The 66,532-nt window shown below is 39.2% G+C and overlaps 6 protein-coding genes across 13 annotated transcripts in view; 4 read left to right on the forward strand and 2 right to left on the reverse strand.

Annotated features, from left to right (window-relative positions):
- Positions 1-447, forward strand: part of LOC103703296 — a 1,263-nt gene extending 816 nt beyond the window's left edge. Inside the window, exon 2 of the mRNA XM_026803064.2 lies at positions 1-447. This exon is cut by the window's left edge and continues 342 nt beyond it. Coding sequence (XP_026658865.1) covers positions 1-159 — 159 coding nt within the window. The 3' untranslated portion in view covers positions 160-447.
- Positions 448-7,202: 6,755 nt separating this feature from the next.
- Positions 7,203-21,311, forward strand: LOC103703297 (polyadenylate-binding protein-interacting protein 7-like). 2 transcript variants are annotated; one of them, XM_008786110.4, is made up of 6 exons: positions 7,203-7,553; positions 12,617-13,477; positions 16,528-16,924; positions 17,031-17,101; positions 18,517-18,733; positions 20,674-21,311. In XM_008786110.4, the coding sequence occupies exons 2-6, from the start codon at positions 12,698-12,700 to the stop codon at positions 20,718-20,720; spliced, it is 1,512 nt and encodes a 503-aa protein (XP_008784332.2). In that variant the 5' UTR covers positions 7,203-7,553; positions 12,617-12,697; the 3' UTR covers positions 20,721-21,311. The 2 variants fall into 2 exon arrangements, with proteins under 2 accessions (XP_008784332.2, XP_008784331.2); XM_008786109.4 differs by having other exon boundaries at positions 7,205-7,553; positions 18,517-18,641.
- A 7,020-nt stretch (positions 21,312-28,331) lies between these two features.
- LOC103703298 (transmembrane protein 87B-like) lies at positions 28,332-32,579 on the forward strand. Its single transcript, XM_008786111.4, has 5 exons — positions 28,332-28,735; positions 29,670-30,600; positions 30,808-30,903; positions 31,290-31,426; positions 32,136-32,579. Exons 1-5 carry the CDS (start codon positions 28,503-28,505, stop codon positions 32,320-32,322), a joined length of 1,584 nt encoding a protein of 527 aa, XP_008784333.2. The 5' UTR covers positions 28,332-28,502; the 3' UTR covers positions 32,323-32,579.
- A 1,229-nt stretch (positions 32,580-33,808) lies between these two features.
- Positions 33,809-41,389, reverse strand: LOC103703299. 2 transcript variants are annotated; one of them, XM_039131525.1, is made up of 4 exons: positions 41,121-41,230; positions 39,944-40,168; positions 34,454-34,575; positions 33,872-34,363 (listed from the first exon to the last, which is right to left on the reverse strand). In XM_039131525.1, the coding sequence occupies exons 2-4, from the start codon at positions 40,014-40,016 to the stop codon at positions 34,040-34,042; spliced, it is 519 nt and encodes a 172-aa protein (XP_038987453.1). In that variant the 5' UTR covers positions 40,017-40,168; positions 41,121-41,230; the 3' UTR covers positions 33,872-34,039. The 2 variants fall into 2 exon arrangements, with proteins under 2 accessions (XP_008784334.2, XP_038987453.1); XM_008786112.4 differs by lacking the exon at positions 39,944-40,168 and having other exon boundaries at positions 33,809-34,363; positions 41,121-41,389.
- Positions 41,390-43,660: 2,271 nt separating this feature from the next.
- LOC103703300 (pentatricopeptide repeat-containing protein At3g18110, chloroplastic) lies at positions 43,661-57,600 on the forward strand. Of its 6 annotated transcripts, none has more exons than XM_039131529.1 (9): positions 43,661-47,323; positions 47,442-47,642; positions 49,055-49,145; positions 53,962-54,881; positions 55,467-55,581; positions 56,264-56,481; positions 56,558-56,672; positions 56,804-56,924; positions 57,093-57,600. In XM_039131529.1, the coding sequence occupies exons 1-4, from the start codon at positions 43,761-43,763 to the stop codon at positions 54,496-54,498; spliced, it is 4,392 nt and encodes a 1,463-aa protein (XP_038987457.1). In that variant the 5' UTR covers positions 43,661-43,760; the 3' UTR covers positions 54,499-54,881; positions 55,467-55,581; positions 56,264-56,481; positions 56,558-56,672; positions 56,804-56,924; positions 57,093-57,600. The 6 variants fall into 6 exon arrangements, with proteins under 6 accessions (XP_038987457.1, XP_038987459.1, XP_038987458.1 ...); XM_039131531.1 differs by having other exon boundaries at positions 56,804-56,874; positions 57,087-57,600; XM_039131530.1 differs by having other exon boundaries at positions 56,804-56,874.
- Positions 57,601-62,646: 5,046 nt separating this feature from the next.
- On the reverse strand, positions 62,647-65,130 carry LOC103703301 (exocyst complex component EXO70B1-like). Its single transcript, XM_017841841.3, has 2 exons — positions 62,986-65,130; positions 62,647-62,887 (listed from the first exon to the last, which is right to left on the reverse strand). The coding sequence occupies exon 1, from the start codon at positions 64,906-64,908 to the stop codon at positions 63,007-63,009; it is 1,902 nt and encodes a 633-aa protein (XP_017697330.2). The 5' UTR covers positions 64,909-65,130; the 3' UTR covers positions 62,647-62,887; positions 62,986-63,006.
- Between the last annotated feature and the right edge of the window lie 1,402 nt (positions 65,131-66,532).

A 66,532-nucleotide genomic window follows, 5' to 3' on the forward strand; every position in this document is an offset into this window, starting at 1 on the left:
GCTGCCATGCGCAACCTCCTCCGCCGGAGCCTCGATTCTCCAAGGACTCTCCGGTCCACCCCCACCAGCCCCCACGGGAAGGTAGAAGACGGCAGCGGCGGCCGCCACCGGAGCTCGCTCGCGCGCTCCGAAAGCTGCTTTCCTTCTCTGGCTCGCTGAGGGCATTGGGCGAAGCCCGCACCGCCACAAGAGGTTCGGTGAAAGGAGTACAAACTCTAAGCGAGTAACCCGATCCAAATACCATTTTAATAAAAAAAAATCCTTAGATCTCTCTTCAGTATAATAGTCAGGGCACTAATTCTTCAGAAAATTAGAATAAATATGCTCGAATATTAATCTTTTAGTTTTATTTAGGTTTCCTTCTTCCAGTCTGTTGTAAAGATTTCGATGGACCAAATGCCATGTAGAAATAAAGGAAATGGAAGAAAATTTCTCATTTTTCTGAAATTATTATTTCCATTAATAATTTTTTTCCAAGTACGGGAAAAAAAATCCTTGGTTTTCCCGGGGCCACGTCGGCGAAGGGAAGCCGCGTCTATTGATATTGGCACCCGCGTTTTCATGTTCTTATACGCACTCAGTCGGGCGGGTCGGGCGGGATGTGTCAGAAATATTTGATTCTGTGGATCGTTTGATAGGGCCAAGGAGTGGAATCATGGGTGGAAATAGATTTTTTTTTTTGTTTATTCATTATTTATTTTATATTCAGTGCCATTATTGGGACCGTTAAAACTAGTGGTTCTGGTCACCGTAAACTAGAGTAGAAGATCTCCGTAGCCACCGCCAATAATTGTAGGAGCTCTTGGAAAGGTTTTTTTTGTGTGTTTGGAAAAAGGAAAAACCGATGTCGTTCCGCAGTTTCCGGCCCCATGCATGAATGCCTCGTGATATTTTTATTTTCAAATGAGATGACGCCCTTACCTTTTCCTTTCCATGTGGGTTTTTGGCATCCATTTATTCAGTCCAAATTCTCACAATCTTACTTGCGTTGCAGCAGGAAGCGAGGAATGCAGTTTACAAGAGATTGGGCATTCATTGGGTACCATGTTATACAAGAAATGAACCAGATTAATGCTACCAACTACTCCTCAAATCATAGTTTATTTAACGGAGCGAGCATGCATTGGTGCGGTATTTATCGAGTCTCGCCTTTCTGCTGATGACATCGCACCAAATCGTCCTAAACCGGATGGTTTGTTTTCTATTGAACTATACCAACACTGATTTAGGATAACTCAACCACTCGATTATAGCGGAAACGTCTTTCTTTCGTCCTCCACTCGCTGGAGACTATGGGGGAGTTCGACTTTTTGAGACTCCCGTTTGATGGTTCGAAAGTCTTTGCCTTCTCCCTCTCCATCCTTGGTTTGAGAATTTTAGGGAGCCACCTCAAGATTAGATCATCTTTCACTGCTCGCTCCTTTCTTTTTGATCCGGCCATCATAGTAAGCCTTCTCTATCTCTCTCCTCTTGCCTTCCTGCTAGAATTAGAATTAGGGTTTAGCCCTTGCCTCTCCACTTCTTCGTTAGGTGTTCATTTTTTATTTTCGAACATCGGATGTCATATTGCTAAGATCGAGGAGAGATTTGGAAGAATCACCGGAAGCTCTTTTCCCCCTTTTTCTCTCTCGCCCTCCCCACCCTACTCCACTTTCTCTCTCATTCTCTTTCTCCTTTCTTTTTCTTGATTTGGTATGCCTCAGAATAGTACGGTATGGATCTATATCGTACCGAATTGATTACTGACCGATATATCTCGGTATTGATTCGGCAAATCTTGATACTAGATAATTATTTTTAATATTTTTTAATAAATGAATTAGCTAGTTATATTGGATATGTGTTATATTTAGTAAAGTGTCAGATTGCACAACAATCATGTCAAATGATCTACTAATTGGCTTGATATGTGGAGTTCGACACAAAGCTCAATAAGAGTAGGATTCCAACCATTAACTATATCCAAAAGAGATCTTAGATGAATTACGCTAATTTCATCGAATCCATGCAAAATTCATGCTAACTAGCACTTGCTCGAGTTCGCCTCGAAGCTCGATAAGCGAAGGATCTCAATCATATCTATAAAGAGATAATATCCTAGATGAATTGCCCCACTACATTGAAATGATGCATAAATCATGCTAAGCAGCATTTGCTTGAACCAAATTGTGCCAGAAGCTGCATATATCATCTGTTGAGAAAAGTTCATCAGGATCACAAAATACTATCTTGGCAACTCGCCACTCAACAACTCCCTTGCATGATAACTATTCCTTAACGTTCCAGGAATCCCCTTGTCTCATAGTACAGGGAACGAGTGCACGAGAAGGCACCATATGTTAGTCCCAAGAGATAGAACCTGAAAGCTGTCTCATCTAAGAATAGCTTCACAGCATACATAGAAGATTCAACCTAACAGCATACCCAAATAGTTCTGATACAAACATTTAAACTTGCAGTTTACCATAAGTTCCTAGCAGCAACTCTCAAATCTAGTATAGAAAATCTGTTAATAGGCTTCATTTAAGGCATGTTTGGTTGGAAGGACTTGGATACTGAAATGAAAATAGAAATGAGAGACTTGCATTTTAGGAGAAAATAGGAATGTCCCAAACCAAATGCGTCAGGGAATACAGCCATTTCGATTCTCATTCTAATCTATTTCCATTTCGATTTCGGTTGTGAACCAAACGTACCCATAATCTATTTCAACTGATAGAGAACTCTGAAAACTCCAAAATAAGTCTGATGCCCTATGTATACAAACAGAAGTAAACTGTGAGGAGGAGGGAAGAAAATAGAAAAATGAAAAATGGTACCAAAATGGTACAATAGTACACAATTTTTAAGATTAGTATTTTTGTTTATAGGAGAAAAGCCAAACTTGCACAAGACAATAACATGTGTTAGTATCAAGAAGGATGGGCTAATCCCCACCCATTGAAGGTATCCCTTCCATCTAGCTAGATTTCTAGGCAGACCAAGCTCACGGAGTCAGAGCTCTGCTAATTAGGAGTTGAAGCCAGGATCAACATCGCCTCAAAATTCGAACCCTCACCCTGTTGCCCAATTGGTGATTTTGATAAATTTTAGAGTGTACTCACAGGCACTTGAACGATTTCTATTTCTTGGATGTTGGCTTTATACTACACAACAAGTGCTGGTTATTGATTATTGTCTCAATTAACTAAGAGAGAAAGGGGATGGTTTGCCTTTGTGTTTCCTCTTGGCTGGGTGTGGACTTGAAGGCTTATAGGTTGTTCCCCTTCCAAATTATGGAGCCAAGGGAGCAAGAAAAGAGCCTGAGATTTCTGATTTGGGCTTGGATATTGATAGCTTTGGGTGGGCACTGCATGAAGCATGAAGAGACAAACGAAAAAGAAAGGTATCTTGTTTCCCTCTTTACACCACAAGTAAAAAGAAGAGAGAATAAAATGGTTTTAAAATATAAAATACAAAAGTTTTATAAATTAAGAATTTATTTCTTTCTCAAGTATTCGGCATTTCAAGGGAGGAGTTGAGAGTAAACAGGGGTTTGGTTACTACGTTTTTTTTTTTTAAAAAAAAGAATCATTTGCATCATGGATGCCTTTTGCTTGCATTACTTAGTAGAAAAGTCTGATTTTAATTTACTGTCATTTAGGATTGAATATGAATTACTTTCAAGAGAAGAGGGTGCCAACCAGCTGGATGCATTGTCAAAATTCTCCTTTATGGTTGGACCTTTTTATCAATTGAAGTGAAGTGTGGATTGAATAAATGAATCCACCCACCCTTCAGCTGCTAATTTTTGAGGATGTAGTAAACAAAAAAACCCTCAAAAACTCTAAAATCTATTTTATCTGCCAAGCCGAAGTTTTAGCAGTCGAGCTGTCTGGGTCAATCTATTGATTCACGAGCAAGTTAATCATAGTTAAACATGAACAAAAAGTGAAAGGAAAAATGTGATCTTAGAAGGAGCACTAGCGGTCAAGATTTATGGTTGACAAAATAACTCTTTACCTTGCCTTCTTTTTCTCGTTGAATTTCTATCCATGGAGGAGGCAATGCCTCCGTGACTACATTGTATCACACAAGACACGCTGAGAAGGATGAAAGTCATCGGTAGATGGCAAAGACAGTCTTAAAGAGAGAAAAGTAGGATAGAAATGAACTCAAGAACCTACAAAAGCTACGACAGAGGAAGATGAAGGATAAAACAAAATATAATGCTTTCGACGAAAAAGCACATAACTCGAGAACTTTGGTACAAATGGAGATACAAATATGTCCTCAATTTCTATTTTATCTCAATATACTGTCCTCTAAGGTTGCCTATTGCTCAAAAGAGGAAGCCTTGGTCACTTGGTGGCATTACAAAGAGGAGAAAAGATGTCTCTAAGTTTACAGCTTCTCCATTAATTTCTCATTACTAGGAATAAGCAACTATGGTAAACATAGAAGAACAAATCATTGGTTGAGGGAGGAGGAAATGCCAACAAGGAAACCTCACTCTCTGGTGAAGCTAGTCCCTGGCATTTGTATGTGAAACTTGAAGCCAACAACTATAGTAAGAAAGAAGTATAAGGCGTTTGTCGACAAAGAGATACATATGGGTTACATTTTTGAGATGGAAGCAGAGGAGCTTGGGTTGAGACTGAAACATGCAAGGCAAAAGAAATAAAAGTTTAATATATTATTACAATTAAAACAATCAACCCATCAATATGTTGGAAGTCAATGATAAATGGGGGCAAAATAGCTAGTAAAAATGGTAATGAAAGGAGGAGAAAGCTTATCAATCATGACATTCCCTAAGTTGTTATCTTTAAAGAAAGGTTTACCCACTTGTACAGGTTGCTTGTTTGATTTCTCTCATGATACAAAAATATTGCATATTTTACTACACTAGTGCATAATGTCATTTATTTTTTCATCAACTTGGTATATAGACTAGAGACCACATAATATATAACTTTTGGATTTTAGGATGTTTTATAGTGTAAATCATGTTCAATAGTTTGATCTTAATTTTGAATGGCATGTCCTTGATTTTAAAATTATTATCTAGTTTTATAATTAAACTGTTACACATATACAAAGAGGTAGAGAGAAGAAGAGAGAGAAAGCTAGACTTGGCTATATTTAAGTGGACTTCACTTTGAGCCAATCAGTTTAGACTGCACAATGAGGGTTATCGATTATCCACACCATTCTGATCTATTACTCTAAACTATTTGCACACAAAAAGATATTTGATTGAGAAATCCCTAACTTCTATATACATTAAAAAATTGATAGTTTAAATAATATGAAACAATGTATATTTTTTTGCCACTTGTTGTCTTAGGCTGTGGTCTCCAAATCATATGATTTCTTGTATGTGAGTAGTTTAGAGATAATAAATTATATTCAATGACTTAGATCATCAATGTACGATCTCTATTGGATCTAGACTTGACTGGATCCAAGTAGAGATCTATTTTAATATAGCCAAGTGTCTCTCTCTCTCTCTATATATATATAGACACACATACATCCCATCATATCTTGGTTAATTTTATGCTTGCTATGCTAAAATTAATACACTATCCTTCAATTTTTTTTTCCACTTTTTTATTTTTAGATCGTGAGCACCACATGTATAAGATTTTGACAAATAGAAGATTATATCCATCCATGTTCGGGCTTAATACATTGCACATACTCAACAATACCATACTCTTAGTCACTGACATTACTTGTAACAGTATAACTAAGCCAAGCTTGATCAAGTTTGGCTGGAGATTAATTTCAAAATTAATCTCAAAGATGAAGTATTTTTTTTACCTTTTTTCTGTGCAATTCAAGTTTAATTTCAAATTAAGCAGAACACAAGCTTAATTGATTAGCATGATCATCCTAAATCAAACCAAAATCAATTTTAGTCCGATTCAAGCTTGAATTGAATTGAGTCGATCACGAGCTTAACTTCAAACTTAGATTCAAGCTCGAACTGAAATTTCGATTCAAGTTTAGTTCAAACCTAAACTAACATGATTCAACTAATAACCAATATATTCGTTAGCCTTAACCTAACCCGTCTATAATTTATATAACGTGTTGAGCCAATCTAAACCGTCTATTATTTATATAACGACTTTGAGAAGAGGCTGGTCCTGAGCATGATCCAACCTTTTCTTGAGCTGCTCAGTTCGACGGCCCTGATTGCCCGTGCCAGTACAAGCAGCATCAATTTTTGTGCGGATCCCGAGGATCTCCATCGTTTGGGTCAGGACTTAACCGCCATTTTTATCAGCGAAAAGGACTTTTCCGTCTCACGAACTTGGGAAAAAGAAACCCATTTGTGAGGATGGGGGGTGGTTCTATATACACCCCCCCTATTGCTCAGGACACCCCCCAAAAATTAAAAAAAAATTAAATACTCTCTACACCCCCCCATTTGCTAAGGACACCCCTAAAAAATTAAAAATTCCTAAATTACCCCCCACCCTCCCCACCCCCTCACCTAAATTGCTCTCTACACCCCCCAAACCCCCCCCCCACCCCGCTCTTCCCCTCCAAAACACCTCGCCAACGCCCAAAACCCCCCGTTCCCCCTTCTCCCTCTCGTCGCCGGCATTCTCCCGATCTCCGACCACTTCGCCGGCTTCTCCCGGAACCACCTCGCCGGCTTCTCCCGAAATTTTTTTTTTCACGGTTCGTGCTCCGTTCGGCACTGGATCGCCGAACAAAAGGCTTCTGTTCGGCTGAACAGTGCCGGACAGAAGCCTTCTGTTCAGCACTGTGCAGCCGAACAGATCTGTTCGGTTGAGGGTTGCCGAACAGAAGGCTTCTGTTCGGCACTGTTCAGCCGAACAGAAGCCTTTTGTTCGGCGATCCAGTGCCGAACGGAGCACGAACCGTGAAAAAAAAAAATTTCGGGAGAAGCCGGCGAGGTGGTTCCGGGAGAAGCCGGCAAGGTGGTCGGAGATCGGGAGAATGCCGGCGACGAGAGGGAGAAGGGGGAATGGGGGAGGAGGGGTTTAAGGGGAGTTTGAGGGGTGTTTTTTTTTTTTTCTTTTCACAACGAAACGGAGGAGGAGGAAGGGGGGTGTATGAGAAAATTTCAAGGGCAATATGGTAATTACACTAAAGGTTAGTTTGGGTTTTTTTTTTTTGGTTTTTGGGGGGTGTCCTGAGCAATAGGGGGGGTGTATATAGAACTACCCGAGGATGGGGGGTCAACTCAGAGAGAAAGAGAGAGAGGCCGAGCAGCCGAGAGGCAAATCTAATCGAGAGGAGGCGAGCGAGGCTGGGGTTTCTCCTGCGACACCCTCCTTTCTCGGGGCGCTGGTCCTCCAGATCTGAGGCGGAGGGGAAAAAAACTAGGGTTTCAGAGCTCCCTATAAACCCCTCCTGGAAATCACTGCCCGAAGATTCAAATCCGAAGATCTAACAGTAGAAGAGAAGCAGCACCGGCGGCGGCGGCCCTTCCCCCGTCCTTTCTCCCCCTCGCTTTCCTCTTTCCTCTTGCTTGTTTTACTTTATGGGTCGATGTCCATCCGTCTACCTTCTTATCGATCTACGAAAAGGTAACGAGGAATTCCTTCCTCTCCCTCTCTCGTTTCAGATCTCGCCTCTTGTTTTCGTGCTGCGGCTCTTTGTCTTTTCGATTCTTGTGGGTTATAGTGCGTGATGCTGTAATCTTGGGCTTGTCCTCCCGTTGGTGTTCTTTTAGGTCGTGCCGTACTGGATTCTAAGGGTTCTGTTGTTAGTCTACTTGCGAGGGTTTCCAGGAAGTTAGATTTGATGCTGGTTTGGGGTCAAGTTGCTGATTTTAGGGTTTTATGCTTTGTTACTTTAGAGGTTCTGTAATTTTGTGCTTTTTTTTTTTAAGTTTTGTAATTAGTGGGTGCCATCTAGTGTTGTTGGTTAAAAAGCCATCGGGCTGGGGTACCCAAGGACCTGGGTTTGATCCTGCCTCCATCCGGGTGGCTGGGTGAGGGGTAACTCCCTCTCTTTTCTTAGAAAGAAAAATTTTCCCTCTTAGTTGTTTCTACTTTGTTTTGGAATCTCCAGGCTGTTTCTATAAATCGTTTACGACCATGCTGCTTTTCTTGAAGTTTGCTTGAGGATCTTAAAAATGATGAGTTAAAGAGCACTGTGGGATCCAATTATGGGAGTTTACGACGATGTTCTGATCCTATAGGTTGCCTGGGTGTCCTTCTTCTCGTCCCTTTTAGTTTCTTGTTCCTTTTGGATGGTGAAATCTTGTCGCGGTTGACTTCGAACAACAAAACCTTGCTGTTGAAGCATCCTAAAGGTGGTTGTACTTTCGGTAATTCAGACAACGAAAGGTTGCTGTCTGAAGACACAACATTCCTGTTCATGTGCTTAGGGGTGGCTGCTCGAGCTGTCTTTATCTTGTGCTCGAGTTCAACTGGGATCGACCTCATCCTTTTCTAAGTCTGAACGGGACGCCATCTGATCACTCAGAGGCCTATAAATAGCACACAGACCCCCTTTTCAGCTTTCACCTATGAAATGACTTCCTTTCAAGACTCTTCTTTATTTTGGAGTGCATCCTTTTTGAAGATGGTTTGTGCTTGTCCCAGTTGCTTCAGTTCCACTTTTCTAGGTTACCCTCTAAAGGTTTAGTTTGAGGGTGTTGTTGCTGCGAAGTTGTCTAGTGCTGTGGCCCCCTTTGATTTCAAGTTGGTTTCTTTATGGGACCTCACAGACCACGTTGCATATGAACTACTACAGAATCTTATTTTTTGGGGGGGGGCAAATACTTTGTTCTTCATAGGAGCCACCAAAAATACTGGGCAACAATCACTTCTGTTTCCCTAATTGGGTTAGGGGTTTCCATTGGAGCCTTTGCCCTCCCCACATCCAACTGGTGGAGCATGTTGGGCTATTTGTGAATCCAAGAAAGAAGCTGGTTTCGTACGTTAACTAAGTATTGTCAAAGGCACTTCGGGCACTTGCCTAGGTGCTCAGGCAAGGTGAGGAGACCCTTGAGTGCCTCGATAGTCCTCAGGCAAGGCTACTTTACTGTGGTGACATCTAGGTGAGCATCTGGGACAAAGCAAGAGGCATTCAGGCGAGTGCCTGGCTCAAAAGGAAGGATTCTATGTCCTAAACAACTGCAACAAAGACAATGTGTTTTCGTCCAAATGAATGGAGGGAAATGAGCTGCTATGCAAGATGCTACATGCTGTAACGATCTATTTCGTGCTTCAAGGTGTCATCACTAGGGGCAGACAAGCCACTCCCACTTTCTAATGGTACAAGTCTGATGTTCATGGGTTTATCTGATTGTTGTTTATCATCTGAACAACTAAAACAACAGAGAGAGATATGGACAATAGAACCCTGCCATTTTTAACTTTGGATGGCCAACTTCAGTCGTTGAGATGCTCAAAGAAAAGGGTAGAGAGAGACAGGAGCTGTATCATCAAACTGAATATTTTAATTCCAACAAAGTTATAAACATTTGGGTTGACAAAGTAACATTGAACTCACTTTATTGAGAGGTAAACCGACCTTGGAATAATAAAAGGTTATGCAATGTCTTCTTCAATTCTTCTGAGGATGCAGGAGAGAATCTTTACCATGTGATGACTTGATCAGTGCGCCTTTGGTGTCACATCATGATAATTCTACTAGCAAGTCGTCCGTAACCAGATGGAGGGATAGCCTTTTCATCATATGCTTGGGGTAGGACTCCATATAAGCCTCCACTGCCACGTGGTCACCACTCTCCAAATGGGGAAAGGCTAGCTAAATGTGTGATGTTCCCAGTGGCTTAATGCTTCTTGAAGGCATTGACAATCTTCACCAGGTCTTGGGGAAATACAGAGCTCCACACAAAAAATATAAGAGGGATCCAGAATCTTCTTATCGAAATCGTTGTCACCCTGTAGCAACGATTTTGAGGTGCGTAAACCACAAACAAGTTGACGCCAATTGGAATGCACTCAAAAACAAGGGAAACTGGCAGATCTTTCTTGCATGATCCAAGGTATCAATAACATCATCGTCAAAGAATATATTGAAGAAGTGATGCAGAACTCCTGATCATGAACCATTTGATGAGGTGCAAAAGGGGTCGAGGAGGCTGTGGAGAAGGAAAATGTTCGTCAAGCTAGGTCCCAACTAAATGGGAGAACCTTACAAAGGATTGCCCTTTGCAATAGAACTAAACCCTCGATAGAGAAATGAGCAATAGAACTCAACCCTCGATAGAGAAATGCTAAAATTAGTTGAAGAAGTTGACAATTCCCATGCCTTGAATGACAAAAGAACAGCTGAAAATGATTCTGAGAGAGGGTAAACCTATCAGTTGGGAAGAGGAAGATGAACAGTCTAATATGAAGGTAACAAGTTTGGTTCCTGTCAGTTTCTTATCTTGCATGCTATACTCCATAACCTGCCAAAACTGCTCCAAGTTTGGTTCTCTTCGGGGATCAGATCTTCAATGTCCGCATAACCTGGAAGCACGTCCGGCAAGGGTAGCCTGTAACCAGAGGATACCTGATATGCCATCCTGAACTTTATCACCAATGCTTGGTCATTCTCAGGATCAGCATGAGCTCCCAGAATTTTAGCCGTTGTCTCTAGGAGGATGGTTATCTCGCCCACATTGAAGAAGAATACTCCTATTAGAGGCCAACTGATGAATGAAATTAGCACCTTTCTTGGATTGACTAGCTGCTTAGCCAGCTCCATCAGTTGGATGTGGGAGGGTGGAGGCTACCATGGAAATCTCTAACTAGGGACAGAGATTTGGAATTTGGAAAAGATATGGAGAACTTAACAAAAGTTTGGGAAGAATCTATGTTATTAAAGATCAAAACGATTGTAACAAGGATAATAATAGAAGGGTATTGATATATGTATATATTTAGTCATGTAGAAGCAAATGTTGAAAAGGAAAAAATAATTAAAAATAGAAATAAACACCCTTAGCTACAACAGTAAGTAGGATTATCAGTTTGTGGTCCATGAATTTTTCTTGGATAGGTTGTGTCATAAAATTTGTCAAAAGAACTGTTCTTAATTAATACTTCTATGTGAAAATAATTTGGAGAATCTTTTGTCTGAGGAAAATAGAGTATAAGAAATATTTTTTTTCAAATAATTTGAAGAATATGTGCTTCTTACATTGATCTCCTTTTAATTAATTATTTGTAATTAATCTCTCTCACTCTCTATGTGTGTGCTTTTGAATTTCTTTTAACCCTTGTATGCCTTCTAAGAAAGTCTGCTGATCACTTTTTTTGTTTCAGCTACTTGTTAGTGAATTTCACTCCTTTCTGTGTCTTGTTCTGCTTGCTTATTGATTATAATAAAGCATTTCTGAAAGTCTGCAAGAAAACGTGTAGAGGTTTTCTGTTAGTAATCCTTTAAATTAATGTGATGCTAAGCTTTGTATATTTCTCTCATTTATTTTTTAAGCCTGTAAGCAGCCAGACATTTGAAAGAATTTTAATTTATTCCCTTTGGAAGAGAAAGACTTACCTTTATGTTATCTTTCAGCTTTACAAATTTCTAAACGATAATCTCAAAAAAAGGATAAGTTGTTGAATCTGATACCAGATATTCTTCATGATGGTAACTGTTGTACAAGTATATATCTTTCAGTGGATTGTGAGATATACTATGCTATATCAATTTATACGGAAAAATAACTGTCTATGTTATAAATGATGGTAATCTCAAAAAAAGGATAAGTTGTTGAATCTGATACCAGATATTCTTCATGATGGTAACTGTTGTACAAGTATATATCTTTCAGTGGATTGTGAGATATACTATGCTATATCAATTTATACGGAAAAATAACTGTCTATGTTATAAATGTTCATAATTTTCTTTTATGCACCATTTGTTATGAATTCCAATTTGATTAAGGAACATGTTAAATGAAATGTAAACTTAGGGGCAAATTTGCTGACTGTAGGGTTTGTTATGGCTTTCCTGTTGTATTGTTTTGCAACTGGAAATGAGTTCACATCTCATCTTTTGAAAGATTGGTTGTGGCTCTAACCATTTCTTGATAACTAGGCTGGTCCTGTTCACCTAGGGTGGTGATAGTATTGCTAAATAAATTCATTAGTGGTTGCTTTGGAGATGTCCAGTTTTTGTTCATTGATTGTTTATAGCTGGATCTGCAGAGCTTTATCACTTTGTTCTGGGTTAGGGAAGAAAGAGAACTGGCCCTGCATTATGTTATTTCTTTTGCCTTTAGCATGAAATTATATTAAGCAATGGTCACGAGAAGTTATAACCCGTGCTAAGAACTTAGATTTTACATTTTCTATCTGTGCCCAGTTCTTGAACATCCTTTCCTTATTCCCTTCATTTTTTCTTTACGTGTACTGGATCCATATGATATTTAATCTCACAATGGAAAAATGTTATATTTAAGAATATATGCGTCTGCATAGTAAACATCAAGACTTAATATATCATTATAAGCAATCAACAGATGCAGTAGTTTAACTCCAAAACAAGTTCTGGGACGATATTTAGGATTCTTTTTGAACTATTGAGTTTGCTATGAATCTAATATTTTGGTGGCATAATAAATGATGTTGTAATCGACTCTCATTCTTGTTAGAATTGTCCTGTCAATTTTAATTTGCAGGTTTAGGATAAATCCTGAGTGGAAGTTTTCTTCCTTTAGAAGGTTTTGTATGTAAATCATATATTTATATTTCAAATAAAGATGAGTTTTCCCATCAAAGGTTTTTCAAATAACAAGGATGCGAGATTGAATATATCAAACAAAGTCACGGCATTAAATCCCAATGCAGCAGAATTCATTCCTTCTGCACTTAGATCTACGTTTGGGAACAGCAAAAGTGCAGATGCAACTAAGATTGATGCACCTGGGCCTTCTGGAAAAGCAGTCCTAAATCATTCCGAGTCCAGTATTTCTAATAATTCAGATGACGAGGCACATCAGTTTTGGCGTTGCCAGCTTCCTGATGATATTACTCCTGACTTTAAGGTCACGGGAGAAGATGAGTTGCGGACGCCCGGACAACTGTCACTTGCTGGTTTGTCCATACATGATCGTATTGAAACTTCACAATTCTCTGCATCAGCATCAAGCCGGTTACTGGGTATACAACAGGATGTATTGTCCCGTGGTATTGATAATCTCAACTTGAGTGAAAAGACAAGATATTCTGGGTCTGGCTATACTGAGACTCAGTCATCGGCTTCTTTCATGGCATTAGCTACTGAGAACTGGAACCAACTGTTTATGAATGATGATCAGCATTTTATGAATAGGAGGGAGGGGCATGACTACAACGGGGATTACAGTAATGGCTATCTGAATAACTCATCTGAAGATGCAGTTTTAGAGGATGGTGCTATTGACCCCGTGGAGTTTTTGGTTTCACAGTTTCCAGGTTTTTCTGCTGCGAGCCTTGCAGATGTGTATTATGCAAATGGCTGTGACTTGAACTTGACCATCGAGATACTCACTCAACTCGAGGTATGTTTTGTATATTTATACTGATATATTACTGGTCAACAGAAAGCTTCTAGTGATGTATGTATATAAGTCTATCACATGTTGAGTTTTGAATTCCTGAAGTTTGCCATTGCTAAAAACCTTAGGCATGGAAGTAAGAGATTTTTCTCTCTAGCTTGCTAAATTACATATTCTGAAAAGCTGGTTGACAATTTTCGTTAGGGTAAGTTGAATGTTGAATCTGTTTTATTCGAGATTGTGAAGAAAGAGTATAGTATAAGAAAGTAATATTGCCTACATGTCAAAAACAATCATAACTGAAAATGCATCTCAGGTGTGAACATAATTTATTCAAGGACCTGAAAGGGAGCCTTGAAGAGTTGAATTAGCTACATGTTCTAAATTATCATTGTTATCATACTATTCGCAAACATTCCAGCTCAAACATGAATAGGCATACCAATGTCCATCCTAAAAGGTAATAATGGATACAAATATGCTTGGTGCATCCATAATAATTTTGTTGAGAATAATAAGTTCAGGATCACTTGTATCTAGCTTCATTACTTAAACTAGTAGATGCACAAGAAAATTATAAATGCAGCAAAGCAGATATATTCCAACTATAGGTGACAAATATGGAATTATGTATTTATATTGCAATTATTAATTTTTCACTTCTCATAATACTAGTTTAGAATTGGAAAATATGAAAATCTTGTAAACAGTTAGGTATGACTTCTAATAATTTCAATATGGAGAACTATTTTCAAGGAAAAATAAATGGAATCTTTTTATCCTAGACAAGGCCAAGTATATTTGATGTAGGACATTTATGCACCTTTTGTTCTTAACAATGACTTCTCTCTAAGTATGAAAAGTTTAGATGATAACTATGTACTGTTAAGGACTTCTGAACTTCTTCTTGTTTTTCTTGGATTTGAGTAGCAATTTGCGGAAACTGATTTAGTTGGTAGATTGCGTGCTGGAGAATCTTACATTTAGTGGATGAATTGATAAGGTAAGTTTTCATCGAAAGCAGAAGAAAGGAATTATCGTGCACAAGAATGGTGATATATAGCATTTATCTAGAACCTTCTCCTTTTATTTCAAGTTGAGTGGTTGGTGGACAGGGAAAGCTCTGGGTTTTCAGTCTCTATTCCATAGGTTTCATATCTTTTAGCTATGGTTACTAGCAAATTTTCGGTGAACTAGCCATCAGAAGATGGATTTATATTTAAAGTGCTAATTAGACCATCTAGATCATTAGTATATGATTAATTAAGGAGAAGACATCAGCTTGTCTTTGTATGCATTAGACTTGGGCATGCATCAACCTCATTATGCTTTGATTTAGTGACATATCTGGGGGATCCGTATGTTAAGAGGAATATTTAGGAGTTTGATGATTAGGAAATTGGCAGTTATATCAAATTCAAATAAGCAGGCTATTCACAAGCAGCTTGTGTTCATCTTAGAATTTGGCTTGATAAGGGCTTGCTCAGTTAATGAACGAGCTATGCTTGAGCCCAAGATCTGAATTTGAAATATAAACATGTTGAGCTTAAGATTGGCCTAGCTCACTTGAATCTGGCTTAATCAAGCTTGAAATAGAGGTCTCTCTATACATAATGGAAGAGGCTTTTGGAGCTGGACTCCCGTCTTAGTAATTGGACTTTTTTATGTGTAGCTGGACTTTTTATTGGAAGAGTATGTCTTAGAGTCACAATGCAATTAAGAGAGAGAGGGGAGAGGAAGGGGGGGGAAGAGAGAAGGGGGGGGGGGGGGGAAGAAGCCTCCACTATTGATGAAATATCTCAAGTACCCAACCGGAGAGAGAGAGAGAGAGAGAGAGAGTGCAGACTCATCATGGGACTCTCTCTCTCTATCTCTCTTTTTCTTTTCGTTTCCTTATCCAAGCCATCTATCCAATGTTCTCTTGCCATCTACCTGATGTTCTCTTATCTGAAGTAATCACATGCAGAAAGTTCACTCATAAAGACATTAAGTCAGATGGATATCACAACTGTCCATGCCTTATGCCACGTGCATCTCATTGCCTGTGAATATTAATGAAATTCATTTTTATTATAAATAATTCATAAATTTAATCATTATTTATTTACTTTTTTTATATTTCTTTTCAGTTATTAATGTACTCTTTATTTGCTGGAAATCTAGTAATGTGATGTTAGTCATTAATGAGCATCTCAGTCATTGGATATCAAACTTGTGGCTGGAATGTTTATTTATGTTTCAACTATCAGATGCAGATTTGACACTTAAAGCTAATGAAATAGAAATTTTAATTTTAGGGGAATAATTAGGGAGAAGAGTCCAGCATTAAAGGGTTTGCAGAAGTGGGTTGGGGATTGTGATTTGGGAAAGAATAGGAGGGAGATGCTGGATTATTGGGCTTGGAGGGGAGACTGATGGGAAAAGATTATGATGGGATTAGATTATATGTCCATTATATTTCCATATCTGCTATATATTGTCTTTCATTAGTTTTTGAGAGCCAGAAGATAGGCTGATCTACGTGGAATAGAAAGAAAATCCCGTGAAACCTAACGGGCCTTTTGGGAATAAAAACTGGTATACGGAAGATTTCTAGAATGTTTTCGAAATTCAATGCTCATACACAGATAAACATACATATATTTACACACATACATACATGTATGCCTGCATGCATACACACAGACATATATTTATATGTATCTGTGCATATATATGTACATTCTTGTTATGAGTTTGCTGAATATATATTAGAAAAATTTATGGTGCTCTTTTTCAATTATTTTGACTAAAGAAGTAGAGTGAGATAATTAATGTGATTATCTCCTTTTTTTTTGAGAAGAAGAATAATTAATGTGATTATCATTTTTGAAAATTGCATTGTAAGTGTGATAAAAAAAAGGAGAATATTAATTCTGTTCAAACTTGGATTTCTGTCAATGCAAGCTTTGCAGATAGGTGAAAATTTGCAGTTTCTGAATCATAGCTGCATCATGATTTAGACTTACCATTTACAAGGCTTTCTTGTAACATTATTCTACTTGCACTTGCAGACGCAAGTTGATTGTGATTTTGGTCAGAACCTGAACTCAAAGGCTTCATCTGCTCCAAGGCTTAGCATGCTGGACTTTCCAGCACTTCCTGTGGCAGAGTCGAAGTATAGTGAAGAAGGTCTTCAACAATCTCAAAACTCATATAGATCTCCTTCCAGTATATCTAGTGGCAATATAGATTTTGCTTCGGCTGTTCGAAAACTCGCTTCCCAGGATTCTGGTCATTGGAAGTATGGTAGAAGTGGTTCTACAGATGGCAGTGTCGGCTCAAGTAGAGATTCACAACTTTTAACCAGCCAAAACAGTGGTAACAGAAAATTGGCTTTTGGAGATAAATTGCGTAATTCTGGTGCATCTCAGGCAGCTCCAGTTTGGCTTGAGACTGGGGAAGCAGTAGGTAATACTCTTGGGGTTTTATCTTTGATTCATTAGGATTTGTTTCCTTTGTCCTTGAACTGGGATATCTATTTCTTATTATATAACACATATTTCTTCTCTGGTAGCTAATATGTATTCAGAATTAAGGGAAGAAGCTCGTGATTTTGCACGCCTTCGAAATGCATGCTTGGAACAGGTAACTTCTTATGGGTGTAATTTGAATGCATGATCATCCAAGTTCATCTGATACATGTTTATCGGTCGACATATTCAGGTTGACACCTTCAGCAAAAAATTGAGTGTATTGGTCTGTTACATCGGATATTGATGTACCGCATCGCTAAAATGCCCCCTTCTTTTTGTCTAAATTTGTTCTCTGTGGCTTCCTTTTCGCTTATTCAGTAAATATGTTGTGAGAATTACAAACTTGATGATTATGCTACTGTGAAATGGATCAGCTGTATTTTTAGAATATGATGTTCATTTCATTTTGATTTCCAACTAAATACACTGAAGTTCTAATTAAATTAAATCATAATGTGGATGTCTGTAGCATTTCCTGTGGTCATTGGCAATACTCGTTGATACATGACATCATTTTTTCGTTCTTGTTATGTTCAGTCAAAAGAATGAGGATTCAGCAGATGCCATAATTTCTTGTTGCTAAACTAGGGGAATACTAAAAGTTTTGCACTTAGGCTATGGGCTAAAAGGGCTTGAGAGCTCTTGAAAGACCTGGATGGGCATGGCAAAAATAACTAAAAGATGCTTTTATGACTGAGGAAATCACGTTATTTATGAATGAGAGTGACCAAGAAGGATTTTTATTAGCCAGTAACAAATACTCATGGATCAAAATGTAGATATTTGTTGGTGCATGGATATTCTTGTGTTTATGATAGTTCATTGGTGGTGGTATAGATGTTTCTTTTGTTACAAAATAAACTGTCAAATCATCTTTTATTTTATTTTAAAGATGAGAATTGTATTTCTGTAGAACCCACTTGATTTAATTGTGGCTTCAATGGCCTTGTACACACTTCTAAATAACAACGATCATTGAGTGCATCAGAAATGTTATAATGAATGGTGTTAGTAACACAGTCTGAAGATGGAGGGAACACTGTTTTGACAGCTTGCCCTTCATGATGTCTTTGGTGTTTGGTCATCATTGTTGTGTCAGAAACAATATGCTTTATATTTTGTAATTTTTAGTCTATGATCATGTTCACTTCAATGGAACTCTAGTGGATTTTAATTTGTTGAAGCATATGAGTCTATGTGAATTATTGTCATCAGATTTTTGGGGTCACAGCTTTATGTAAGTGTTTTGAGATATTGACACTGGTTATTGTGTACAGATAATACTGTTTGTTTGTATTGTCTCCTTTGTCATTAATTGTGATGGAATTACATTTTTTTATTCATATGGCAGCTGAATTTTGTTTTATATTTGTTGATTATTCATTAGGATTGTTGTTTTTTCGCTAGGCTGGTTCTGTTTATTTTTATTTTTTATTTTTGAAGTTTTTAAATCCTAGCTTCTTTGATTATACATTTCGATGCTCTTCTGTTTCAAAAGTGTTACCTATTGAATTTGATTCCTAACAGGCAAGACAGGCTTATCTGATTGGCAACAAGGCTCTGGCAAAGGAACTGGGTGTGAAGGGGCAGCTATACAACATGCAGATGAAAGCAGCTCATGGTAAAGCTAGGGAAGCCATCTTCCGCCAGAGGTTGGTCATTTTTTGGCTGCTAATTTGTTTTGTATGCCACCAAGGTCTCGTGGATTCTTATTCTTTCAAATTACATGAGCTATTGAATCTAGGTATGTTTTTTTTCATTTAAAAGTGATAATAATATGAGCTTGACAATAAGAAACCTAACATATCAGGCCTGCTAATCTCATAGTTCGTGACTTCTTTTCTTCATATTGTTTGGCTTGTAATAGTGTGTCAATGAAATTTTGGATAAGACCTTTCAAGGCATACGGTAGTTGTCATAACTGATTTCTAAGCATATGAGGACTTATTAAGTGAACTAGTTGGAACTTATGTTTCTCTGGATGAGGTTAATGTCACAAATATTGTTTACCCTGGTCTGGGATTGCAGGCGGGGGTCTTTGTGGGAAATATTAAAGGCCCTGGTTAGGGGGTGGCTGATTAGTGGGCTCCTGGCCTGGTGCAGTTGGGGTGGGGAAAAACATGGCATCAGCCTGTGCCGTTATGTATGCTTAAACACACACACACACACGCGCACACACACACACTCTTCCTCTCTCACACGCGCGCGCGCCCCAGGGTGGGGGGTGGGGGGTGGATCTTTTATGGTGTCAAAGTCCCAGTAACTGACAATTGAGGCACAATGGAGGAAGAAATATTGGCCAACATTTAAACTATTATCTTCCTTGAAGGCAGTGATCTCCATGTTTTTAAGCAAGGATTGAAATACTAGTACCGACCCTTGTACTTTTTTTAATCCCGGAATGATATGGACAAGGATGCCCATACCAACTCTTGGACAGTGTGGCTTCTTGGTATGGTACTCGGATGCTTATTTCTTTTTTTTTTTTTCAATTAGTTTTAACTTTTTTTTTGGTCCTAAATGAAGTTTTATGAATATTGATATGCTTTAATGTCCTTAAAAAAAGTTTTTGGGTCAATTATGGTGTGTATGGTGCTGATATTGGTATTGAATCCTGTGATTTGAATAAAATTTAAAAATATCAATAAACATACATTGAAAAAAGTGTGTTGTAGGGTGATGCCCACCCTATAATATAGTTGAATTTCATGCCAAACACCATAATTGACTATAATTTTTTTAATTTTTTGGCCAAAATAGTGGCAAGAAAAGGGGAGTGACAACTTACTAGATGCATAATGTTTGCAGTATCGTGGAAAGCTGGATGTACCCTCCTTCCCCTCATTTCTCCTCTCCCTTCCTCTCTCTCCGTCTTTCCACGTCACTGCTTGCACACCCCCCCACCGTGACCAAAGGCCTGAGAAAAGAGAGCATGGTCCCCACCTTCACATCTCTTTTTCTTTTTTTTCCCTCAAAAACAAGGCAACCTGGTCTGGTCGCACCATGGGACTGGCCAATCCCTACAGGTTTTGACTAGGACAAGTGAGATGTCTTGGCCCACGAAGGGATTAATGTCCTGCATCCATCTCAGGTACTGGTTCTTGGTCGGAGCGATATGGTTCCGACCTGATATGTTGATACCTAAATTCTTGTTTTAAAGTAAAATGATGACGTTGCTGAGCTAAAGATTGTCAAAATTCTAATGAGTCCTAAATCTTAATATGGTCGGAGCTAAAGATTCTTGTTTGAGATGCCATTGGGTAGTTTTTTCCCCAACGCTGTCCATCACGGAAGCCTGTCATGGTTTATATATGAGAGTGTATGGATTTATGCATCAATTAGGCAAAGCTAAATTATGTGGTATATGATTGGTTTGCTGTGCATGGGATAAATTCAGGTACATTATTCTGGGTTCATCTATTTGCGTAGAGTTTATATATCTAGCTTCCACTAATGTTTCACTATAGTTGCAACTGACATGGGATATATCTACTGAATATGGTTAACTTATACTTGCTGAGCATATCATATTCAACATCAAAAGAGAATTACATGAATAGGGTAGGCTGGATTGCTGAATTTGTTGGCGTATGAGTTGCTTGGTTAAGACATTACTTTTTTCAAGGTAGAACATTTTTTTGCCTTCTGAGGACTTCTGTTCCTTGTCTCACCTTGTTATCGCAGAAACCCAGTTGCTGCTGTGCTCCAGGGACGAGCTCAAGATTGTCTGATTGACTTGCATGGTCTTCATGTGAGTGAAGCCATTCATATTTTAAAGCAAGAACTGAGCATCCTGAGGAGCACTGCACGGTCTGCTGGGCAACAGCTTCAGGTCATGATTTGTGTTGGGACGGGCCACCATACCAAGGGCTCACGAACTCCTGCAAGGTTGCCAGTCGCGGTAGAGCAGTACCTTGTAGAGGAAGGCCTTCGCTACACCCAGCCTCAACCAGGACTGCTCCGGGTTGTAATATATTGACACCTGTAACGTATACAAAAGGGGCACCAAAAAAAGAAGGAAAAGAAAGGAAAACTGACACCATTCTTGTATCTGTGTATATGGGTGGAAGAGAGAGAGAAATCAAGTCTCCGGCAACAAAAAGAGCAGTGTAATATTATCAGGAGGTGCATTCAATTCGCATGTTGTAAATTTTTTGGCTGGTTTCAGTGAAATTCTCTTTCCCAACAATCTTTTCAAGTGTCATTCTTGTTACCTCAATGCTTTCTTGTTAGAGAATATTATGCATCGAACCCAGATGATACTCCTGATCAGAAGCATGTACAACCTGATTTTTGTGAAATCAAACTGCTAAGTTAGAAAACTCTGGAATTTTGTAAATGTGTTTGAGTTGCTGCTTTCCTTTTCAGTTGATTCATAATTTGACATCATTGGGAGGAAGCTAGGTCGTGCTTTCTGCCGATTTTCAGTTGCAGCATTCTAGAATTGGAAGGGACTTCCGGGAATAATTGACTGCTGCCGCGTATTTGAACTCACAAACTTTAGCAGGTGGGATCTGTTTGATTATGATTAGAAGACTGTCAATGAGGCACCAATTTTTGGTTATGGGTTCTGACCATTTGATGCCAGTGGCTATTTGATCTCAAATAGTTGATTTTGACTAGCTTACAATGGATTTTGACTTCGATACCGATGTCTGTTGATCTCAAATCGATGATATCGACTAGCTTCTGAGGAGAATCTTCTCAGGATGGACGAGCGCTGGGCTGCTGATCATCGGTAGTGAATTTGTACCTAAATAGAGGAGAGCTATAAAATTGTGTATGGCGTTAGTTCAGAGGCAGGCATTTCTGGCATCAATCTAACATCAAATGCTGTGAAGAATTTATGTGCATCTTTACCCTGTGAACATGTTACCATCAAAGTATATGGTTTAAACCATAAACCACAGGAGTTTATTCATTGCGCATGAAAAGCTAGTGTGGGATTGTAATTTTCACTCGGTTTTCTTTTTCTACTAAAACGGTAGTCGGGACATGTCAAAATGGTTGGGATTTTTCTCTTGTTAGAATCGTGAAACTTAGATTTATTGGACCACAGCAAAATTGAGGATGTCATACGGTAGTTTGTTTCGATTACCAACGTCATCAGCAGTATCCTCACTAATCTCACTCGGGACAAAAAGAATTCATATGCTCAATGGTCGCACATCAGATGTTCACCAGGCCCGCTTTTTTTTTTTTGTTGGGTTAACAACATATCATTTTTTTTTGTTGGGTTAACAACATATCATTTTTTTTTGTTTTTGGGTAAACAGCTACTTGTCATTCAATCACCTTTCATGCATCACACCAACTTTCATAAGCTTATAGAATTCTTTCATATCATATGGCAAAAGGAGTTTCCTGCACGCATAAAATTAAAACCTCATGAGCAGTATATTACTCTCACTGAGCATTTGTAGGCATTAGATCGTGTTTTGTTTTATGATTGCTCTGGCTCTCACCATCGTGTGTAGTGAGATGCCGGTTCACCACCACCACCACCAAAAAAAAAAAAAAAAAAAAAAAGAGAGAGGAGAGAGAGAGAGAGAGAGGAGGTGAGCATCCAATATTTGGCATCACACACAAGAGTCTGGTGTGTTAATTTGGAAAAGTAGGCAATTTTACCCTTGGCTGTTCTTTAGAAGTCAATATTTGATCGTAGCCTTTCAGAAATCTGTTGAGCATCACCTGAACAGATGGGATACCCAGATTTTGAGCCAAGGTTGAAAGCTATGTGGTCGCTCAGTAGCCAATAAAAGGAGTAGATTGAGATGAGCGAGAATGCATGAGAGCTGACCAATTAAAGAGAGACGGCTAACATAAACTATGGTGGGATAGGACAAATGGAATTTAACAAGAAGACAAGGTTGATTAAGTATGATGATTAGTTCGATAGATGGTACAACATTAGAATATTATGATGGATATAGAATAATAGGAGGACAAGCATCAGCTATCATAACAAGTCAAGAGTGGAGGCCAGACTTGGGTAACAATAATTAGAGTGGATAGTTACTATTTTTTATTATAAATAAATGAAATTATAATTTGGAAGGATCTTTGGACATCTAATATACCAATAAATTTTATTTTACCTTAACTTTACTTTACTTTATCCTGTACTTTATTTTTTATTAGGATTCTACTTTAGAAGTACCGTTAACTTAAATATCTTCTATCATAGCTTATGCTACAACCTATTCTAATTCATTTTTTTTCGAATAATGGTGTGATATTAGCCAAAATTTTTCAAAAGAAAAGATATTTGGACCTACATTACTCTCATACTCTCCATTTTATTATCCTCTTTTCAATTGCTCTAATACCGATGGCATTAACATGCCTATCTACTCTTTAATATTTAGCTTATTACCTTTTCTGTTAACCAACAAGTTATTTAGCATGTTGGGTGGCACCAAAAGGGCAAATAATAGTAAAACTAATATTCAAAAATATCAACTTTAAAATTTAATGATTTATAACCTTTCCAAAAGTGAACGGAAAAAATAAAAAAATTGAGAAGTATATTAACATAGTATTCGTCGATGCCTCGTGATGTATTGTTTTGTATTTCCAATTTCATAATCACTCTATTACCAATCCAAGGTGCATACAATTGGTGTAATTTCTGCACACATGTTTGTACCCTGCCATATCAATTCCTTGTCAGAATCTAAAATATTTTTTTATTTTTACGAAGGAAACCTATTTATCACTTTGCAAATATTACTAGCTAGGTACGTGCCCGCTTCAATTATTAACGTGCATTTTTTTATTAGAAAACTGATTAATAATTTATTATTTATTATTTATAATTATTATATATATTTTTTATTGATTGCAATTTAGGAGGGGATTTTTTTTTGTTTTTATAATACTTTATTATGTAGTGACCGTCAACCTTTTTGACTTCAGAAAATTAAACCGGTTCAGATAAAATAGACGTAGAACATGCCATCTGCCATGCCCCGGATCTTGAAAAGAATCTCGCGCAATCTTAAAAACAATTTATATTATATCATAATCGATTCTTTCTTCTTCTTTTTTGCCCTTCCCTTAGATCTCTGAATCTTTTGGGTGCTTCCGAATCGATGATGTCAGGTGTGTATTAATTCTCTTCCCTTCATCTTAAGGGTTTAAGCGTACGTTTTGATGCGTAAAGGTCGGATTTTTTTCCTTAGGGCTAGGCAGGGTTCGGTTCTTGCGAGTTTTAAAGGTTAAGGTTTTTGTTGATAATTTTTGGATTCCTCTAGAGATTTTTTGATGCATTTTGTGTGTTTGTGGAGATCTTCATCTGATGCGTTTGAGAATTGCTTCTGGTAATCAAGAAAGTTTTTTTTTTTTTTTTTTTAAAATCAATCGAAGAGTCTTATTCTGGATTTAACTCGCATAAAAGTGGTTTTCCTGCATTCCCTTACTATTGATTTTGAAAATTATGTGAAAAATATAGAGTATCATCCTTGTTCCAGGAAAGATCAGATTTTTGTCGCCAAGTATTGTTCTTCATTGAAGAATTTGCGAGGTCTGGTTGATAAAGATCTAATTTTTCCTCTTTTTTCTGCTAATTGTTACAATGAAATGATGGTTTGTAGATCACCTTGTACTGAATCTTGAGCAAGATGGTGATGGCGACCATGGCAACTGCAGCCGGTGCTGCTGCTCTTCTTTTCTATACATTGAGATGGAGGCTGCAGGCTGAATGGTCTCAAGGTGATGTTGAATGTGAAGATGGTCAGGGAGATTTGGGGACGGCCACCCGCTGATTCGGGAGACTCACAGACTGGTCAGGGAAATAGGTTCCTTCCATGCAACACATGTGTATCGGAAGGCGAACAGAGTTGCTGATTGAACTGCCTCCTTCGTTGCTCGGCACTTCGGAGAAGTTATCTGGACTAGGGCCACTGATATTCCTTATGCCTTGTATCATTTTCTTTCTGTTGACGTGGCAGGCTGTACTCACGTAAGAGCTATATGAAATGCCGTTATTACCACACAAAAAAATGTGAAGATGGTGGTGATAGGTCCAACTTACTCTGCTTGAAAGTAATCAGTTATCTCAGAGTCCAGCATGAGCCTCTGCAACATGGTTGGAGACTATATCGACCTTGTCGGAGACACTTAGGCTCACTTTGAGACTTTGGGTAAATGGTCCATAGGGGATCTGGCTTTTGGCATCAGTTTTCTCTTAAAGAGGCCGGTAAATACTAATGCATCTGTTTGTCTTGTTAAAAGGGAGTGCATTGGCTTTCTTATATGGAATTTATGAACTGTTATATGTGACTAGATGGAATTTAATCTGAGACAGATGCTGCTGCTTCTGTATTATGCTTTAAGTTGCTGCATTTATTTTATTTTAGCTGTTGAAGAAACTGAACATGAAACAATATGGGAAAATAATATGGGATACTCCGCTGAGTTGCTTAGAAATTTAAGACGGCCAATGAAAGTTCCTGCCTTGCATGTAAAACTGTGAGAACTTTGAATAAAGGTATAGGACATAATTTGATGTCGTATTTATTTCTTGAGCCAAAAAGAAGCAAAGCCATTAAGTACATTATATTGGGATGAAAGAGACTGAAGTGCCTTGTGTGAAGTTCATGACTTTGCTCGAATAGGATAATGTGATTGAGACTGACTTAAATGACATTACCTGTTAACTGCTTTAGGAAATGCAAATTTGCAGTTGTTAAAATCCTAGTAATTATGCATTGGAAACACTAGAAAAAATTGTGAAGGCTTGCATTGATAGAATAACTAGCTCTATGACTTATGAGGAAGGCATAGAAAAGGAGGATAATAAAGTTTAAACCAATTAGGTGAGCTAAAACATTTTGATGGTTATTGTTAAGCAAGCATTAAGCAAAGAGAGTAAAATAGATAAAGATTCTGGACTAAAAGTTCAAGATTTTGGATTTATGATTTAAACTTTAAAATCTCATAGAACATGAAATTGTAAGTGGAGAACTGTTGCTTTAATAAGCTGTTTCTGTGTGATGTGCTTATAAGTTATATTGAACATTCACTTTCATTTAGATGCATTTGGATCTACAAAGGTATTCTTGGTGGTCATTCAATTTTTTTAACCAGTTGCTGCTCCAATCTCCATGTTCTTTTCTTTCTTTCTTTATTTTTCTCTAGTTTGAATTATGAACGGTTAAACTTGGGTTTTGGCTTACCAATACGAAAGACTATGCCAAAATGATTGTTTGCTTGATTAAACCCTTTTTAGTTTAAATTGATGGATCCCTACTCCATGGAGCATTCCTTTTATTTAGGGTTGTAAACAAGCTCAGCCAAGTTTAGCTTTGGTTTGTTAGTTTGGCTGGTTGTATCAAAAGGGGTAATCCAAAGTCCAAACTCATCACAACTCTATAAACACTCCTTTTGTAGTTTTTTTTTCATGAAGCAGAAATGGCAGGTCTCTAACTTATGTTTGTAAAGGTTAGCTCCTATTAACTCCTCTTTATTATCTTGAATAGCTTGCACAGGATATGTGCCAAATTTTTTATATCCATCTTGCAAGAAAATCCTGATTCCTTCCATTAAGTCTTTCTATATCATGCCCATTGTCTGTAACTAGCAAATGTGGCTTGCACCAGATTCTACGTGTGTTAACTTCTGATCTTATACATTCTCCAATGTTTTTATGTCCACTTGGCAAGAATATATAAATTTTTTATTTTTCATAGGCCAAGCCCGGCACCCCTAATTACAGTAGAAATATAATTTGCACAAGAAAGTACTTTTTAGCACCCGCCATATATTTACGAAATGAAGTTACATTGCAAATACTTTATTGTGGTGAAAATTTGGTAAGGACATTTTACAAGTGTGAGGTTGGTGAACGGAGAGTTGATGAGCATGAGAAGCACCCTATCTGGGTGATGCATTTACTTCTGACCCTATATAGTTGCAAATCCTCTCAGTATTTGGCTTCTGATTTCAAAAAGCTCAAGAGGATGCAGCAGAGGATGTCTGAAGTACACTTTTTTTTTTTGGGTAAATCGGCGGTTCACGCACAATGGATGTGAGTATAGGCCAAAGAGTTATATAGCAAAATACAATGCAAGGAAGATAAAACAGACACGTGGTTCTCCCATATAAAGTCTTCGGAGTGATAAGCTGCACATGATGTCACCCAATCCACCGCACTGTTGGCCTCTCTAAATACATCGGTTATCCGAAAGTAAACATTAGTGGGTTCTATGTCAGTTCTATTTCCCTACGTTAAAGTATCCAAGTGCACTTATGTGTCACATGTTAAATGCTTGAACAGAAAACTGAATGTATAGTTTTGAGTGTCATGTTCTTTTGCAGGCAATCTAATATTTTTCACTGTTTGTTGATCCAATCATAACCATATCTTAAATGATCAAGTTACGATGCACTTATTTTTGTATACAGGAGTGGGTGGAATATATTTGTTTAGAATGCTTCCTAAGCAAAACAAATAGGACTCCACTTGGATATTGAAAGAAAAACTATCAAAGTCATATTCCTACCAAATTGGGCCGCAGGATTCATAGATCGTGCGGCTTTGTCATTGTGGGAAAAAAAAAATTTCTATTGTTTTTTTTTTAAATTTACGTGGATACCCTCTTGAAATTTATATTTATTTCTATACTCTTATAAAATACTGTTTTTGCACAAATACTCTCTTCTAACACTGTTAATAAAAACTATATTTATTTTAATTAAAAATAAAATAAATTATTTTTTTGTTTTCTATCGCATTCATCTTATAAATATTTCTTTTTGCGCATCTATCCATTAAGAGTATTTCAATCATTTTAATTTGAAATCATTATTTTTTTAACGGCGTTAGATAGCGGAGGTACATATGCAAAAATAAGGATAAAAAAATGGTAGAATAGCAAAAACAAGTGTTTTATGAGGCTATACATGCAAATATCAATTTTGGAAGCGTATTCATGCAAAATTCAATATTTAGAAGGATATTCATGCAAAAAGTCCTTTTTTTTTTTCCTTCCTGCAACCTAAAGATTGGAATTTGGGCTAGAATTTAGATATATTTTTAGAAGATGCACGTTAGATGGGCCAACAATTTCAATTCCTACAGAATTTTCAGTTTAATTTTATAGAAATATCCACACTCTCTAATATAGAGATTCGAACTTAGGAATAACACTAAAATAAAAAATTTCTAATTACAATAATAAAACTATTATTATTATTATTATTATTATTATTATTATTATTATTATTATTATTATTTGTAGTAGTAAATGTAACGGAATATCTGATACTAGGGTGACGGCCGTTATTGTAAACCATGGACATAACCTTTTTGTTTGGTTAAACTCGCTGACCCCCTCGTCCTGGTCGCCTGATGAAGACACCCAACCCCGACATCTTTCTTCCACTCTTCCTTTGAACCACTATTTCTAGTCATAGCTCTAGTCCAGATCCAGCTCTCACTTCCTTCTTCTTCCTCCCTTGGATCAAGAAAACTTTCTCTTACGTGCGCTCTCGCTCTCTTCGACGATCCGATGGCGCGCTTCGATCCCCCAACCTCCCCTTCGTCTCCTCTCCGTCTCGTTATCTATGGCCACTTACTTGTTCTCTTCTTTTGCTTTGGCGATGCCTCGGTTCACGACTACACGGGGGAGAAGTTCGCGGCCAAAGGCAACGCCTTTGTCCTCCACGGTGGCAGCGAAGGCCTCTACGCCTCCGTCCCCAGCCCCAACGCCACCGCCGCCGGAAATGGCGACTCCTTCATCCGGTAATCCCTCGTGCCACTGCTCATCCGTCTTGCATTGTGATCCCTTTACCAGATCTGGCAGTTTTATTGACGCGTGGTCCTTGGAAATCTAGGTTTTTGTGGAGGGTTAGGGTGTTTCTGTTGTGGAATTGGGGAGGGAATTGGAACTGTCGGTGTTGAGATCCAGTGCGAGGTGGTGTGGTTGGATCTGACAGCTGGGTCGTAGATCTAGATGCAAGTGGTTTGGTTCGTTTCTGTGTGAAAGATTTGGACTTTATTCTGATATGGACTGAGTGAATCCAGGCCTTAAAACACCTTTTTTCTGCTTCTGATTCTTGCTAATTGATATCCTTGTGAATTAATGATCTTGTTGTTGGTGAAGTGTTCAAATCTGCCATGCCACTGGGTTCTCTGGGCCCTGGTTAGGTGAAAGGTGATGTTTTTTTTCCCTGAGGGCTTGATGTCCTAATTAAAGTTCAAGCTTAACATCAAATCAGGGAAAGCATAGGGGATCTAGTTAATATTTGTAGAACGAAAGGGACATTAAGAGTTTGGGCACGCCTAGAACCTTCTGGTGTTATAGGGCCTCCTTGAAGATGTTACATGGAAATAGGTTCTGCCTGATTCATCTGAACTTATTGACTAAAACTTTTCGGCTGAAACTGATCAAAAGCCGATATGATTTCTGGACCAGTTTGAGTCTGGTTTGGTTGAAACCTTTTAAACCTAAAGCTAAATGAAGAAGGTTTCAAGCAAGAACATTTGAGGCTTGTATTTGTGAACTCAAATGGAGAAAATGATAACTGTAGTAGCTGCAAGTACTGATTATCTAAAAACTGAAGGTTAAAAAAAAACTAAGAACTTACATAGCATGTTTAACTTCTGCAGTATCTAATTTCATCAGGTCCCTCTTCATCATATTTTCTTGTTATAATTTTATCCCTCGTGATGCCAGGTTTGAAAAGATCACTTTCAGAAGGACGGAGAAAGCTGTTGCAGCCAGTAAAGACACTGATTCGGGGAAGGTGCAAGCCATAGTTTTTGAGATAGATGATCGAGAGTCAATTGGTGGGTCAGCATATGGTGGTCAGAGAGCTATTTGCTGCACCCGTGATCTCGCAAAATTAGGTGTGTGCACTCAAGGTGCGGTCATTTACCGCCCCTCCACCCAGAACCCTGAGTGGCCGCAAGTGCTTGTTGCTTCTTTCAATGGAAAGGATCCTGTTGCAACATTACAATCCCAAACTATAACCATCCCCAGACCTGGGATGTATAACCTGTACTTCATATATTGTGATCCTGCACTTGATGGACTGGTCATTGAAGGAAAGACCGTGTGGAAAAATCCAACCGGCTACCTACCAGGAAGGATGGCCCCTCTCATGAATTTCTATGGATTCATGTCACTTGCTTTTGTCATTCTTGGAATCTTTTGGTTCTCTCAGTATGCAAGATTTTGGAGAGAGATCCTTCCACTTCAGAACTGCATAACACTTGTTATTACATTGGGCATGTTTGAAATGGCATTATGGTATTTTGAGTATGCAGAGTTCAATGAAACTGGAGTCCGACCAAAGGGGATCACATTTTGGGCTGTAACATTTGGTGCAGTTAAAAGAACAGTCTCACGTATCATCATCCTTGTTGTTGCTATGGGGTTTGGTGTTGTCAGGCCTACTCTGGGTGGTCTCACTTCCAAAGTGCTTATGCTTGGAGCAACTTTTCTTCTAGCTTCTGAAGTTCTTGAATTGGTAGAGAATGTTGGGGCTGTAAGTGATCTTTCTGGAAAAGCAAGGTTGTTCCTGGTTCTTCCAGTGGCAGTTTTGGATGCTTTCTTCATTCTTTGGATATTCACTTCTCTCTCCAAAACACTGGACAAACTCCAGGTGTATGCTCGCTTGATATTGCCTTAATGGTTGTTTATTCTTTAAAACAAACCTTTATCTCTTTGCACTGCTGTTAAGATACCTTTGTTTTTGCTCTGCGCCATATTTCTTCAAACTAATTTACATTTTTTTGACATAGACATTAATTCTCAAAATCATGGAGTGTAATTTCTTGACCACTACTGGTATGTCTTTGATGGATGACAGGCAAGACGGTTGATGGCTAAGCTAGACATCTACAGAAAATTCACAAATGCATTGGCTGTTGCTGTTATTTTATCTGTAGGTTGGATTGGCTATGAGGTAATACTCATCTATCACGTGTCATAATAAAGACAGGGCAGAATACTATAGAAATTGATGCACTATCTAATATTCATTACCAAGTAGCAGTATTTTATAAACTTATACATCCGAGTCCAACTGCAAGCTAAGGTGGTGCTAAATCACTTATTCTTTGAAATTAGAGGCTTCCTATGTACTATTTTTTGGGATTAAGTTCAGAACGCTTTGGTATCTCTTACATCCTGCGGTTGGGTATCCAGACTCCAGAGGCACCCCTTTTGTTTTCGCACATTTGAAAGCCTGCTATATTATTTTCCTGTTACTTTGTAGATGGTCATCCTTCGTTTTGAGCTTAAGTCCTGTGTTGCATTTTCAGCCATGATGAGGTAGTTATCTTCCTGCAGCTTTATTTCAAGTCTACTGATGTCTACAACGAGCGTTGGCAAAGTGCTTGGATCATTCCTGCCTTTTGGCAGGTTCTCTCCTTCTCCCTTCTCTGTGTGATCTGTGCTCTCTGGGCACCCTCTCAGAACTCAATGAGGTAAAGACCTGGAACCTAGTGTTCCTATAATTTGGTTTTCCTCCAAACTAATTTTTTTCCCTTCTAGTCCTTCTAGTCTTTAATTGAGAAAACCTTTTTAGTGCATGCTTCTTTGCATATCATCTGGACACATTCTGAAGAGTATCTCGAATACTCTTTTGTAATTTCGTACTATGTATTGCTATGGATATACAATATAGTTAGAATGTCATTGCTGCTCTCTCTTGTGATCATGTAATAGCTGATCGGTAATGCAGCAATCTGCAGTTTATATTAAATTGGCTGGATCTTTCTCTGAACAGCATCTTACAAGCAGGATAGACCTGCTTATGCATTTAGTTTGCTGGGTGGTTTAACAAAGTTGAATGTTTAGATCATATTTCTTATTTCTTTAATTCAGGAATATATTTTATTTTTTATCTAAAAATAGGCAGACAAATTGATACTCATTTTGATTCTTTTTCTACATACATTGAATCTGTGAAACTGCTTTAAACCTCTGTGCAAAAAGACTTCTTCCTGCTTTATTGTTGATACCCCCTAAATTTAGTGAGCATCCAGGAAATCAATATCAGAAGTATGCTTTTCAGATGTTGCTTGCACTATTATAAGCAAGTCAAATACTGAAAGTAATGGCTGAGAATCTCATATAAGGTTTATTTTTATGTAATTGCTGTGCTAATTTATGACTGTGCACTCTTGCACTCAGGTATGCTTACTCAGATGATGCAAGTGAAGACTTTGAACGTGAGGATACCCTTTCACTAATAAAGCCAAAGCCTATTCCTTCTAAGGATGGTTGGAGTTCTTCAGCTTCACCAGATGCCAAAGCTCCGCTGAACATCAACACTACCACCTCACACAATGGGGACATGGAAGAAGATAAACGAGAATAATCATCTACTTGATTGAGCTGACCAGTGCATTCTGGTACAGAAAATTGAATCAGGGATGATACATGTACTATTTTCTGCTGTTGAGGAGAAACTAGCATCTGATGGTGTATTTTTTTTTTACTTTCTTTATTTATTCTTATTTTCTTGTGGTCCCAGTTCATTGTATTGCATTCTCATGCCATAAGACTCTCAAATTTAGGAATTAGTTAATACCAGAATTTATGAAATTTGTCACAGATTTTGTGGTTGCAGTCTCAGTTGTGCAGTAACTTGTGGTGGGATTCTTGTAGGTGTTGAGATAGAATAAAAAAAAAATTGCAACAGTTCAGGCGTCTGTTAGTGCAGTTTTCTCTGATTTTATGGGTTTTCAAGTTGCAAGACTGCAAGCTATCGTCAAATGCTCCCAAGTATGAATTTAGTTTATCCGCGATTGATATGATATACTATGTTCCAAAACGTCCTTGTGTTAAAGGAATGCTGGGCTTATAGTGTTTTTGTGCTCTTCTGTTCAGTTAGAAATTACTATATGTAACATCGATGATCAAAAGGAGCCAAGGATGCAAAACTAGAAGTTTACCATTTGAAATATGAATTTCAGCTAATATGTAGTTCTGATTAGCCCGGAATGTAAAATAAATTTGGATAACTAAAATAAATATTAGAATATGAATATAATGCTGCTGTTTTTCACTTATTATATCCTAAGACGGTCAGAAAAAAATGTTTTAAGCTTTTGTGGATGTAAATTTTGAAGAAAGAAGAAATTCTGACAATAAATAGTAAAACTCTGGGTTTCAAAGGTTGTGCTTCAGAAGATCACTTCATGGAGAGTCCATGTTAAACTTTAGTTGTAACAGATCATAACTTATTAGCTGGTTCGCTTGCTTTTAGGTCGATCCACTCTTTCTTGGTGCATTATCTCACCTTTAAGAATCTTGATGGAATTAAAGGTTGATAAATATTTGTTATACAAACCTAGGTACCTGGTCGGTATACCAATTGCTTTCATCATTTGTATCTATTTAGCATCATCGGGCTACATTTAATCGTCCCCCAAGGAGCTAAAATTTTAATATTGGTAAATATATTTCAAAAATTGGAATTATCAGTTTTTCTAAGAAAAGGTATGATGTCAAGGTCCTTTGATTCCTTTTACTATTTTTTTTTTTCATGTACCCCATTTGTAGACCGAGAGTAAATTGTAGAATGTCAAGGCCGGACAGTTGACTAAGGTGACATTTAGGAACTAGTTGAAGGAGAATGCTATAGAAAGTTAGAATTTTTCTTCGCCCTGTATATATACACATATATAAAAAATTCACCCTGTAAATTGAATTATATGGATTCTAGGTCAACGTGCTCCTTGTTTCCAACCCATGGATCAAGTAGAGCTGAAAGAGATTGCTGCAAGGATCTAAAAGACACTAACTTAACTTTGCTTAATGTTGATAAAATTGGAAGTAAACAAGGGAAACCGCTCTAAAACAGTTAAATCCTGGGTGTATTTACTGAAAATTCTCAATCAGAACTCCTCATTTTGCAGAGGAATATAATTTATAAAGGAAGTATTCAAGCCACTGTGGCCACTTAATACACAGTCCATCTATTGTACTGGAAAAAGTCATTTCATCTTGAAGCAAATTGTTGCCGCAACTTATATAGCTGATACAGATTATTGTAACTGAACGACAAAAATAAACTCATGCAAAGGTTTTCTTCAGCTAGGAAGGATAAGGTAGTTGAGGATCGATTCAGCATGGGGAGCAAGGGCCTTCAGCTCATGCCTTGTGGCTAACTCGAAATCCTCAAACTGAAAGGCAGGGGCACAGGTACACCCAACCAGAGAATAATGCAGCTCAGGGTCCCTTTTCGGAGCTTCGACAAGAAAACTGCCATCAGATGCAAAGGACTCAACATCCAAGGTTGGGAATGAACCAAACCACACCTTTGGTGGCACAGTGTACTGCGGTCGGTGGCCAGCATCTAGATCTGGGCCAAGGACGGTCAGTTCGGTGTGGCCATCTTCATGTAGCTCAAACACCTGGTTGAAATTGAGATCAATGAGCCATAAAGCATAAATCAGCATGTGTGTATCATGCAGTTTTAAGTGCGCAGAACTCAGTTTCCAAACCGTGAGAGGCTCTCCCATGTAAAAGTGCCAAGTTTCAGAGCAAGGGATGCGATGGAGGCTTGATACACTTCCCGATGGCAGCATGTAGTAGATAGCTGTGCTTACTGGACGATCAATCTTATCTGCAAAAGCTTCAGTTAGAAGCTAATATACTCAAATAATCAATATCAAAAAGAAATATGCTGTTGCCCAATGAATGAGGACTTACTCCCCTACACCACTTGTTCGTCATAAGAGATACGTCTGCAGTTGCTGCCAGTCTTTTGAATTCCTAAGGCTAGATCAAGATTCTATTGGAGTTTGATCAAGGGTGGATGGCAACCTAAAGGGAAAACAAATTCTGAAAGTGGAAAGCAAAAGCAATGACTCCAAAATGATTTGGCTACTTGGGCGCAACCTTCTTTCACCTTTGAACAATAATACACCATCCAATTCAGCTAGAAACAGTAAAATAGGCAATTATATGTACAGACTTTTGTTGAATTGCCCTGTAAATGGTATAAATTGTTCTGCTAATGTCTAATCTTAAAGAGTCGTTACTTTGACCGTAAAACATTATATGGCAATGAGGAATTCTCAAACTAAACTCTGCAAATGTGCTGTTCCTACTTACCAGTGAAAAGCTGTTACTTGCCAAAAGCATGGTTATATTGTAAGTTCTGGTTCAAGCTTCTAACTAGTAACCTGTGTTTTGCATGTGTTCGAGTTAACTCCTGTGTTTTACAAATGACTAGGTTAATTTGGAGTAAGTTGACATATTTCATTTTTCAGTATATCTTTTTTTATATCAATAGTTTTTTCCAACCAATTGAAAATGCTCAGGTACTTCAAATTTTAAAAAAACATGTAGGATATTAAGGCAAATGAGAGAGAGAATCCAGGAAAGTTCCATGGGCCACAATGAGATTTACAAAAGGGAGAATTTTTGAAGTCATTTATCTGCAGGAATTTCACTGATCGCGTTATGAATCGTTCTGTTTCAGGCCAGTTGCAATTCTGCTGGTAACAAGTCTCATAAATATGCACGTTTGCTAAACCCATCTTCTTGTATATCCATCAATAAAATCCTTTGCATTGACAATTACTTACCACCTATTTTATGACTCCCTTAAAAGCATACTAGAAAAGAATTTGACCAGGGTACTGGAATTCTGACTGATACGGCAAAAATGATATCAGTAAAACATCATAGCAGGGATGCAAGTGGACTGGGCCAGGGCCAGGGTTATCCATTTCTTCTAATAGGGCCAGCTCGATGACCCAGCCGGAACAATGTGAAATGTTGATCAAAGGTTGGCCCATTTGCATCCCTAACTTCGAGTAGATCTATATGATGTGGGGAGAAGTTATTATCGAAGTATGCCCATAATTGTCAATTCCATCACTAGAAAGTGAAGGAAACGTGCCTTAAAGTCTAAACGTAGATGATTAGATGAAGCAGAAGGCTTAATTTCGCTGGATGAAGACGAAGGACCAAGTAGTTTGCCAGCCTATAATTATTAAAACTTGAAAGAGTTTAAGAGTGAAGGAACAGTCAGACATGCAACTAAGATGACAGATTAATAAATTAGGGAAGACAAGACAACAACGCAAGTGATTAAATGAGCCCCTTATGCATTAAGTTGTGGGCATCCTTGATTAGAATGATTTGCAAATCCAAAATTACTTATGTGGTCAAGGGAATTCAATTTATGATATGATGAGGAATATGAAAACACACGCCCGGGAGACCTTTCTACAATGTATATTTGATATAGAGAATGGAAGGGGTGACATGTTGCAAGTAAAGGCAATATAAATTATGCCAAAAGTAGCCAGAAAGTTCATAGCTCGAAAGGGTTTGATGTACTGAAGTTGTTGGGACAAAAGTGGCTTCACCAGAGCCACTGGAAATTTCAAAGGACGACAATATTTAAGCTTGTTCTGTTTGCTAAATTTGTCCATTAAGCTGAGAAATTGCAGGCCTGGGAACAGATACTGGAAGGTTCCTGGAGGCAACCTTAGCCCAATAATATTAACATGGGAAGTCTATGTGTGTTCTTTATTTTTCATCATCTAACACATTTGTTTGTGTGACATGCAGATTTTACCATAGAAGGTACCAAAGGAAGCCAGAGAAGGAAGGAGCTTTGGAACCAAAAGTTCGGGCATAGTGGAATAAGATAGACAAGCATAGTATTCTAGCTATAATTGGGTATTAAAAAGGAAAAAGAAACACTAAATAAAGGAACAAGCAGGGCTATAAGTGGATTGGGTTGGATCAAGGATTAGCACATAACACATATATAGGGGGTGACTATTTTGTTCCCAGGGAACAACCAGCTTGGTTGTTCCTACCTATAGATGACAAGAATACCACCATGTATTGCACTAGATGAACGTACTTGCACAAGGTAGTTTTGTCATTTGATAGGTGCAATCAATGCACTAAGAAGTGAAACAGTCAATGCAGAAAAGTGCATTAGTTGCATCTGACAAATGATCAAAATACCCCCATGCGTGTACAGATATCTAATATAGGGCATGGGGGTCCTTTTGTCCCCATATATATATGTGTATGTTTGTGGGGATGTCAGTCCTCCAGTCTATTTGATTGTAAATTAGTGACCATAAGCTTCTCGAACGAATTAAATATCAATTAGCTTATGCTTCAACATAGATTACCAACAAAGAAGCCATAAATCATAGCAGCTGTTCATTCTAATAAGCTGACTACGATCAACAACAGCCACATCCCTTGTGCAGTGGTGCACTCAAATGATTTTCCAAGTTCATATTTTGAAAAAGAAAAATTCTACAAAAACCTACCATTTGAAATTACAAAATGACTAGGTAGTCTAGATTAGCACCTCTTTTAGATTCTTTCATTCACAAAGCACAAACTGGATTCATAAGGGGCAGAACTATCTTGGATAATTTCTTATGTCCTCATGAAATCCAGCACTACCATTGAAGGACAAAAAATGGAGGAATATTATGCAAATTGGACTTTGAAAAAACATTCAGAAGCTAAATTGGAACTTTATCTTCTCAGTGTTTGAGAACAGAGGCTTTTCATCCCAGTCAGCACTCTGGAACAACCCAATCATTACTTCAAGCAAGGTTGCTGTCCTTGTTAGTGGACAAGCTGCAAATTGGATATCATGTGGAAGAGGCATTTGTTAAGTGGATCCTCTATCCCCATTCCTCTTTAATCTACCACTGGATGTTCTTACAAGGATCCTCTAGGCACCAAGGATTGATCAAAGAAATAGATCCTTTGGGTACAGCAGAAGGAATTACTAGCCTACAGTAAGCGGACTACACCCTTTTTATTCTGTGAGCCTAATGAGGAGAAACTTTTATCTGCGAAGGTTATTCTATACAACATTGCATTGCTCTCAGGACTGAAGATAAATTTTCATAAAAGCTCTAATCTATCTTGATGAATACCAGCAAGAAGCACAGAATTCTCATTGATGCTTAACTGCAAGTTAGATCAACTCCCTGTCAAATATTTGGGGCTTCCCCTAAGCAATAAAAACTGAAAAAAAAAAAGACCAATGGCAGCATATCATTGAAAGAGCAGATAAAAGATAGGCAAGCTTGAAAGAGAAGTTACTATCCATTGCCGGAAGAATTTCTCTTATCAAAGCTGTGCTTACTGTTAACTAATCTGCCGATTCATTTCATGTCTAACTTCAAACTTCCAGCTTGAGTAATTAAGAAAATAGACAGTAGTCAGGTTTTGGGAGGCCAACTGAATTAATAACTTGCCCCTGTCCAATATTTCCAACTCATATCAGGCAGTAGTCAAGCCATTCACACCTACTGCTGACCAATGGAATAGAGGAAGAAACATCTGGTTATATCATTTAGAGGGCCCCTAATTACGTGAAGAGCGGTCGCAAATGTGAGACATATTGATCTCTACCAGAGCTGGTTTGGGAACTGACACACTTTTCTGGAAATTATCCAAAGACCGCAGGAAGATAGTGAAAAGTTTGTATGGTTTCCTAAACTTTGGAAGATTGGCATGTGCCTCTACCATTCACTATGGAAAAGTGCAGCTCTGGAAAAGTATGAATTTTCATGTCGTTAGAAATAAAGAATAGGTTGCATACTGATGAAGTTTTAGCCAGGAAAGGATGGAAAATTAGCAACAGTTGTTGTTTCTGTAGTAGGAATACTGAGACAATCAATCATATTCCTCTACACTGCCCATTGACTAAAAGCCTATGGATGCAGATTAAGAATCTATTGGAAGTTCAAAAGGGTTCCACCTTCAGTGCTTTCATTATGGACAATTTGGAGAAAAAAGAGGAATAGGAAATGATGCCGGTATGCTTGGGATAAATTGGCACTAGTATTGTGTCGAGTTTAAGGAATCAAAGGAATAGCAGAATCTTCTTGCAGAAGTCTAGAACTTCTGAAGTTGTCGCATGGAAGGGATTTTTGAAGATTGGGGCAGCCTTGGAAGCTCTAAAGCCAAGGACGCTCAATCCTTACTGAGGCAGCGATAAGGGTGGAGAGCAATTTGATAGCCAGGATTATACTTCAAAGATCAACACATAAATAGAAGCAAACTAGATTGAAGAACCCTTCGTTTGGTCCTTTCTCTCCAAGAAATTTCATCAATATGTCAAAAAGCTACCTTGTATGATGCCTTATATATATATATATATATATATATAGGTCATGACCCCTAACCTTAATTTGGGTCTTAAACCTAGTACAAAATCATACTTCCAATAGGACTCAATACTAAGGAAACACACTAGAATCATTCTACTACAAATATAGAAATCTGGCCATCTCCAATGGAAAATTTAAAGGAAAATCAGGAGACAACCTTTGAATCCTATTCGATCACATGTTCTCTCATGAAATGGAAATAAAATCAAATATTTGCTTATCAGATTCTTCACCCATGAATCTGCTTGCTCCTGCGAAACTTGGCATGGTCCAACTAGTCATAGTACTTACTGCTGCATCATGTGTTGCATCACTTACTGTGTAATGTTTTATCTCCTATTCGATCTTGATTGCTTCATCAGCATTTTGTATCTTCCTTTCTACTCTTGTAAATATTTTCTCAATAAAATTTGATAGGTTTAGTCCCTCCCTTTCAATTAAAAGAACAAAAAGAAAATCGAAAAAACATGATGAAATAGAGAGAGTCCATATCAGAATATCTTGCTGTATTTGGTAATGAAGAAAACTGAGAAAAGGAATCAAGCTATGACCCAAAAATAAGAAACTAGGGAATATCTGAGGCATGGAACTTAGCAAAGAAGTTAATGGAAAAACAATAGGAATGAGAATTTGACCAACTGGGTTTTGCTATAGAGAAGCCTTTGGATGTCTCTAAGTAGAATCATCCTTCAGAGTTAGGTTTGAGATCTCAAAGAGTTGCAACATGTTGACTATTTTGGACTTTGCTCCAAATAGTGGCTTTGAGAGGGACCTATTTGCAAAATGACATTTCATTATATAAAAGGTACATGTTACCTGTTTCCCGTGGGATGAAGGGCTTTGTTTTGTTTTTAGGTTGAAAGGGTTTTTCAGCCGCCGCCGCTCCCATCTTCTTCCTCTCATGCGCTCTCGGTCTCCTGGCAACATCTGACTTGGTTTCCCTTCTGTCTTCACTCGCTGGAGGCGTTCTTCCTTCTTCCCTTCTTCAGCCGTGGCTTCTTCCTGTGGCTTCCCTGTTTCCGTGAGCCCCTTTCTTCTTTGCTGTTCACAGAAATTGCAACAAGGGAAGGTATGGTTTTGATACTCATTTGATCTACCATTGGAGCCGTAGAAAGGTTGATTTGCATACTACACTTTTGATCTATCATTGTGGCTGCAGAAGGGTGATCCGATCAGGTTGTTTCTTGCTTTATATTTGGTTTTATATTGCCTCCTATTGTGATCATTTGGCAGTCCATATTTTGGGCTCTTATGTATCTATGCTTGTACCCTATTGGGAAGATTGATATAGTGGATTGTTCCTCCTCCCCGTGGATGTAGGCACTTGCTGCCGAACCACGTAAATTTGGTGTCTTTGTGCTTATCTGTTCATGCCTGTGATGTGTTTGATGGAATGCCTGAATAAGACCAATTGTTAATTGGTAAGCCGGATACAGTGAGTTTTGTGCCCATTAATCCCAACACAACATCTAAGACCTTACGTGAATCACACACACACGCGCGCACACACACACAGACACACACACACACACACACACACACAGAGAGAGAGAGAGAGAGAGAGAGAGAGAGAGAGAGAGAGAGAGAGAGAGAGAGAGAGAGAGAGAGAGAGAGAGAGTTCGATAAGAATTGAAGGGCAGAAGCAAGATCTTGATTAAATGATGAAAAAGACTTGAGGGACTGAAATCAAAATAAAAGGGAACATCCAAACCACTAAGAAATGGTTTCAATCCAAGCAAAGTTTAAATCGTAATCTTGATTGTAAATCTTCAGTCAGTCAATAGAGCGAATATTTGCGGCAACCAAAGAATACCAACAAAGAAGCTAACAAAAATTAGCAGCAAAATCAAAACCCGACAACAACCATATGAGCAAATTTAAGTGTAACTTCAAGCTCGGATGACATTTTGCACAAAAATACAGTAATCGGCAAGATGAAGGACCAAGCCAAAGAGAAGAATCAAATAGAGAGGACCAATATCAGAAGCCTTACACTGGGTTGGGAGCTGAGATTTGGAGAGGGTGATGGAGTAGTCCCTGAAAGTCTCGGAGAAGAAACCCCCTTCAGGGTTAGGCTTCAGATCGAACAGAGCTGCCACCTCCGAGGCCCGCTTTGCCGTTGAACCCATCCCACCAATCTCCGCACTCCCTGAGAGAGAGAGAGAGAGAGAGAGAGAGTGGGAGAACAAAACTCTCAGAGAGAGAAAAAAAATCCAATATTCCAAGATCTCGGTGCCCGACAAGAATCCTAAGGAAAATGCCTCGCGTAACCGTTGACCCGGTTTCCAGCGACGGGCAGGGATAAAATGGCCAATAAAGCCCTTCATGCAGGGGTCGCTGTCGGCCCGGGTCAAACAAATCTTGTAATTGAAACCCACATATTTTGGTCAAAATCTGATCTCTTTATTAAACATCTAACCCAGACTTGATGCACATAATCTAAATAATAAAAAAATTGGATCAAGTTAAACCGATCAAACAAACAGGTTAAACAAGTTATCCGGATTATTGGATTTGGATCTGATCTAATTATTAAATAGGTTAAAGCCAGTTAAACATATCATAGGTCTAAACTTGAAATCTAGCCGGTTTAGTAGATGGGTTTAGACAAGTCAACTGGTTTATGATCTAAACTTCTATATACTAAATTTGAACCTAATTAAACTGTCACCTTTATCTTCATGAACCATCTGCACATCGTAAAATGCACAAAAAATCTAGTTTGGTGCCCTTTCTAGGTACCCTAAGGGGGTAGGCCAAGTAGTATGTAAAGAAGTTTTTTCACTCAAATTAAAAACTAATTTTAGCAATTTTTCTCTACCATATCATTTTCATGTTTTTGATTTTTAAATTACTTACACTAGGAACTAATATTGGTGGTTGGAGTGGGCCAGCCCAGGCCTAAGAAGAACCAGTCTGGCCTGAAATTAATTAACAAAATGCTGCCATTCACAATGAGTTCGCAGTTTTCCAATTTACCCTTGGTACAATTATTTTATAAACACCTGCATAAGTAGGTTGGATATATAATTATGGGCGAACATTGAATTCACTCCTCCTACACTCCTCACTTATTGTTTGCTATCTTGACTAATGATGACTTTGATAGCTAAGCAAAATTCATTAATCTCACTCCTAATCTAGAATAAGTTTGAGATTTTGGATGTCGAGCTATTTCTAGAACCTTAATTGCTAGGCTCACTAACTCTGATTAGATTTTGGAGAAAAAGAAAATGGGGATTATTTGAAGGGGGAGATTGTTAATAGCTGGTATAATGTAGATAAAAAATAGAAAAAGGTGTTTATTAGTTAAGTAGGAGGCTTTCGAGGGGGACTGTAGTTATTTTTTTTTATTGTAAATGATATCTCGAGTAGTAAGGAGGGAGGCTTGACCTAGCCTTAGGATAAATAATGAAAAAATTGTTGACAGTGTGGGGTAGGGTTAGTGACAAATGCTATAGAAAAAAATATATATTTATTTTTTTATCAAAATTATTGAGGCTGATTAGATATAGGTATGTTATTTACCAAGCAAAAAAAAAAAAAAAAAGGCATGGGCATGAAGATGAGGTGAAGAGAAAAATATGGTTATAAGCTTACAATCAGCTAACCTCAAGTAGCTCTAAAAGAGAAAAATATAGTAGACTACCAAATAAAAAAAAAGAAAAATATAGTCTTGCTACTTTTAAAGGGATTTTAAGAGATCCTGCATTTGTGGTAGTCGGTGGTCAGAATAATTTTTTAGATAATTCTAACAAAATAGTGGTAAAAGAAAAGGATAGTCTAGCTTCTTATAAATGATTGGACCTAAGGGACGATTAAAGTCTGCTACCTGCCTACCCAACTATTTCAAAGAGAATATGCAGTTTTTAACCAGAACATCATCGTATATAAACCCCACAACTCTAACTCATATCTAAGTACTCTTGATATTGTTTTTTTTTTCTTTTTTGCTTTTCTAAAGTATCACGATAATCCTCTCTTGCTTTAGGGTTATCGATCTAAGAAACTAGAGCTCAAGTTGAGTTCACCTAAAATTAAATTTGAATTACACTAATTCAGATTTAATTGAATCAAACTTGAATCTGGCTCATAGGTTCAAAATTGGTTGCAAACTAAGTTTGAAAACTCGATTAGTTTTAATTTGATAAGGCTTGAAAATAATATATGATATAATCTACATATATTACCATATAGAAGTTTTAATTGATTTTCTAAGTTAAATTGTTATGATAAAATATTCACAATATTTTATAATTAAATATCATTTATTTTATTAATTTAATTATTGAATCAGCTAACTATTAATTCAAGCTTGAATAGAGATTAATTCAAACCGGTAACCATCTCCAAATAAGTTTCACTCGATTCCAGATTTTCTGGCAAATCAATTAGACAATCAAAATTAAGCTTCCATTGGATTTGCCTATATAATATATATAAAAAATAATTTTAATATTTAAGTTTTAAAATAATTTTGAATAAAAGTTGACCAGAGTCCAGACTCTACTTTGCTAGATCTTTGTCCCAGCATCTTGAACGCAGCCACTACATCCATTCCCGCTACGCGTATACCCTCCTCGCACCTGAACTCCATCCTCCATTCCTTCCTTCCTCTCGACGCTTCTCTTTCATGCCGTTAATGGCGCTCGCGGGACCACCCCTCCCCCTCTCCGCCGCCAGCCCCTCCTCCCGCCTCCCCGCCCATCCCAACCTCCGGCGAACGGTCGCCGCCGCCACCGCCACCACCTCCACCTCGTCCACCACCGAAGACCATTCCAAGCCTCGTGAATTCCAGTATAGCAGAGCCGATCCCTCGGTGCGATGGCCCAACCTCAAGCTCGACCACTCGTTCCATACTCAATTCCCTTCCCCTTCTCCCCCCGTCCCGACCCCCAACCTCCCAAGCACAGATCCCCATTCCCCAAAAACCATGGAAGAAGAACCCCCCGAAACCCTAGGAGAAGAATCCACCGAAACCCTAGACAGAAAGCAGTTCCGGACCCGGTCCAAGAAGATGTCGAAGCTCGCCCTTCAGCGCGCTCGGGACTGGCGGCAGCGCGTCCAGCTCCTCACTGACCGGATCCTCGCACTTCCCCCCTCCGCCCTCGTCGCGGACGTCCTTGACCACCGCGGCGTCCAGATGACCCCCACTGACCTCGCCTTCGTCGTCAAGTGGGTCGGCCGCCATAGCTGGGCCCGCGCCCTCGAGGTGTTCGAGTGGCTCACCCTTCGTCGCCGCCACGCCCCCGGCCCCCGGCTCCTCGCCATCACCATCTCCGTCCTCGGCCGCGCCCATCAGGACGCCCTCGCCGAGGAGGTTTTCCACCTCTCCGACACCGGCGAGCCCTCCGTCCAGGTGTTCAATGCCATGATGGGCGTCTACGCCCGGACCGGGAGGTTCGCCGAGGTCCAGGAGCTGCTGAATACGATGCGCGACCGGGGGCTCGAGCCCGACCTCGTGAGCTTCAACACTCTCATCAATGCCAGGGCCAAGGCGGAATCTTTGCCCCCTGGCTCGGCCCTGGAGCTCCTCCAGGAGGTCCGGCGGTCCGGGCTCAGGCCTGACACCATTACCTACAACACCCTCATCAGCGCCTGCTCCCGTGGCGCCAAACTGGAGGAGGCGATGAGGGTTTTCGAGGACATGGAGGCTTCCCGTTGCCAGCCCGACCTCTGGACCTACAATGCCATGGTATCAGTGTACGGCCGGCGTGGGATGACCCGAGAGGTGGCGCGCCTATTCCGTGAATTGGGTGAGAAGGGCTTCTTGCCGGATGCAGTTACCTATAACTCTCTGCTGTTTGCTTATGCCAAGCAGGGGAATGTGGAAATGGTTGAGAGGGTTTGCAAGGAGTTGGTCGATGCAGGGTTTAAGAAGGATGAGATAACCTATAATATTATCATTCATATGTATGGGAAAAAGGGGAGGCTTGATTTAGCCCTCCAATTGTATGATGACATGAAGTCAAACGGTTGTGCTCCCGATGCTGTGACCTATACTGTGCTGATTGATTCGCTTGGAAAGGTTGATAGAATCACTGAAGCAGGGAAGGTGATGTCGGAGATGGTAGATGCTGGGGTGAGGCCCACTCTAAGGACTTTCAGCGCTCTTATTTGTGGGTATGCCAAGGCTGGGATGCGGGTCGAGGCAGAGCGGACATTTGATCATATGGTGCGGTCGGGCATCAAGCCAGATCGTCTAGCTTATTCAGTCATGTTGGATGTTTTTTTGAGGTCTAATGAGATTAGGAAGGCAATGGCGTCGTACCGGGCTATGATGCGTGATGGGTTTTGGCTGGACAATGGCCTGTATGAGGCCTTGCTTGGGGTTCTTGTACAAGCAAACAAGGATGAGGAAATTGAAGAAGTTATTAAGGACATGGAGGAGGTGTGTATGATGTGTCCACAAGTGATATTGGCACTTCTTGTCAAGGGTAAATGCTTTGTACATGGAGCTGAAGTGTTAAAGAGGGCTGTTTCGCAAGGCAAAGAGTTTGATCATGATATCTTGTTAGCTATTGTGGATGCCTATGTGGCATCGGAGAGGCAAACGGAAGCACTTGCTTTGCTTGAGTTTCTGAGGGAACATGCACCCAATGCCAATCATTTGATAACCGAGGCTTCCATAATGATGCTGTGTAAAAATCAGCAGATGGAAGCTGCTATTGAGGAGTATAACAACATGAGAATGCTAGGTTTTGGATCATTTGGCAGAAATTCTAGCCTGTTTGAATACTTGATCACATGCTGTGAAGAAGCTGGATTGCTCAGCGAAGCCTCTCAGTTGTTCTCTGATATGAAGTTTCTTGGCCTTGAACCTTCTCAGAAGATCTATGAGAGTATGGTTAATATATACTGTAAAATGAGATTCCCAGAGACAGCTTATCATTTGGTAGATCAGGCTGAAAAAGCTGGTATTTCATTCAGTGATCTTTCAACTTATATCATTCTGATTGAGACATTTGGAAAGCTAAAGCTCTGGCAGAAGGCTGAGAGCTTTGTCTGGAAACTCAGGCAGATTTCTGCTGTTGACAGGAAAATCTGGAATGCTCTTATATATGCATATGCTGAGAGTGGTCGCTATGAACAAGCAAGAGCAGTCTTTAATATGATGATGAAAAATGGTCCTTCACCATCTGTAGACTCTGTTAATGGTCTTATGCAAGCATTGATTGTTGATGGGAGGCTTGATGAGCTGTATGTTGTCGTTCAGGAGTTGCAAGATATGGATTTTAAGATAAGTAAAAGTACTGTTCTTACAATGCTCGATGCCTTTGTGAGAGCTGGAAACATCTTTGAGGTAAAGAAGATATATAATGGTATGAAGGCAGCTGGGTATTTGCCAACTCTGCATATGTACAGAAGCATGATTGGTTTGCTCTCCCGTGGAAAACGAGTCAGGGATGTTGAAATGATGGTTGCTGAGATGGAAGAGGCTGGATTTAAACCGGATCTTACCATCTTCAACTCACTCCTTAAGATGTACACAGCAATTGAGGATTTTAAGAAGACGTTAGAGACATATCAGAGTATTCAAGAAGCTGGCTTCAAAGCAGATGAGGTTACATATAATACCCTTATGGTGATGTATAGTAGAGATCGGAGACCTGAAGAAGGTTTTACTCTTTTGAATGAGATGAGAAAGCAGGGTTGCGAGCCCAAGCTAAATACTTACAAAAGCTTATTGGCTGCATGTGGTAAAGAACAGCTGTGGGAACAAGCTGAAGAACTTTTTGAAAGTATGCGGTCAAAGGGATATAGGTTGGATCGTTCCTTCTATCACATAATGATGAAGATATATAGGAATTCTGGTAACCATTCTAAAGCCGAACACTTGCTATCTTTAATGAAAAAGGATGGCATTGAGCCGACAATTGCTACAATGCACATGCTTATGGTTTCTTATGGCACTGCTGGGCAGCCTCAGGAGGCAGAAAATGTGCTTAATAACTTGAAAAGTTCTGGCCTGGATCTCAGTACATTGCCATACAGTTCTGTTATTGATGCCTATCTCAAAAATGGTGATTATAACTTGGGAATAATGAAGCTGTTGGAGATGAAGAGAGATGGCGTGGAACCGGACCATAGAATATGGACATGTTTTATTAGAGCTGCAAGTTTGTGTGAGAAAACCAATGAAGCAATGGTTCTCCTTAATTCACTAAGCGATACTGGGTTCGATCTTCCTATCCGGTAGGGTGGCCACCTTAGGAAGTTCTCCGAAAGAATGTGATTTTCTTCATCTGTTATTACTAAATTCAGCTCTCCTCTGATTGACATCAATAATCAACCATATGTTCTGCTTTTATAGGCTTCTGACTGAAAAAGCTGGGTCACTGGTCATGGAGGTTGACCATTTGCTCGAAGAACTAGGGCCCATGGAAGACAATGCTTCCTTTAACTTTGTCAATGCTTTGGAAGACCTCCTCTGGGCCTATGAACGTCGTGCCACTGCTTCGTGGATTTTCCAACTAGCAATCAAGAAAAGCATATATCGCCATGATGTGTTTCGGTATTTCATAATTTGTTATCTAAATTTTCACATAAATAATTTTTGTTTCAGTAATGATTTTTCAGTACATTCTTATGCGTTATTGTTTGTTTCATATGCCATTATTCTGTCAGGGTAGCATTAGGAAGTGAGATGACTGCTATGTTAGACTCTCATGCTACTTGAACATAAAGTCTTACAATAGTAACTGACTTGATTTTGGCTTATTGAAATAATATTTATTGCTTTCCAAATGACATCTTAATGGTAGAATGCTTGTCATAATAGTATATCTTTTCTATCTGGTGAACTTTGGCCCTCCATTATACTAAAAAAAATCTTTTAATGAAGTACTTTCTAGACAAAAAGAATGATAGGTTGTGATTTCAAAGTTTCAATATGTAAAAGTATATGACTTTGCAGTTTAACTTATCAGAATTTGTAATTTGTACTTTAGAAGTTTTGTAAAAAGACAACTTGTTCAGCAGAATTAAATTAATTGCTCAAAAAACAGAAAAAAAAATTATGTTCATATTTTGAAACCATCTAGATAGTCAAGACTAGAGGGGGAAAAAGGTTTCACTGGCACTTTTTGTCTTTTTTTATGTACTTGGTCAAATGGATGCATATTTTATTCATATCATGCCAGTATTTGGCATAGATAATCTTTTTGTTAGTCACTTTGAAATTAACCAGTGACGGCATGAACACAATATTTATAAATGTTGATGATTGGTATAACTGCTTTCTTCATTTGCAGGCAGTATTAGCTAATATTCATAGTGATGTTATATAAGATTATTTCTGCTACCCTCTAGTACTAGTTTGACTGGCTTGTTGTGCTTATTGCTCAAAATTGTGTTTCCTGTATTGCTGCTTTTCTAGATTAAAGATTTCTTATAGTTTCATGGTTGACATATTCCTTAAGTTTTATTGTTGTTATTATTGATGTTCATCTGTACTTCATTTGTACTTCATCTTTCTCTTGTTCTCATGTGTTCTTCTGTTTTAAAGCTCTTCTCCGATGATAACTGAAATATGTATACCATTTTAACCAAGAACAAGGACATTTTGACTAATGTAAAGATTTTAGGAAGGATGTGTAAAGCTAGCACTTGAAATAAATCACAGAGCTTATATGGTCAATTAAACATGCTGAAGAAGCATAAATAAGATGATGAACATGCTAGATGAATTAAAAAAGTTTCCTACTTGTGATAATCTAGGGTGATTCACATAATATATTGGTGGACTTATAATAAACTTGGACAAAACTTCTTGATTATAAGTGAGATTGTATAAGCTAGGCTACTGCTATCAATAATTTAAGGTGATCCAGCAGCTTCATTACATTATAGTCTAGATGATGTTGTATCCTACAGAGTGGTGTGTGTCTTCGTGCTAGTCATTTGATGGCCATATTGATGATATAGGGTTGCAGAAAAAGATTGGGGAGCTGATTTCCGAAAGTTGTCTGCTGGTGCTGCTCTTGTTGGACTTACGTTATGGCTTGACCACATGCAAGTAAGTATTTTCAAGCTTGATGGTAAGGTTTTGCATATTTTTTAGGCGTTCTTGCATGCAAACTCCATGTTTTCTTAGTCTTATTGTCTATTCATATTTATTACCTGATACCTCCATTTCTGGGGTGCATGAAAAATGCCATATCAATTAATCTTTTAAACCATGTTATATGTTTTAAACAAAATGTAAGACACTTTTGGTAAACTATGCTACCAAATGATAATCTCGCCTTCCTAGATTTCTTTTCTCCCTTTGGTCTTATTTTTCCTTGTTCCATTGCCACATCCTATACTTGCTCAATCCTATTTTTGCACATCTAACTATCAACTATGGATGTCTTTTTTGTTGGTGGTCATGATTTCTACTAACAATGGTAATTTTTTAAATGTCTTCTACTAACTACTTCATACGTACTTACATACATATCTGTAGAGAGAGATTGAAATCTGGTCGATCAAATTTGAAGTCGAATTTGGTTAGGTAAAATTGGAAGATTGGGATCCAACACCAATGATTCGAGTCGTTAAATATGATCTACTACCTCTAACTACCTACAGAGAAAGAATCATGTGAATTCAATATCCTTAGCCATCAAAAATGGGTGTTAAATCATAACTATCTATTTTTGACCGCTTGATGCATAATCTAGAGATCTTCAAATCATATGATTTTTTGTTTGTAAGCAGTTTAGTGGCGGTATGATATATTCAATAGCTCGAATCATCGTTCGCCAAACTAACCCGAACCGAGCAATTCGTCCCATACCAAACAAAACTAACATCAAATCGAGACAGTTCGATGGGTTGGTTCGGTTTAGAAACCCCCTCACCCTGCGTTCGATTGAACCTTCAAGAGGGTGCTTACTCTCGCTTCTTGCTCGCTTGCTTGTTGCTTGTGCTCTCGTTTCTCTTCGACATCGACCAATGCCGACTGACATGGAGGTAAGCCCCATCTCTCTCTTCCACTCTCCTCCTCTCTCTCCCTCTCTCTCTTCTTCCTCTCCTTCTCCCTCTTCCCCCTCTATATGCCCCCTACCCCCGCCTCGTGCCCTTGCTCTCTCCCCCTACCTCCATCCCTCCCTCTGTCTTTTCCTCTCCATGAGCCTCCCTCCTTCTCTCTCCTGCTCCCTCTCCCTCCCTCCCTCGCTCTCTTTTCCTCCCTCTCCTGCCTTGTCGCCCTCTCCATGAGCCTCCCTCCCTCTCCCCATCTCCCGCCTCTTAGTTCGGTATGCCCTTGCTTGATATAATGCTTATTGGCATCGTACTGAATCGGCCGCTACTTGATGCGAGCTCCGCTAGCGGTTTGGCAGACCTTGCCTCAAATCATCAATTCAGACCCCATCTTCCAATTACATCTATTGGTGAGTGATTATTTAAATGATACCTTTATATGTAAGTCTACTGTTGTAAATATTGATCAGGTCATATGCAAAAAATCCCATTATTCTACTTTAGCAACTCTTGTAGATGTACATGGGTTAAATAGTCATGTCTAACAACTTGGCTTGTGGAAAGACAAGGTATTATGGTGCTTCCTAAAATGAAATCTTTCTAAAAATATACTTTCTCGGAATAGTTAAATTCCTATATAATTTTTTGTTGGGAAATACCTCTACTTGTCTCAAGTCAGTCAATGTTTTCGTACTTTACTAACAATTTTGATTGTGGAAGGACAAGATATTAAGGCGCTTCCTAAAACTCGCAAAATTTTTTAAAAACACTCCCCTCAAAAGTCAAAATAATTAAATCCTATACGTAATCAAGTAATAACTTATAATTTTATGTTGAGAAATACTGTTAGTTTTCTTAAGACAAACAATGCTTTTTGTACTTTGCTACTCTTTTTCATTTTCGATACTGATCAATTAAGGTAACAAAAGCTCTATAGGAACTGCTGTTTAAACAGCCGAGGTTATGGTTGAGGTATCTAGTTAAAATAGGACTTGTGAAATTTGTGGATCTCCACAGATATGCTCATGCCTTGGACACCTTTGATACCAATCACCAACCTACAATATCTTTAATCACAAGTTGCAACCTTCACGCAATGTTTGTCCCTCTATAAAGCTAGAAAGAGCAGCAAAAGATGGCTCACAGTGTAAAACTATGAAGTAAGCTGCCCCAACCCTTTTGATGATCATTTTTAATCTGTAGCCTGCAATTAGTCCGATTACAAAATGGTCTTATCATGCAAGTGAATTCCAAAAGGATGTGACTTAAACTGAAACTAGACCAGTCCAATCACCAAGATGCCTAGCCTTTGAGTTATTCACCAACAGGTTATACTCGTCTAATTCAAGGCAATGAAGTGTACCTGCCCACTCCACCTGTCATTTCACATGAATGGGTTGTACTCACCAAACTCAAAGCGGTGGAGTGTGATTACTCACTTCAGATGCCACACAAGAAGCAAGACAAGATTGGGTGTGGTTTGGTGGATTTTCATGAGTAATATCCAACAGCTTAGGGTAGTAGGCATAGCAAATACCAAGTTGTGTCAAAAAGAAAAAATCATTTTGGGAACTGGTACAAGATCAGCCCATTAGCAATAAGAATTTCACATTTCAAGCAACATGTTGGGTTACAAATTGGGTTCAGCTCTTGTTTGAGACAATAGGCATCAAATCCCAAATCAAGCTGACATGGTTCTCATCCATGAATTTCATGGTCATAAGCATCGAATTGGATTATAAGTCTCAATAATGAGGTGAAGCTCAAATGGCTGCTTAAGCTTCAAGTAGACCAAGGTTCCTGCCATCGCCCAACAAGAGATCCAATGTCTCCATTTCAAGGTCAGAATATTTTCAGATTTCCAGCTTGTTCATGTGCAGGGGTAGGCTTATGAAACAAAGTGATCCAAATAAAATATGGTATTCTTCTCTTAAAATTTAATACAATTTTGACAGTGGTTAGCAGGATTTCCCCTTGGGGTAATCAAAATTAGGTGCTAGGTTTTCCTTAAGAGAACTGAAGATAATAAAAACTGTGCTCTCAAGATATTCACAGGACAGAACAAAACTTTTCTCGAAAGAGTAACAAGATGAAGAAGAAGGCAACAGAGTTTTATGGTGAAGCCAGCCATGGAGGTTATCTTACTCTTGGTTTCATCTTTTAGGATTTAGAAATTTCAGGTTAAAGAAAAAGGTTTCAGGGTTGGTGCTGGTTTTTGTTTTTCTTCTTCTCTCCATTCTGCATAGAAGGCAGGCAAATGGGTCCTTCTATATGGCCCTAAAGTAGTTTTCCATACCATCAAGCTTTGGTTACAAATGGCGTAGAAGCCAGACTGGTTTCTCGAACACTTGTCACAAGGTTGAGCTTCATTCAGCCAGGCCCACAAGATCAAAGACAGGCCTCAATTCTACCAGAACCATCCCCAACAGGGTCTGAACCAAACTGACCCAAAGCATGCTCAAACCAAACCTGAAGAGGACCTAACTTGCACCAGAACTGAACCCAAATTGCAGTCGGTTCCACAACAAGGAATAGCCTAAGTAGGTCCACACGGGATCAAGAAGAACAGACCTAAAATTTCCAGCAAAATCCCCATGGGGACAAGAACCCTAGGACCTCTTAAAAAACAAGCCTATACCAGTGGGGCACACAATTTTCTATGAATAACCATGCAACATACAACTGAAGAACACTTTATTTTCAAACATCACTGACTAAAATATTTTAGAAACCAGCATGTCTACCTTATCCCAACGGTGCATGTTAGTTGAAGAGGAAGTGTTTGAATGTAATGGTGATTTACTTGAAAAGAGAGTGGTTGGTGGTGCTTGTTAGCCCAATACACACCTAGTTTACAAACTGTACAGCATATTCAATTACAATACGCCATCTGCCTTTGTATCTCATGTGCAAGATATCAAGTGGTTTTATGCACAATATCAAACAACCTTATATGCAAGCATATTTTAACACTCCCTCAAACACATGGTGCAGTATGGGTCATAAGTTTGTTCATCAGATATTTAAAGTCATGATGCTAGGGTTGTCTTGAAGTGCACTAGTTACTTAATGGATAGCATATTGGGGAGTGACCTGCTGTGAAGTTAGAAGTAACTATATGGTGATTGATATTGATGTGTTCTGTGTAGTTTTTTTCCCCCCAAAGTACTCTAGACCACCATAACAACTTGATTTTTATGTATGATAGAGTACAGACACCAAAAGCAATGCCCTAAGGTTAGACACGAGGTAATAAAGTCAAGCTATCTTTAACACAAAACAGGTATTAATCAAAACTCGGTCTTGGACTTGGAAAGAGGTGCAATATCTTGCCTTTTCAATTCGAGGAGATAAGGGTGCCCCCAAGCAAGACACATGAGCTTGTAAAACATAAGTAGCATAGTCAGTGTGAGCAGACGAAATGTAAAAAGGGGAATGAGCATGCCTTGAAGGTTTAAAAAAATGTCTGAGAGTGATGCATTATAAATGGTGCTTGGAGGCCATAAATATAATCACCATACGCATAGCATACCCAACTTAATGCCAAGATATGATCAAATATACGGTCTACCAACTGGGTAATGATTATGAGTTGGTCCTGGAAGTGCTTACCATTAGTGGAATGAAATTTTGGATAAAGTTCCTTTGATGTATCGTGCACATATCGATAGACAATTTTATTGAAAGATGATAACACCAACATCTTTTCTGATAGGAAGATATTGGAATCTGTTGCAATCTGTTTCAAATAATTCCAACTGTTTTACTCATGTTCCATTACCAGGGGATATGCTTACATATATTTGCTTTCCTACATTCCTTGTTGCAGGATGTGGTATCTGACCATACTATTTATGTTGCAACAGGATGCTTCACTGCACGGGTCTCCTGAGTCACCTAAGTCTGTTGTTCTAATTACAGGGACTGCTGAATACAACATGGTTTCCTTGAACAACACCCTGAAAGCATACCTTTGGGAGATGGGCTCGCCATTTTTACCATGTAAAACTCGTAGTGGGGTCCTTGTGGCAAAAGCTCACTCCCTTAGGATGTGGTTGAAGGACTCTTCTTTCTGCATGGACCTTGAGTTGAAAGATGCATTATCTCTTCCTGAGTCAAATTCAATGAAACTCACTGAGGGATATTTCATGAGAGCTGGTCTTGTTCCAGCCTTTAAGGACATACACGAGCGACTGGGGGAAGTGAGACCTAAGAAGTTTGCCAGGTTGGCTTTATTGCCAGGAGAGAAAAGAGACAAAGTCATCAAAGCTGATATAGAAGGTAGGGAGGAAAAGCTGCACAAATTAAAGAAAAAGGGTGCTGTTAGAGCAAGGAAGCCAACAAGATTGCGCACAGGCAAATTTATGAGGCGGCAACATAAAACAGAAAAAACTTCAAATTAGTTGAACATGTTTTACAGACAAGTTTCCTAGCTAAAGGTCTCAGCTACCTGTGAGACTCAGCTCTGAAGCATTTGAGCTGATGATGACATGTTGGGCACTTTAGTGCCTCACAAGATTATGCTTGAATCACCGACCAACTGAAGCAAGAAAAAATTAACTAACAGATGGAAACTCATAACCATCATCTTAACCATCGAGCCTTATCCCAGCTATGTGGAATGGATCCTCATTCATGAAGAATTCTATTTCGGGCCACCTCCAATGTAAAATGTGGCACGATAGATATGTTTGACAAAAGCGACTATATGAGGGCCTTGGACTAATCATTTCATCAGATCGTCCCGACATTTTTCTTCGAGTTGTTGGAGCCGTCTTGACACATGGTAAGTAAACATTTTGTGTTCTATTAATCAGTAGCTTCTCTGGCTTCTGGATGTTTGGTTCCGATCTTGTTTATGATGGTGGGGAGATGACTGGGCCAGTGTACAGAACCGGAGGATCATATATATATATATATATATATATATATATATATATATATGTATGTATGTATGTATGTATGTGTGTGTGTGTATATATATATGTATGTATGTATGTATGTATCTATATATATATGTATGTATGTATGTATGTATCTATCTATATATATATATATATATATATATATATATATATATATATGTATGTATGTATGTATATATATATATGTATGTATGTATATATGTATGTATATATCTATATATATGTGACTTTTCCATGAGTTTTTGAAAATAAGTTGTTAAGCCATGCTACAAAATTTCATCCAAAATATTTTTATATAAGTTGGTGCTTTTATCTGTAGCAAATTGCACCACTAATTGGAGTAGCATATTTTTATCAACATGCTTTTGTCATCTAAGATCTTGGTTTATATTTTAACCGAAGAATATGCACCTGGAATTTAGTTGTTTTTGGTCTGTATTTTGCAGTGCTTCACTTCACAAGATGTGAAAATGCGTTAAAGTTGCAGGCATGCTCACTCTTGGCCATGGAAGCTGATTTTGCTGGCTAGTCTAGTTTTTGGTTGCATGAATGGATTTTTTGGTGAGCAGGATGACTTCCTGCTGCACATGTTTTCCCCCCCTTTTCTTTCATGCTTAAGCCTAATATGCCATTCTGATCATGTCTTATCCCCTAAATCTTGCATTTGGAATTATATGACTGTAAATATTGTAATAGAATAGTTCATATGTTGATAGAGCTGTTGCTATGCTAAAAAACCTGTATGATTTTAAATATGGATGCCTATAATCTATACCCTGTTCTATTCTTGTCACCTGAAGTATTGGTATGTGCCAGTTCCTCTTCTTTTCTGTTTACCTCTGAATGGATGCATGTCTTATCAGATAGCAGCTATCACTAGCACATTGAAATTACATGATTACACGCCTAGAGTTTATCTCATATATGTGAAAATACCATTTTTCATAGTTTAATGAAAGCAGGTTAAGCTGAAAGACTGAAAAGTTCATTATTCAAATGAAAAACATCGAGTTTATCAGGATATGCTTGAGGTTAAATTGGGCAGATAATGATTAGTCACTGATTCTTCTTCTTTCTTCCTTTTTTTTGTTTACAAAAAAAAAAAGAAGAAAGCCCCCTTTTTTTTTGGTGGGGGGGGGGGGTTAGAGTTGTTTATGTTTGGTTATTGTAGTTGTTTCTGGATCTCAAGTTCTTTTTTCAAAATGGAGTTACGTCCCCAGATTTGATGGGTATCTGTATGTAGATTCCAGCAGTTTTTGTGGTGATACAAGATTGCTGACCACGTGATAGAGATCACAGCAGGGTTTGGCAACTGTTTACGTCACTGTGATGATTGCTAGTTCTCAACATACTCAGCAGCTCAAGAAACAGCTTGAACTTAGAAATTTTCTGCACAGGATGCACATATCTGCTTAGAAAGAAAATGAAGCATCGCCTTGACTCAACAATTCGTCCTTTCTGGTAGTAATGGCTTTTCTGCTTTATATTTTGTTTGTATTCCAATATATGCTCTCAATACTTTTGCACGCTATTACAGAGCATCCCTTTGATCGTCTTCTAGACAAATGTTTGGAGAAAAGTGATTACATGTCAGAGGTCAGAGCTCATAGTTCAAAGTGGCTGTGTTGTTGATAGTCATGGAGGAAGATCTGGTAAGTCTCATCTGAACATATGTTTGGTTCCTACATACAGATAACTGTTTGATTCAGAATTCTGATTGGGACCAGATTTTAGTAATGGCTGATTGGGTCAGTCTTATCTGTCACATTGGGAACTAATGCAGGTACACCTGAAATCTATGCTAAACAAGTGGTTCCTGAACATCGACACCCAGAAGCCATCCACTGAATTCATGTAATTAGAACCATGCTCAGTGAAACAAGATAATCTCATCAATTACATGTGTTAGTAATACATTCAGTCTCCTCTGCTGCAAATTTAAGAACATATAATAATAGTACTGTTGTTTTTAGCCAGCTTTGTTTTTTCTCCCCCCAATCCTGAGCACTATTTTTCTTTTTTCCTTTTTCGGTGCACTGATTTTTCTTATATTTCTATTTTACAAGTTGCAGCTGTGTAGGTCTTCCTAGATCACCATAGCCGAAATGTGCTCTAGATGAGGTCTTCGCAAGGCAGCATGCTTTTACTTAAACCACACCCTCGAGCATGCCTTTCAGAGCTGAAGTACAATGCCTACCATTTGTCAAATGATAATGCTATTTTCGGTGGAAATGTTCACTCTCTGTGCATGCTTAAAGGTCGCCTTATTCTGCCTAGACCTTTGAGTACATGAAGCCATTCCTGAAGCTACTCAATATATTTTACAGAAGTTCTGAGGCTCCAGCCTAAAGAAGCTTTAACCAACGAGAGATGCTCTGTTTTCACCTGAGATATGTTTCTTAGATATTGGTTTGGATCTTATAAGTTGTTTCTATTTCGAATTAGTTAACTATCTAGATGCAGGTTTGGACTTGATGTCTCTTGAGAAATGAGCTGCCAAAGATGTGGACATATTATATACGCGTTTATCTACTATGGAGGCTGATTGCTTGAAGTGAAAGAAAACTGAATGTTAAAGAAGTGCTCTCTCTCTCTCTAACACACAAACACGCACAGACATGCATATTAATGTTGCCTTTTTCATTTGTTTTTGCACTAGTTGATTTGGGAACTCTACCTGCTTGGTATCGCAACGCATTCCAGGTTTTACTCCTGGCTACTAAAATGGTATGCTTCCAGTGTCTCGCTAAGGATTTGAAGCGCTTTAAGAACCATGTTTGGCAATAGCAGAGAATTAGAATTGGTTTGACTGCGTCAAATTTTTAACAGCTGGAGATCTAATGCCACAGAAGACTTCCTGAATGGGTAACGACTGGCTAAAGGCCAATGCATTTTGGTGGATTGTCGTAAGTTTGAGCTTCAGGCCATGCAGCAGCTTCAGATTTCTTGATCCAGCCATTGTCTTAGCTTCTTGGGATCATGATGTCTTTGGTGAGGCCACTTAACAATTATGAGATGAGACCAGACTAGCTGCCTCCAATTTTAATGATGTGGGGAACTTGTCGGATCGTGGGGTTTTTGTTAGATTATGGGGTTTCAGTGGAAGGGGTATATATAGGCCCATAATATGAGCGGATATGATGCAGACTTACTCCATCATGGTATGATGTCAGTGAAATGGAGAGTACTGCCTCAACGAAGTAAATGGAAGCTGTGGACCTTGCGTAGATCCAAAGTTCCATACACTCACCAAGGTTTTTAAATCTTGATATATCAGTTATCTTTGTGAGTGGCCAAGACCAAGATCAACCAAGATTTCAGTTTATCTCAGCTGACGATGGTAACTTGGAAGTTTGGAGAGAATCAAGATTTTTCGAGATCTCGGTCAATATTTTCATATCCTGGTATTGACATCTTGACCTATATAAGAAAATCCAACATTAGGAACCATATTTAAACATTAATTTCAAATATTATTAATTTAAAAAATATTTAAGGAAATAAAAAAGATTGAAAAGTATCGACCAGTATAAATGTCTCAGATTTTTATCAATTTTTATCAGCTAACATAATAAGGTTGAGATTTTCACATATATCATATTGGTAGGTGCCCAACACTGATACAAACCAAGATCTCATGCCAAGATAAAAACCTCGATCTTCACAGGCAACAACGTCTTCTAATACTTCTGGATAGGGAAAGTAGCAAGTTTATTGACCAAAAAATAGAAATACTAGTACAGTGTAGGAGTGCTAAGTTAACCATGTAGAAAATTCACTTTTCCATCCCCCGGAGAAACTATCATCTCGCTTATCAGAAGCTTACTTTGCATAGTTGATCATAACCTCTCCTGTTGTATAGAATTGACCTGGCTCTAAACAATGTGAGAATCCAAGCATTGTTGTTCCAAAAGTTCTCACTAATCTCATAGTCCCGTCCACTGCCACTGCCAGTTTGTGTTATATGGACAGATCACAAAATGACCTCATGCACCCTGGCTCCAGCAATATTTATTTTCGGGTTTTCAAAGAACCTGGAATTCTCCTTAGCAATCATCAAATTTTGACCTTCGATCTGTAGAATCCATGTAGTCTTCTGGATGTCTCTCCTCGATAGGAAGAGGCATCTCTCCTTTTTAAGCATCATGATGGTGTAGTTGAACATGTAAGCCTCTGCTAAGCAAGAAACACTTAAAAAATCACCAATTTTCAGTATTGTCAATAATTTGGGCTAATTCACACTGCTCTTACTTTGATCTCAAAGAACATTCTATTATGCTTTTTGAAGACAAGCCAAAGAGGCTAGTGGTGACATTCTTTTCTAACCAGCCTTGAGCAGGCCACTGAAGATTGTATGTTCTTGGACTGTGGAGACTCCTGTTTTTCCACTACCTTTGTAGACCCTCTGTTTAATAGAAGTTTCTACCAATGCCCTCATATTATATGAACCAGCATTTCAATTTCAACTGGTTTTCAGCAGTTACCAATTTTTAGGACTAATCCAGAAGCCACTAAAGCCACCCAAACCCATGCAGAACTGACCATGTATCAGCTTCATTCGAATCATAAGTGGAAAAAATGTCATAATGCTTAATGAAGTGCTAAGATTGCTACAGTGCCTTTGTCTTATAAATTTGGGTCTTGGAGTTTCATGGAACAGAGTTAGATGATTGATTAACAATGAAAGGGATGATTCCTTCAATTTTTTATATTGTGGTGTGATGCTGCAATGAAAGTGTGAGAGGTGAGACCTTCGAAACCCTACATGTGATTCCTAGGTCCTTGAGTTAATCTGGTATCATCCTTCCTCTTCCATTTACTCTCCCTTCTCTCCTTTTAATTCTCTTTCTACTCACAAATCTACCTTTCTTCTAATTCTTCATCAAAAACACCCTTTTACTTTCCAAATATTTTTAATATCATATATATTTCTCAGATTTTTTTCCAAGAAATTCCAGCAATCATTTGATTTTAATTTTTTTAAATTGCATAAATCCTTAAAAGTTCAATGTAGAGCCAATAATCCTAAACCCTAGGTTATATATTAGCCAAGCATTACCTATTTTCTTCAAAAACATTATCTAGTTAATTCAGTTCTGTTGAAAATTCAGGTTTTAATTCCAGCAATATATAGATTTCAACCCTATCCTAAACCCTAATAAGGTCTCTTCCTTTGACTACCCTACATTAGTTTGGTATCACAGCTTTTGGTATGAAAAAATGTTATATCACGGTCCAATTCATGCAGCATACCCGATTATCAACTTAGGAGTATATCCTTAATGAAGATTTTACAGGAGAACATGAACCACATAAGTTTGTAGATATGATCACAGTGCTAGAAGATTACTTCCACTGATATGATGTCTGACCAGATGCGAGTACGCTTCATTAAGACAAACTAAAAGGCCGAGCTTACATATGGTGGAGAGGCATAACAGATCAGATGATTCATTGAGGCCGAACCCCATCATCGATTGGGATGAGATGAAGAAGCTACTTAAGGAGATGCATCTGCTGCCGCACAACAAAAAGCTCTTTACCTTTCAGAATGGCAATAGATATGCACAAACTATTTCCAAGAAGGTTCCAAGAGAAGAAGTCTATGAAAGAGGAAGAAGTTTCCCAATGCTAGTAGGCCCAATGAAGGAAAAATGTTCGCTATGCAATGGAAAGCTTGAAGAAAAAGCAACGCATGCAAAGGAATCAAGCATCTTATATTTTGGGTGTTATCATACATGTATTACAGTGAAGATTATGTCGATTAAAAGCCACAAGTGCATTTGAAGCAGATTGGTTTATGATGCGTCAAGTCTGCTTGGGTGACTATGGAAGTAAAAGAAGAGGTGGAGTTTCCCAAAGAATTGAATATATGCAACATGCTAAAGGCTTTTTGGACGAAAATTTGGTCACAGAAGAAGCTTCACAAGATGCACAGAGTATTGAAGAATCTAATGAAATACATTTGATGAAGCTATGAGTGTCAAAGATTTTGCGATGATACTAGAAGGAAAGGAGATGAAATCTACTGCTGATCCATTGGTAGAAGAAGGCTGTTTGGATGCTGAGTGTCATCAAGGAGAAGTCAAAGAACTTGGGCATGTTGATCCTCAAGATAGTCTGAAATTTAAAAGACAAGTTTGTGCACAGGATACACCAAAGTTTGAAGAATACTAAAACCGAGGTCAGACTTGGTGAAGCATTACCTATTTTCTGCAAAAAAATATTACCTTTTAATAAAGTTCTATTGAAAAATCTGGTCTTAACCTGAAATTCTGGCAATATATAGATTTCAGCTTTATCAAAAACCCTAATAAGATCTCTTCCCTTGACTGTGCTACATCAAGTATGAAGCACCATTCATCCTTCAGTACCACTAAAGTATCATAACCAGTAACTAGTGCCCGAAACTTTTCTTTTTGAAGTTTAACTTGGGTCCAATAAGTGTCCCTTGAGCATATCTTAGATTATATTAGATCCTAATTTTGGGGGATTTTAATTTGATCTAAAGAAGTAAGACGAAGAAATTTCTTTCTCAATTTAAATAGTCCTAGTTTACTTCTAGCACAACTCATGAAGAGTCTATAATGGCCTCTTAAAGCTAGATGAAGAATAAGTATATGTGGCTTGTTTTGAAAAGGCCAGGTTCCACCCTCTTCTCTATCTTTCCTCCATCCTTACCCTCTTTGTGCTTGCTAAATTATTGCATTGAATTTTCTGTGTCCCACATTAAAGTTATGCACATAAACTTCTATATTTTCTGAATTTTGCTTTCAATCCAACACCAAAACCATCCTGATTGCCATGAAACCTTATATTAAAATTCCTAGTATACCTACATATTTCCTAATTAGCAAGCCAGGTTTAGCTGAATTATCATTTAATCATAAAAATCGAAACTTCCCTCTGCTGCCCCTATTTCTGATAACTGAAAAGCAAGCTAGTTAATTGTTCATTGGACCTTAAATGCATATGTAGGTCATCCCTGTTGGTCCTGCATTATAATCCCATAGCTATAGTAATATCTTGGTAGCATAATGTCATGTATAGCCTATCCATTTAGATAGCAGAATAAATCCTCACATGCACAAGGTGGCCAATCTGCTACCAAATTAGCATGGAAGACATAAAAAACTTAAAGAATCATATGAACGAGACGTATGTCAATAACCTATAGTTGATGCATCAAAACTTTTGACGTGCATAGATGCTGTTGCTTAAGCATGATAATGACGTGCAGAATTCAACAGGAACTAGCTATAAGAATTCTGATCATCTGAAGCATAACCAACATAAAATGGCATTCTTAATTTTAGTATGTTGACATATATGAAGCAACATGATGAGCTTACAGAGGGTAAAATTTTTTTTATAAAAGCACATCATGAGGCTTGTTTTCCGCATATTGTGGCTTACTAATTCCTCCCCATTTCATTTTTTTTCCAAGTCAGGAAAAAAATGGAACCATATAATTCTGCCCATCCATGAAATTTCTTGTTCAGCCTGAAGTGTCAACAGCCAAAGAAACTGCTGGATCATGCCGAAGAGGTATGAAATACAAGTATAGAGACAAGTTTCTACTGCTCATTAACCAGGCATATCATTGGGAAAAAAAAATCATAAAGCTGAGGTAGAAAATTGCTATGACTTATTATTTTCCAAACGAAAACTCACATCAACAAACTAGACTTAATATGAACATGCTAAACAAAGACTAGATCATGTCAAGAATCAAAAACAAATTTGCGTACAGAGGGAAACTAAACAGGTGCAGGCCCTTAAGTATTTGACAGCCCCAGCAAGATCTTCATTTCACAAAGAAATATTATGCAGGATTGTAGATCTCTCCATCAGCTACAATAAGAGCCTGTAAAATTTGAAGCTCTACTCAACTAATAGCAGGCACCTGCAAACTTCCCCCTAAAAATTTAAAGAATATCAGCTAAAACACCCGTGGGTCTATACCTCTTTAAAGCATCACCTTCTTCAATGTGATCTTCTCCTGTTGAGTGGAGAAGGCGTGCATCCTTCAAAGAAATCAGACAAGGCCGCCTCTAAATCCTCGACTGAATACTTGATATACATCTCAGGGTGCCTGTCATTCTCTAAATGATGCCGGAACCGACCAAGGAAGGACCGGTAGGCCGGGAACAGCCTCTCTGATATCGAAATTCTTAGCTCCTCTCTCAGCTGGGTGTCCGGCACGAGCCATGCAGCCTGAGTCCTGTGGACCTCATCAAACGCTGCATTGAAAGCCCTGAACCTCTCCCTCAGCGTCGATTTCGAAACCCCGGAAGAGAAGCTCCCACTCACATGAACCCCCTCATCTCTCAGGTAGTACAGGATCCCCACCCAGGTCGCCCTCTGATAGCTAGTCGCTGACTGCCGGAACTTCGCCGTCAGCTTCCTCAAGTAGCCATCCCCGATCAGCTCCCGGAGCTCCGGCGAGCCCTTCGCCTTTTGGACAATATAGTGCACGTTGTTCATCAGAAAGAGATGGGAGAGGGAACTATCTTTGTAGAGATTGGCCTTGTTCTCGAGATTGTCCTGAAGTATAACAATGATCCAGATCAAGTGGAACGCCAGTGGTGACTTATTCTCCGGCTCCGGGAAGTCGACCTCCGGGCCACCAGCGTCCGGATCGTCGCCGGAGAACCGCGAGCTCACCGAGGGCTTCGTGAGGATGAGCTCGACAAGAGTTTGCTTGTAATCGGAGATGAGGCTGATGTAGTTCATCACATAGCGAGTCAACGGGTGGATGGTGCCGCCGGGGACCGGGATCTTGGAGGGATCCCGGAGGACGGCGTTCTCCAACTCGGAAAGGATCCCCCGGACGGCCTCCGCGAGACGGGAGAGGATCTCGGCGGCCTGGGTGTAGATGGACTCGCAGGACTTGGAGCAGAACACGGCGGCGATGTCGGGGAGGAGGTCAGAGATGGCGTCGTGGAGGTCGAGAATCTTGAAGAGCTTCTCGGGAGATCGGCGGCTGATGCTGATGGCCTCGGCGAAGCCGAAGAGCTGAATCGCCGCGCCCTTGACAGCCTCGGTGAAGGGGGCGTCGTCGCCGCCGGGGACGCCACCGAGGTCGTCGAAGACGCACTCGCAGAGGCGGCGCTCGCTGGCGAAGACGATCCGGACGCAGGCCCGGGCGGCGCGGATCCACCGCCGGATCTTGGCTTCGAGTGCGTCCCACCCGAGGCGCTGGACGTCGCCTATGCTGAGCTTCTCCACGCCCAGCTGCCGGAAACACAGGTCCACCGCCGCCTTCCGGGCAGAGCTGTACACCTGGACGCACTCCCGGCCGTATCCGGCGGCGATCATCCGCTCCGCGATGCTCCGCAGATCCGCGATTGCGTCCTCCGGCAGAAGATCGATTTCCCGGATGCTTCTTGTCGACCGGCAACTGCTGCTCTTCCTCCTGTGACCCAGGCTGCTCCCCTCCGATCCCGACGCCAGGAGGCTACCCTCATCACAGCCTTCAGAGTCGGAGAGATCGCCAGCCCGATCCTCCTCCACGGACATCGAGCTCGACATCGACAGCGAGCTCAGATCGACGAGCGACTCGATCTCGAACTCGTTGACTCTCGAAACCACTATATTCTGGAACTCTTCCTCCAGCCGGGCCATCGCGATCTTGATCCCGTTCTCCGCCGACGACGACGACGACGAAGACGACCGGCGGGGGCTGCCGACGTCGATGGGTTTCTTGATGAAGCGGCAGATCTCGTCGACGGCGCGGAGGAAGCGCTCGGCGTCGGAGCGGTCCCCGCCGTCAAAGATCCGCGCGGTCGTGGAGGCCAAGTCCCACCGCATGATCTCCCGCTCCGCCTCCTCCAGATTCCCATCCGCCGCCGGCGACGGCATGGCGCCTCCGGAGCGGTCCATCATAGAAGGGATAGGATTTCTTGACGGCAGTGATTCGTCTGAGAAGAGAGAGATTGGAAGGTCTCGAGGGGCAGCTGTGGACTCTCTTGTCTTGATCCCCTTTTCTCTCTTCCTGGGCAGCGAGAGAGAGGTGAGACGTGGGAGGGTGACGCTTTGAATTTTGACTCACAGAGGGGGAGAATATTCCGGTGGCGGCGTTTCATATCCATTCGAAGACTAACGATCGGACGGTGGCGTGATGGCACGTTTAAATAGGCATTATGACTTGGTTCCCGTGTGAGATTGATATGGGAATGGGCACCCGTGTGGAGTTGCTCCACCGGATTTATCGGATAATCCGACTCCGACCAAAGGGGAATTCGGACAGGGGCCCACATGAGGACGGGCGGCGGAAACGCCTTCACTTCAAAATAACGGCCCGTCGCGACGATTTCAGACCGCCAGCTAAAAAATAACGGTGCCGTTTGATATTTTCACTCTACTTTTAAATTAAAATCCTAATTCAGCGCAGAAAAAATTATTTTCGTTGATCGAAGGTCGAGGGGAGAGACGGCGGATGAGCGATCAAATGAAGGGTCGGTCGTTTCCAGCCGTCGGATGGATGGGAGCGTTTTGGAAAGTAAGGGGATCTCGAAAGATTTCCGTACAAGCGGGACCGAAATCAGTGATGCGTGGGCCCGGATCGTACGCAGGGCCAGGAGGCGAGGTTGGGTTTGTTTCGATGGGTGTGGCTCGGGCTTAGCTGGTCGGGCCCACCGCTTTCGGGGAGGGAGCTCCGTCGCTTGTTTGTCAACCAGTGGGGTCCACCTTTAAAGGATTCTTCCCTCTCTCATATTGGCTTTTGTTAATCATAGGGGACTCCATAATGTGACCCCTCTGTCGACCATAATGTGTTCTTCTTTTATTCCTTGTTTTTTTAAGAAAGATACCTTTTAAGGTGACACAGTTGTTGCAGCACAAATGCATCCTTGGTTACACAACCAGGTCGAATGACATGGGCTTATTGGCCATACAAGTAATATGGACTAAATTAGATTTCCTAATATATTTGCATTGCAAGTTTGTGGAAATACTATTTTGTTGGATTGTCTAAGATGGGGAAACACATTGTATGTAAACAAACACATTTAGAAACTTATTTATATGATAATAAATTTATGAGGAAACAAATAGTTAATAGGAGATTTCTTTATAATGTTTCAAAAGCTGCTTTGTAAGCTTTTTGTTAGCATTTACTATCTTAGATGGCCTACTTAACGAAAAATTATTGATTGGACTGGATGGACTGCTGAGCTGATGCCTAAAACAACTAGAAGGCAATATAACCAAAAAGGAATAAAGAAGAAAGAGCAGGGAAAAGAGAAGCCAGGAATGTGTTGCTTTCTAGTTGAGCTAGCCCACTAGCTCAACGGTGGATTTGATCCAACTAATAATTTGGCCTACTTAACCATCATTTCGTTGCCTCAATTTAGCGCCAGTGATACATCCAAATGTCATTAATTTAGAGCACTACCAAACATATCTAAATATGGGACTAATTCATAAGATAGATGAAATGGCATTGAGGTTTTTTATTAGTATTCAATGGGAGGGCAAATCGCATACAGTCATAGTTGAAGGAAATTCC

The sequence above is a fragment of the Phoenix dactylifera genome, chromosome 11, assembly GCF_009389715.1.
Source record: "Phoenix dactylifera cultivar Barhee BC4 chromosome 11, palm_55x_up_171113_PBpolish2nd_filt_p, whole genome shotgun sequence".
Taxonomy (NCBI): Eukaryota; Viridiplantae; Streptophyta; class Magnoliopsida; order Arecales; family Arecaceae; genus Phoenix; species Phoenix dactylifera.

Bases quoted from the DNA above. Each gene is read 5' to 3' on its own strand.
- LOC103703300 (XM_039131526.1), top strand. From the start codon at position 43,761: ATGCCGTTAATGGCGCTCGCGGGACCACCCCTCCCCCTCTCCGCCGCC. The intron at 47,324-47,441 runs GTAGGGTGGCCA...CTGCTTTTATAG, and splicing joins GGGTTCGATCTTCCTATCCG to GCTTCTGACTGAAAAAGCTG. The intron at 47,643-49,054 runs GTATTTCATAAT...TTGATGATATAG, and splicing joins TATCGCCATGATGTGTTTCG to GGTTGCAGAAAAAGATTGGG.
- LOC103703298 (XM_008786111.4), top strand. From the start codon at position 28,503: ATGGCGCGCTTCGATCCCCCAACCTCCCCTTCGTCTCCTCTCCGTCTC. The intron at 28,736-29,669 runs GTAATCCCTCGT...TCGTGATGCCAG, and splicing joins AATGGCGACTCCTTCATCCG to GTTTGAAAAGATCACTTTCA. The intron at 30,601-30,807 runs GTGTATGCTCGC...GATGGATGACAG, and splicing joins AAACACTGGACAAACTCCAG to GCAAGACGGTTGATGGCTAA.
- LOC103703297 (XM_008786109.4), top strand. From the start codon at position 12,698: ATGAGTTTTCCCATCAAAGGTTTTTCAAATAACAAGGATGCGAGATTG. The intron at 16,925-17,030 runs GTAATACTCTTG...CTTCTCTGGTAG, and splicing joins TGAGACTGGGGAAGCAGTAG to CTAATATGTATTCAGAATTA. The intron at 18,642-20,673 runs GTTGGTCATTTT...TTGTTATCGCAG, and splicing joins GAAGCCATCTTCCGCCAGAG to AAACCCAGTTGCTGCTGTGC.
- LOC103703301 (XM_017841841.3), bottom strand. From the start codon at position 64,908: ATGATGGACCGCTCCGGAGGCGCCATGCCGTCGCCGGCGGCGGATGGG.
- LOC103703299 (XM_008786112.4), bottom strand. From the start codon at position 41,256: ATGGGTTCAACGGCAAAGCGGGCCTCGGAGGTGGCAGCTCTGTTCGAT. The intron at 34,576-41,120 runs GTAAGGCTTCTG...AAGCTTTTGCAG, and splicing joins ATCTCAGCTCCCAACCCAGT to ATAAGATTGATCGTCCAGTA. The intron at 34,364-34,453 runs GTTTGGAAACTG...AATTTCAACCAG, and splicing joins ACATGGGAGAGCCTCTCACG to GTGTTTGAGCTACATGAAGA.